General features: G+C 37.4%; 1 pseudogene; it reads left to right on the top strand.

Annotated features, from left to right (window-relative positions):
- Positions 1-11,674: 11,674 nt before the first annotated feature.
- On the top strand, positions 11,675-45,169 carry LOC121408247 (annotated as a pseudogene).
- Positions 45,170-55,626: the final 10,457 nt, after the last annotated feature.

The following is a 55,626-nucleotide window of genomic DNA, read 5'->3' as shown; positions in this document are numbered from 1 at the left end:
GAGAGTCCATCGTTACTATCTAGATCTAGACCTACGAGTAATTTAGATACGCGAATGCTGTTGCACAGCTCTGAGTCTTGGACTAGATCTATACTTTCTTACAAATAGATCTAGACCTAGTGCATGAGATGAAATTATGTTAAAGTCAAATGAAATAAGATTCGGAAATAAAAAGATGCAGATGTTTCTTTTTATTGGGGGGGGGGGGCTGACATGTGAAAAAATTTAGAGAAACCTAAAATTCAGAAAGTGAGGGCCAGAAGTAACCAATATTACCTATGGCCGTTTTGTGCATTTTCTAAAATAAAATTGAAGGATGTCATGCAATTCTTTTTTTGATGAAGGTTTTCACATTTCAGCTCTTACCCAAATCCCTCCCCTATACATACGGCCATGAATTACATCACTCCTTATTATTGTACTCTCTTTTCTTTCACAAACAGGTTGAGTTTGAAGAACAAGGAAAACAGGTTGAGTTTGAAGGACAAGAAAAACAGTATAGAGGTCTACCTATATGGTTCAAGATGATGATCATAAGTGCATGCATCATTTCGCAGATTCTCATCCAGGTATAAAAGTTAAACTAACCCATTCAAAATTACAGATACATTACATGCATTGAATGTTAACCATGTTTACATTAAATAAAAATAACCTGAGTCACAAAGAGGTAGGATCTGTACTGAATATACACTTCTTAAATATACAGGCTCTCGAGTCTAAAGTAGAACCAATGTCAAAAGTTATGTACCTTGGGCAAATTTATAAAACAAGGTCATGTCCTTGATCTACTAGTAATTAAATTGCCTTTTTATTTCCTATTTGTTTATGAACAGAGCAATATTTATTTTTCATGAGTTACATTTTATAAAATTCATTTTATTGATTCTTTAGTGTGATATTCATATTTCATATTTGTAGATTTATGATTTTTTTTGTTTTACATTTTGTCTAATAGGATGATGCAGTTTGACAATTTCCATGGAGGTGATTGATGATGATAAATAATTGGTGAAGTAGGCCTAATAGAACAGTGACTGGACCACAAAGAGAAATACAAACTACAGCGTTATATGAGTGAGTTAGTTAGTGATTATTTTTGATAATGGAGGTTGTTCACATTTTCTTTGGCAACAAATAGACCTGCCTTTGAAAAACCCATTTCAATTTTGTTTTTAGATTATAGTGTCGTTTTTAATTACAGATCAAAATATTCTGTGCAACAAAACATATCAACTTTAATTCTGATTATTTATATAATTATGTTAATTCATGTATTGATATTTACAAGAAATCTCTGACATTTTTTCAAAGTATACATGTAGTTAGAATGGAGAGTGGTATGTAAACTGCGGAGAACATGTTTAAGTGATATGCTTTATAGAAGTACAAGTTTATAATTAGTAGAAGTAAGATTTCCTATGTTATGTGTTGAAGAAACATATATATGCATAGTCTCACTTTTCTTAAAACATTTATGTGTTATAAATCATGACAATTTAATTGATTTTCTTTCTCTATTTTTTCAATCTGCAGGACTGGTGTAACAGATGTTTTCATTCAAGAAATCCAACAAGTCAACATTGAAGACTTGGGAACCACGTGATGAAGATGGAAAAGGTTTTTTTTCCAAGTCCAATTTAAAAAAAAAAATATCACAACCCAAATTCATGACGTATGAAATTTCTTACTGATTTTTATCAAAACTGGTTGCAAAAAGAGAAGCTATAAACATACAAATAGGAGCGGCGAATTGAAGTTGAAAGGGGGGGGCACAGGGAAAATGCTGTTTTATGTGAAATTTTTTAAAAAGTTGCGAGCGAGCAAAATTTTGACATTTTAAAAACAAATACCCAATTTTTGTTATAGATTTTGACAAAATATTCAAAATGATATATTTCACCCTTTGCTTTCCTTTTTCTTTTTTTTTCTTAGTCGTGATTTTCATTTCTTGAGGGGGGGGGCAGAGCATTGGCGGCGGAAGGCAAAAAATTTAGGGGGTCCACCTGAATTTATCCACCTAAATCTTAAGAGACCACAAAAATTTCCAGCAAAAAAAAAGGTTGTCAACCACAATTTTAGGGGGGCCACAACAATATTAAGGGGGGGTCTACCTGAATTTAGGGGGACGCAGGAAAAAAAATTGATGAGCAAAAAAAAAAAATTCTCAACAAAAAATTTAGGGGGGACTGTCCCCCACCTCAAATTTAGGGGGGACAGGTCCCCCTATCCCCCCGCTTCCGCCGCCTATGGGCAAGAGTCCTTCAAGCCCCTCTCCCCTCCATCTGTACGAAACTGCTTATATACTCCACTCACATGAATTATTAAACTTAATGCACAAAGGATTTCCTTCAGAAGTATATTATAGAAATGAAAATATTGTTTTCTTGTTTCAAAGGGCACTTGTCATGGTGACCATAAAACAGATCCTTCTCAGGTGAAAGGGGCACAGAACAAGTTCTTTAGGAGCACTTTTCTTTGGTAAAAGGGGGCAGTGATTCAAGAAAGGGCACTTTCAAGAAGGCGAGGGGGCACTTTGTAACACGTGAAACGGGCCCTCAGATGGAAGGGCACAGAACACGTTGGGGGGGGCATTTTTGGGTAAAAAATTGCATATAAGGAAGAGCACTAATTGGTATTACCTAAAACAGGTTCTCATCAGGTGAAAGGGACACAGTATACACGTTCGTGAGGGGCATTTTCTTGCATAAAAAAAGCACTTTTCAGTGCTTCAAAAAGTAGGGGGAATTGTGCCCCCCCCCCCCCAGCATACAAAAACAAATTTCTTTCTTAAAGTATTAACATACGCTTAAGAAAAAGGTAAAGCTTAATCCTCTGATAATGTGATTTTTTTTCTGGATAATTAATAAAATTCACCACTAACCAGAGAATTCCTTCATGTCTTTCATTTGTGTTCATATAGTATTTGTACAGAGCTAAAATGAAAGGGATTTGGAATTGGCAAAATTCAAAATGAGATCGAGAGAGGGAAAGAGTGATGAGAAGTGGGTCGAAAAGAGATGAGAAAAAAATGGAGGGGCACATAATTATGAAGAGATAATTTAGAGGGAGTGGTGAGAGAGCTGATGTTGGAAGTAGGCACAAAAGGGGTGGAAGAGAAATAAGACGAGATTTTTGGAAACCAGGAGACAGATAACAAGTGGGAAAATAAGGAATTTTTTTTAGTCTCCCATATTGCAATATTCTTATGCGAAAATGAATTTTCATGATACCCTACCATTAGAAATTTAAAATTGGGTATAAAAGAAATCTACTTATCTTCATATTTTTTAAAGATATTATTTTCCAGAAAAATTATGTATGGACCTAACCCCTTTTGAAAAAAAGTGAATTTTCTTTTTTTAGTTCACCTTTTTTATGGGAATTTCAACTTCTATATGGTATCATCTTATAGAGCTACTAAAAATCAATTAAGACATAAAAATCAAATTTGATTAAAAATGGACCTAACCCCTTTTAAAAGTGAGCTCTTCATATGTAGGAGAAAGGCGGCACAAAACAACATGTTAAAATGATTAAATGAAAAAAAAACCAGTAAGAAATGCTGGAGAATAAAGGAGACAGGAAACATATTGAACATGATAAACTGGTGCCCGTTTCATCATGAGTTACAAGTATGGTAACTACGAATACCAATCATAATCAAGGTTCCCACGGTTATCACAATAATAGCGATGTTTAAATAGCTCAGTGTAATTCATTATGAAACGGACGCCAGAAGAAAGCAGGCACGGGGATCCATGAAGATTTTTTTTTCACTTCTCGAAAATTGTAACAAGAAATAGCTCTTTTAGTGGTAAAAGTTATTTTTTTCAGTATTCATACTCAACCAGTGATAATGAATACAATCATTGTAATAACCATGATATGCCCCCCCCCACCTTTTTACCTATCGCGACTTGATCTAATATTTTCACCTTCCCTTTTAGAATTAGCATAGGCCTATAAGACGCAATAAAAACATTGTTTTGTTTTTAAGTGATATCGCTTGTGATATCGATACTTTATAAAGCGCAACGTATCGTCTCAGATTTGCGCTTGCTTGATTCGCTGAATCCTTCGCGTCACGAGCGCGTAACAAAATGAATACATTAATGAATTTTCCAAGTTGACCTTTGTCATTGCGCTGATGTGCGTATTGTCTAATACACGTACAAAACCACAGTTGAAGAGGGAGCATCGTACGAAATTAATATTAATGAGGGCTTATTTTAGCTTCTAATGGATTAAACAAAATGGCGGTAGCTTCGGGGGCCTGGTTTAATGTCACCCGCAACGTTCGGCACGCGCATAATGGGACACTAACTTGGAACGACTTTTTGTGATAAATACGGTGAACATGTGGTTGGAAAATTGGTTATATCTCCAGAAAATGCACGTATCTGCAGCTATATTTGGTATCATTGTAAAGCATGAACTATAACAAAGACCGTCATGGTATTTATAGCGCAGCAATCGGCAGCAATTTGTAAAAGAAATGCTCATGAAAAAAAAAATTGCTAAAACCCCCCATTGTCAAATGGTTTCGTCCAAAATTACCTCTGAAGGGATCATCATTTTATCTTGAAAATTTTTGATCACTTAAAACAATCATTCATCAAAAAGTACCGTGAATTAGAAATAAATTAAGCTATCCGTTTTGTTGAAACAGTGAAATATCTAAAACGTGTCATTTTCACATGCGGTAGCCGTAAAGGGTCATTTTTCCGGTAATATTGAATAAAATGGGCAACTAATAATCAATTTCATGGAGAAATATTGTATGGAGACATCCTACAGGTTCTTATCTTTGCTTAGAACATGAAAAAAACAAAATTTGTTTCATGACCAAAAACCAGTTTTGGCGCACTTTTGCTCTCTCCTGGCCCACTGTGCGTCGTTCCTCTCAGATCGAAAACTGATTCTCATGGGGGGGGGGGGTGTTCTTTGCAAAGGACGTCTTTCGTGTTGCGGATTTATGATGCGCCGTAGGACATTGTTTTTTTTAATGCCTGGCAACATATTTTATTCATTTGTTGGTGAACAAAAACCGTTGCTTAATAATACCATATTTGCCGGCGTAAAGGCCGCACCCCCATTTTGCGAATCATCTTTGAAAAAAATTGCATGACAGAATTCCCGGCGAAGTCGGAAAAATCTTGGTTGGAATATTGTTCAACAATCGCCGCGGAATGGGAAATAATAAACACGCATGCTGTAATTCTTACTATTTCATCTTTTTCGCCAAGGCGACGCAAGGAAAATAATCCACCATCGACGTGAAGAAACGGCCGATCGAGGTAATCAAGCGCTGCGGATGAAAACAAGAGCTGCGGAGGTAAACAAGCGCTGCGGAGGTAAACAAGAGTGGCGGAGATAAACAAGCGCGGCGAATATATTTTATTTCTTTCAATTAACGTCTTCTTTTCGTACAAATAAAGTTGAAGGTCAAGTCCACCTCAGAAAATGTTGATTTGAATCAATAGAGAAAAATCAGACAAGCACAATGCTGAAGATTTCATCAAAATTGGATGTAAAATAAGAAAGTTGTGACATTTCAAAGTTTCGCTTATTTTTAACAAAACAGTTACATGTATATGAACGAGCCAGTTACATCCAAATGAGAGAGTTGATGTCACTCAGTCACCATTTCTTTTGTATTGTTTGAATTATACAATATTTCCATTTTTACGAATTTGACGATTAGGACTTCCTTGCCTGAAGCACAAAATGTTAAAATAATGGAATTCCACGTGTTCAGGGAGGAATGAAACTTCATTTCACATGACAATGACGAGAAAATCAAAATATTTCATATTTCAAACAATAAAAAAACAAAAGAAATAGTGAGTGAATAACATCATGGACTCTCTCATTTGGATGTAGCTGGCTCGTTCATATAACTTTTTTTGTGAAATGAAGCGAAACTTTGAAATGTCATAACTTTCTTATTTTACATCCGATTTTGATGAAATTTTCAGTGTTGAATTTTTTTTATTCAAATCAAGTTTTTGTTGGGGTGGACTTGTCCTTTAAATAAATACAAAAGCACGGGCAGTGTTTCAATGTTTTTTTTATTGAAGTCGGTGATGTCTCATGAGATAAATAATCTACAAGATGTACATCAGGCCATTGATTGAGTTTGCCGTGCCTGTTTGGGCATTTAGCATTACCTGCCAACAATCCGCTAGCATTGAGTGGGTTCAGGAGAGGGCTCTGCGTATCACTGCCTGGCCAAATGTCTTGACATACATTGAACTTCTACAAAGTATGAATGTGTCATCTCTTAAAGACAGACGGAGTGAACTTGTTGAAGGATTTGCACGCTCGTTGCTAAAATCGAAACATCACCACTTCTTGCCTGAAACCCGTAGGGTTAGAACTGGTCTTTCCCTAAGAAATGCACATCATCTTTAGATTCCTCGGACTAGAACAAAAAGATACCATGAAAAGTCGCTAATCCCCCACTTTGTGCAATTGTTGAACTCTGTAATATAATGTAATTTTATATGCAGCTTTATTTTTTTTAGCAACTGTAACACTTTTTGTACTCCCCTTTATTGTTTATCTTTAATCTTATTGATTTTATGTTAGGTTTGTCACCTTTTTATTCCAATGTTCTTTTTTACTTACCTGAGTTCCACCTACATGTAATACGACTATTCGATATGTAATTCTGCCCAACTTCAATATTTTTTTGGTTCGTTTATTTATTTATTTTTTTTACTATAAAGCATATAATGTACCAGTCACATTTCTTTGACTACCTATTTGCCTGTTTCGGCCGGAGAACATTGGATTCAGTGCACTGAATTTGCTGTTCTCTGGTTTAGGCAGGTAAACGGGTGGTCAATTGGGATTGTGACTGGCCGGGTGTACTATCTACAGTATATCACATGGTTAATTCCAGACTTCATACCAATCTATTGTAACGTCGTATTTATTTCGCTTTAGTTTTATGACTGTCATACAAGGCTCAAACTAATTTGAAATTGCAATTATTCACAACATTGATTTGGTTTATATTTTTATAGGACTTATATATCATTTAATTTGTTTTGCTATTTACAATTTTTTTATATACATGCCTATTTTTCTTGTTTTAAATATGATATTTTAAAAGTGTAAATGTTAATTTATATATGTTTTTAATACGCGCAACCTTGCTGATGTGATTTTGACGATGATAGTTTTACAATGTTATAATTTCAATCAATAATCTTTTTTTGAGATTGTCCAAATAATTTTTTCTGGCTTTATTTGTTATTTGTCAAGCATTAGAATTGTGATATATTGTAATCTTTTAATAATATACATGTACATTTTTACTTTGTAAATATGATGAGTCTTCGGACTTTTGTCATGTACCATTTTCACAATAAAACCAGAATTGAATTGAAAAAATAAAGAGAGAGAGGTAAAGACCAAGTGAAATAAAGACATTGGCGGCGGAACCCAAAGAATTAGAGGGGGTCTACCTTAGTGATGGACAAATGTAAGTAAAATAATTTGACAAGCAAAAAAAAGGTCATCAACCTAAATTTTAGGGGGGGGGACAAGAGACATTTTAGGGGGTCCACCAGAATTTAGGTGAGGGGGATGCAGGAAACAAAATTGACAAGCAATAAAAAAAGTTATCAACTAAAAATTTAGGGAGGATCGTCCCACCATCTCAATTTTTTGGGGGGACCTCCCCCCCCCCGCCGCCTATGAATAAAGATGAACCCCGGGGGGCACTTACATTGACGAGTGGATACCATGCGCGACCAAAAAAAAACACGTAAAAGGATGTCTTTTTCACGATAGGGCACGTTACGTACGTGATAAGAGTGTCAAAAACACAAAAAATAAGGAAAAAAGGGTATCTATTTCGCTAGGAAAATTACGTGTTTAGGGTCGAATTTGCGGGGAGATAAAACAAATTAAAATGCTTTGTAAAGGATGTCCTTTTTGCCCCAACACTTCGTGTTTAGAGTCTGATTTGCGCGAGGTGTAGGAGATGGGGTCGTATATACTAAACCAAATTAGGTAAAGCCGACGACCAAAGGACCTGTAACAATAAAACATTCCTGTATACTTAATTGTTTAAGGGTTCATTTCGGGGAATATTTGCCAAGAGTATCGTTTTCCAATACTTGTTAAGGGTAGGGTTTCACACGCCAATACTTGTTAAGGGGTGCATTTTCAGAATATGGAAATTACGTGTTTAGGGTGCTTTTCGAAACCCCATGGTCGCGCATGGTATCCACTCATGAATGGAAGTGCCCCCCCCCCCGGGAGATGAACACTGAATCTTTCTTGGAAGTTTGTGAAAAAGACCGTTATTAATTCACGCACAAAGCAATTTTAATTGACATACCTTGTCATGTTCCCTCGGTCTCTTTCAGCTGGAAAATATTGAAGGCGGCATGATTCTTTTTAATACTTACGCTATTTTTCCACCTGCAATAGAATATCAAATTTCATGCAAACTTCGTGTATCACCTTGTCATCTTTATCGTCGCACGCAAATCGTGCATCATCATTTACTATTGTCAACATAAACGTGCTCTATCATCATCATCCTCGTCGCCATCATAATAATCCATAATGCCTAACAAGTAAAAATCTAAATCACTCATCTCAATGTTGTAACTTTAATTATCATTTTATGGCAATTCATTGACACAATCGTACTTATATCATTATTGTCACCATTATCATCACATAATTCATCCAAAATATTTGTATTCACAACCAACCAGCCAATCATCACCACTACCGCCATTTCCCGCAGCAGACCACAGCACACATCGCAAGGTAGGTTTTTATTATTATTTATTGGCCGATGAGACTTGGAGATGCAAAACAAAAGAAAAGATCAAAAGGTAAATATTTTCATTTTATTTTCCATTACGATCGATGATGATGTAAAAAATAAATTCAAAAATCTAGAGCGAGGTGCTGTTAATCTTCCTGGCTCCTGCAAGGAAGATAAAAATGATAAGGTGTTAAATCAATGTTCCACATAATTTCATAAAAAGTAAAGACATTCATTACAATTAATTAGATAGGTTGTGTTGACAAAAGTCTACCAACATATTGCAAACGTACTACACATGCTATTGCCGGGGAATGCCGGCCCCAGACAGAGTCAGTGAGTTGCACGGTCTCTGAGCTCTGCTCATAGGCGGCGGAAGCGGGGGGGGGGGGGACGGGGGGGACGTGTCCCCCCCTAAATTTTAGGTGGGGGGGACAGTCCCCCCCTAAATTTTTTTTTGATAACCTTTTTTTTTTTTTTTTTTTTTTTTTTTTTGCTTGTCAATTTTTTTCCTGCGTCCCCCCCCCCTAAATTCACGCGGAGCCCCTTGACACGTGTTTTTTTTTTTTTTTTTGCTTGTCAAACATTTTTGGGGCGCTTGTCCTATTTCTTACATGTGTCCACCCCAAAATTTCAGGTGGACACCCCCTAAATTTATTGGCTTCCGCCGCCAATGGCTCTGCTACGCTATATGGAAACAAATTTAGACCTAAATAGAATTTAATTTGAAAAGTAAGTTATCACGTACCGGTACTGAAATGTTTTCTTAGTTAAGTCATGCTTTTTACTATTTCATCCTATAAACGCGCTGTTTTAACTACCATTACAATGGAAGCGTCACTGTAGTCCCAAACGTACGCATACGTGCTGTTTTGACCGCGTATTCAGCGTTCGCGCTTTAGGCCGCACCCCGACTTTGCTTCTTTTTCTCATCAAAAAATAGTGCTGCCTATACGCCGGCAAATACGGTAGTTCATGATTAAAATGCGCCTCATAAAATGGGCGATACCAAAGACAGTCCTTTCAAAGACCCTCTCGTGCATTCGCCCCCTGAATGGGTATTATTCCATAGTACTTTGCAAGGTTCCTTCGCGAGAGATGTACGCGGATGTCGTATCGTATACAGAACAGCGGCGGCACGTTGGTGCCGCGCCCGCAGAGCCGGAGATTTACTTTACGGAGTGCGTCATGGAGACAGTCGATGGTCAGTCAAAATCTAGCACTGGTGCGTCATATTTTTTCGTCCAGTCATCGTAAGAAAAGGTCCGTCACAGTCGAGACACACAGGTGCGTCATGGTACATGAAAATCCGACTCACATCTGACAAGTGACGCACCATTCCCGGGGGTCGGGGGGGGGGGGGGGGTCTTACAATTGATAGGTGTATTATTATGGCAGAAAATGCAAGAAATTCGAAGGCGATTAAAAAAGGCCCAACAATGAAGAGTAGCGGATCTTGGTTTTGGATGAGAGGGGAATTATACCAGTGCCAATATAAAGCCTCTTTCACAATTGACTGCTTATATACAACCGTTGCGAAACAACAGAGACCAAATGATCTCATACGACTGCAAGAGCGATTGTGAAAGCCTGTTAACACAAAGCATATGATTGATTGTACGCTTGATTTTTACGATTGATTGTACATTGCAGTCAATGCAATCAATCGTAGAAAAATGCTCTACGATCATTGCTAAGCTTTGTGTTTACGGGACCCAGGTGTTGGTTTTGCCCGGCGAAATTACGTTCGATGAATCACTTAATTTATAAGGAAAGAAAAATCTACAGTGAAAGAAGGTAAAATGCGTGTGTGATTTTCGTGTGTTACAAAGAAAAAAAGAAAAAAAAGAATATCAATAAACTGGGTCCCGTCTTACAAAGAGCTACGATTGATGCACTCAATCGTATCTCTATTGAAATATTGAAATCCATCAGTGTCATAATTTTTTCAAAAGGAAATTTGCAAAAAAATTAATGTCCTTTGGAAACAAAGGAGAACCCACCTATTGAAATCGGTCAATTTCTGAATATGCATCATAACTAGAACACATTTTCAACAAACATGCATTTTATATGTTGACTTTGATGGCTTTCCATAGTTGCGATCGGTGAGATCAATCGCAAGTTTTTGTAAGACGGGGCCCTGAACTGACGTTACCTTATGCCCTCCCTACCAATATATACCCTACCACCGCCAATATTAATGTTACCCTGCATGTGTAAACTGCCTATCGCTGTTTGACCTTGTGATCGAATCACAGAAGATGACAAGCTACCACTACTATCTTCTATAAAACTTTATCAAATCAGTCTATATAGTATAATGTGTGGTCTATATAGTATAATGTGTGGTAGCTTCGTTGAACAAGTAGAAAGTCGTGTTCTATTATAAAAGGATGGTTTTTAAATAAGTGATCATATCCGAAAAACCAAGCTTACAAACGCAAACAAAACATCCCAGCGTTGTCGTTTACTACATAAATGTATTTGAGTTGACGATCTCTCTGGTTCAGCTCTTTGATTGCCGGGATCTGATCAGCAAGCAAATTTAGGGGGTGTCCACCTGAAATTTTGGGATGGACACATGTAATAAATAGGACAAGCACCCAAATTTTTTTTGACAAGCAAAAAAAAAAAAAAAAAAAAAGGTCATCAACCTAAATTTTAGGGGGGGGACAACACACGTTTGAGGGGGGCCACGTGAATTAGGGGGGGGGGGGGCGCAGGAAAAAACATTGACAAGCAAAAAAAAGAGGTTTTCAAAATAAAATTTAGGGGGGGGGGACCGTCCCCCCCACCTAAAATCCCCCCCCCCCCGCTTCCGCCGCCTATGGAGAAGAGGTCTGACCATAGAGATAATCTCTATGGGTCTGACACGCATTTTGATTCCAATCAGTAATGCTGTTTGCTGTAGTTCTTAGACTTCGTTAACCCATCCATGAATAACCATACGGCATGACTTTTACATTCGTCATGAAATCTGAGACTGAGATCATCACCATGACAAATTATCTAGCACATGCATAGTATTTTACTCTTGGAAAGGAGTGGAGCGATTAATAACGGAGAACAACGAGCCTGCATGGAAAGATGGAAGACGAGATCGGTCTATAACTTCACCATATCAAGTTTGTGGTAAGTATTTTCACTGTCGGCTGAAACATGCAAAATTGAATTATTCAGAATAATATATTTTTTTTAATTCTGCAAGTTTACATATGCCTTTAGCATGTTTAGATAAAGAACATGGATCTAGGCCTATTCATACTGTAATCTAATTGTTGGTGATAGATTATTTTTTGATTACTAGGTAAGGCAATCCAAAGGGTTTTGACACTTGTGTCCTATACCTTTAATGGCTAACAAACCATAGACATCGATTTCATCTACTTCCTTTATTTTATTGCGTGATTTATAATAATTGTTTTCATCTCGAAATAGACCTTCAATGCAAAGGGTGTGATGTCTACTCCACGATGGTCATTCTTCTGTATCACTAAAACATAATCCTATTATATATACTGACTGCGTTTTTAAAGAAAGACGGAAAAATCTGCTTGAATAGATGCCCGGAATCCACTTTCCGTGTTGTTGCAATGTCAAGCTATTCTTTGCATTCCTATTAAAGGACAAGTCCACCCCAACAAAAAGTTGATTCGAATAAAAACAGAAAAATCCACCAAGCATAACATTGAAAATTTCATCAAAATCGGATGTAAAATAAGAAAGTTATGACATTTTAAAGTTTAGCTTAATTTCACAAAACAATATATTCACATCCTCGCCGGTATGCAAATGAGGAGACTGATGACATCACTCACTATTTATTTTGTATTTTATTATATGAAATATTCCAATTTTCTCCCTGTTGTCGTGTGAAACAACGATTAATTCCTCCCTTAACATGTGCAATTAGCATTGTTTAATACAATATGGTTCAATCAAGTTGGTCCTAATTGTCAAATCTGTAAAAATTTGAATATTGTATAATTAAAACAATAAAAACAAAAGAGTGATGGACATCATTGACTTTCTCATTTGCATGTCACTGAGTTGTGCATATCACTGTTTTGTAAAAAATAAGCGAAACTTTAAAATGTCATAACTTTCTTATTTTACATCTGATTTTGATGAAATTTTCAGCATAATGATTGTTTGATTTTTCTCTACTTTATTCAAATCAATATTTCTCTAGGGTGGACTTGACCTTTAAAGTTGTCGTATTGGCGTTGAGGCCATTTTTCTCTAATAACTGCATGACTGTTTTTTTATGGTGGCCCTGAAGGGACATCGCAAATCGCGAATATTCACGACGAAATTGGCAACGAAATTCACGAGGTCGCCAATTTCGTCGTCAATTTGAATATTCACGACAAAATTGGTGACGAAATTCACGACATCGTAAATTTCGTCGCGAATTATTCACGACGAAATTCACGACGTCGCCAATTTGAATATTGACGACGAAATTGGCGACGGAATTCACGACATCGTGAATTTCATCGTCAATTTCGTCGTGAATTTGTTTTGCTTGCCTTGGCGGCCTGCGGGTTGAAACCAATTCGTCTGCTGCTAATTCCTGCTAATTCGCCTAGCAACCATATGGTCCATTTGATCCAGTCATCACTTCGTCAATTGGTCTAATGCCAACTCGTTTGCTATCATTTGGTCTACCATCAGTTTGTCCACTATCCACATGTCTAACTGCCATTTTCTCTAATAACCAGTTGGTCCAATTGCCATTTAGATGATCTATATGCCATTTGGTCTAGTTGGACTAAGTGTTAATTGGGCGAAATGAAGAAATAATATTGATATTAGACCAACTAGTTAGACGAAATGGTCATGGACGAGCTGGTGATTAGACGAAGTGATGACTGGATCAAATGGACCATATGGTTGTTAGGCGAATTAGCAGGAATTAGCAGCAGACGAATTGGTTTCAACCCGCAGGCCGCCCAGGCAAGCAAAACAAATTCTCGACGAAATTGGCGACGAAATTCACGATGTCGTGAATTCGGTCGCCAATTTCGTTGAATATTCAAATTGACGACGAAATTGGCGACGTCGTGAATTTCGTCGCCAATTTCGTCCGGGGGGGGGGGCACTTCCATTCACGAGTGGATACCATGCGCGACCATGGGGTCTCGAAAAGCACCCTAAACACGTAATTTCCATATTCTGAAAATGCACCCCTTAACAAGTATTGGCGTGTGAAACCCCACCCTTAACAAGTATTGGAAACAAAACGATACTCTTGGCAAATATTCCCTGAAATGAACCCCTAAACAAGTACAGGATTTTTTTATTGTTACGGGTCCTTCGGTCGTCGGCTTTACCTTATTTGTTTTAGTACGACCCCACCTTCTACACCTCGCGCAAATCGGACTCTAAACACGAAGTGTTGGGGCAAAAAGGACATCCTTTATAAAACATTTTAATTTTGTTTTATCATCCCCGCAAATTCGACCCTAAACACGTAATCTTCCTAGCGAAATAAACACCCCTTTTTCATTATTTTTGTGTTTTGACACCTTTATCACGTTACGTACGTAACGTGCCCTATCGTGAAAAAGACATACTTTTTACTTGTTTTTTTGGTCGCGCATGGTATCCACTCGTCAATGTAAGTGGCCCCCGGGATTTCGTCGTGAATATTCGCGATTTGGTCTATTTGTGATGTCCCTTCAGGGCCACCATATTTTTTCCTCCTCGTCCCCTTTACCTCCACTAATTTTCAACTTCAAGATGTTTTGTTTTCGTTGTAACATTATTCGTTCTAACTTGAATGCGAGCTTCGGGTCTTAAGCCTGCATGGTCGCACACCCAAAGTGGGCTGCAAGGTAATTCCATATAGCTATGGTAATTCCATCCAACCTGCTCACCTACTTTTGATTATTGTCTTTACTTTTTTTCAGTTAGGGTTAGGTTAATTTATTTATGATCAGGTGTTCAGGGGAGTGTTTTCGCCCTTGCTGGAGCGCGGCAATTTGTGGAAATTTCATTTTTTGCCACACAACATTATAATTTTAACTTATTTTGGCCTTCCTGAGATAACAATTTTCATTATTACATTCCACTCTTCATGCATGCTTCAGGTTATATTGTGAACGGGGCTTTATTCGTCACCCGACTTGGATGAGGCCACCAGCGAATTCCAGGTCGGAGCGATTATTCATGTCGCCCCGTTCACATTCTAGTTCAGGGTCGTTGATGGTGCTTCTATGATCTGAGCACTAGTTTCTGAAGTTTACCTGCATGCATAAGCTCATGTTGCTAACAGCAAAATGTTTGCTTCGTAGCTTTGCAGATGGAATTTAACGCTTCCCACATCTTGGCCAACATGACAAAATAGCGTCTTTGTCATGTACCCTTTTTACACAGGCTAAAATTTCCCTAACCCCGTACTATAGGTGGGGCTAAATGGCAATTTAGCCCCACCTATAGTACGGGGTTAAGCTTAGCCCACTTTCTTTTTTACACAGCATTTTTGCAAAGTGGGATAACCCCACCTATAGTACGGGATTATTTGGCCCTGCAAAAAAGCAGGGTTATCCCACCAATTTGCTAAGAGCAATAGTACGGGGTTAAGATCGCATGTGTAAAACGAAAGTGGGCTAAGCTTAACCCCGTACTATAGGTGGGGTTAAATGGCAATTTGGCCCCACCTATAGTACGGGGTTAAGGAAATTTTAGCGTGTGTAAAAAGTGTACGAGTGAAGTACTTGTACTACGAATGATCGACAAAAACCACTAGTCTGGGGTTAGCGAGTTCCGTGTGTGAAAAGCAAGCATTCCTTATCGGGGTTAGCAATAACAATTTGGCATGTGTGAAAAGAAAAAAAAGGAAAAGGATAGTACGGGGTTAGCCATGTTAGCGATAGTCCGGGGTTAAGAAAATCCTGTGTAAAAAGGGCATGTGGATGGACTGTTTTATTGACAATTGAGGAGATTTTTTGGGCATACTTGACACATCTCAGGAGGCTCATACGTGTATATCTAATATGTTTTGTTTGTTCAATACTATTTTTTTGCTTTGTTTTTAACATATCGTTTTACACTTTGGGAATAGTTTTGGAAGATGCTCTTCAGAAGCTATTTTTAATTGAACTCCACGGAAACTGTATACTCGCCTCTCTGGGTTGAGATAAACTATACTTGAATAGATGCCCGGTATCCACTTTCCATACATTACCTGTTGCAATGCCAAGCTATTCTTTGCATACCTACTGAAGTTGTCGTATTAGCGTTTAAAGCCATTTTTCTAATAATAGCATTCAGTCATGATCTGACGAGTCGGAAGGAAAACAAAAATGAAGATTAAATTATATTCTTTAATCACAAACTTGCAATGTATATCTAGGACATAATCTATAATTCGAGTACGAAGCGCGAGCTGAAATTTCTGGAAATATTCACCTGAAAAGGGACAGAATGCAAAACTTTTATATCAACAGGATGTGGACCCCACTAAACAAAGTGTGCGAGCGCCACGTTCGAGCGTGTATTTGTTTCATAATGTAAAAGACATGAAACTGGCCGCAGCATTTTTAGATTCTGAACATGATTGTCCTAAATATCTCAGGGACATCCCAATGAATAGTATATTGCGAGCCATTTTTTGCGAGAGCACAGCGTGGGCCGGAGCAATTTGGTTTATTGAGTTGAGTTTGGAGGCAAAAAAACTTTTTTGCCTCCAAACGTTTTATCAAATTTGTATAATACCCTTATTCTTTCTTACTTAAATTATGGGATATTAGCTTGGGGCAGTTCCTCTAGAAATCAGTTGGATAGACTACTACTTACACAGAAAAGAATAATGAGAATCATTTGTCATAAACACAGATTAGCTCACTCAGATCAATTGTTCTTCTCCAATAAAGTTTTAAAAATACAGGATTTGTACTCTCTTCGCCTGGGCTGCTTTATGTTTCAGTTAAACCAAGGAGAGCTGCCAACTTCCTTAAGTTTACTGTTTTTAAAAAAAGAGATTTTGCACAGCTACCCCACCAGATTATCGTCATCTTTCCATCTTCCGAAGCTCAGAACTTTTTACAAACAGAAGACTATTGTTTATACTGGTCCCCATTTTTGGAATTCTCTAGATGAATCTTTAAAACTGACACCAAGCTTATTTTCGTTCAAACATAAGCTTAAGACTACACTGATAAATAACTATAATGTTACACTATGATTTTCCTGCAGGAGGCTGTTCATTGTCCCATGTTTGTGCTTGAGTTGTTCTGATGTACTTGTCCCGTTTAGTGTAGTCTTGTATCGTCCCGTCTAGTTTGTATCTTTTTATACCATTTTCATTAATTAATGATACTGTAATATTATTTTGGGGAACCTGAATTACAAGCTCCGCTTTCCAAGGTTTCCCCCACAATATACAGCTAGCATTTAAGTTAAAACTGAACTTTCTAAAATTCAATTATACATTATATCTGTGTACTGGACCTTTGTGAACTATTTCAATATTTCTAATTGTTAATTTATTCTATACTCACATTTCTGTTGTAAAATAATTATCTTTGCTGTTATTGTGGAAATAAACGAAATGAAATGAAATGAAATTGAGTTGAGTTGGTTTACTGACTTGAAAGCGCCTTATTTATTGTAAGCATGCGTACAAGATACACTAAAGGGGGACTGAAACCTTTGGAACAAGTGGGCTTGAGTGGAAATAGAAAAATCAAAGAATAAGATCAAAGAAAGTTGGAGAAACTCTGACAAATAATGAGAAGGTTATGACCGTTTCAATTTTGCGATCTCTAAGATCCTCCCTTTGGTAATGCTATATGTACAGTTGTGTGACCATGGTGACTATCACATGTGAACAACTTTCCCTTACACGGACTACAAGATAACCACAAAATGTCTCCTTTTGCTCTGTAAGACTTCTGTATTACGCCAAGTAGGAGTGTGTCGCGGGAGAGACAAAAAACGGGGGCCTTGAAGCGGGCTTATTGTAAAAAAGAAGGGTCCCCGGAACGGGCTTCGGAACTACAAATGTTTGTGAAAACGGGGGTCCTTGGAACGGGTCGCCTGCGTGTGATTGCGTATGCATCCATATGGAACGTGCATGCAGTTAACCCGGCGGCACGGGCGCCGGGTGCGCTAGCGCAGAGGCGCTCTGCGGCCGCTTTCACCAGAAATGTGGCTTACGTAGCAAATCAATGCGGACAGAACGGCGTAAGCTTTGGAGCGGATTTCTTTCTTCTTTTGTCTCGATAAGAAGAAAATGCTATGGTTTGGAGCGGCTTTCTTTGTTCTTTTGCTCAATAAGACATAAATGCTATGCCTTGGAACGGAAATAGGTGTGAAAATGGGGGTCCCCTCCGCGGCACATACCCACTATGCATTATATACTGAGTGATCCAAACTCGTCATCCATATTCTGTGAAAATCTGTATTACATGATCTACCGATAGTTGTGATAAGAGAGGCATTCTAGGTAAAATATATATATAAACAAAAGAATTGGGGAAATTTGTTCACATTGTGGCATCACACATCTTTGCCGCATTGCCAACGAGAGATCCTCATTACGATAAATGATCTAAACGTCAAATGCTTATAACTTTCGTATTGTTTATCAAATTTTCCTCAAATTTTTGTTGTTCTCTTTCTTTGATTTGTCTGTTTTCGCACAAGCCATCTTGTTCCGAAGGTTTCCTTTTCGTTCAAGTGTTATAACGGAGAGGGCAGGGGTGGCTGTTATTTCGATTTCATGCATTGGATGTATATATATATATATATAAAGAAATTATATAATAATAATAATAACGTTCCCGGGGGGGCCACTTCCATTCACGAGTAGATACCATGCGTGACCATGGGGTCTCGAAAAGCACCCTAAACACGTAATTTCCATATTCTGAAAATGCAACCCTTAACAAGTATTGGCGTGTGAAACCCTACCCTTAACAAGTACTGGAAACAAAATGATACTCTTGGCAAATATTCCCTGAAATGAACCCTAAACAAGTACAGGAATGTTTCATTGTTACGGGTCCTTTGGTTGTCGGCTGTACCTTATTTAATTTAGTACGACCCCACCTTCTACACCTCGCGCAAATAGGACTCTAAACACGTAGTGTTGGGGCAAAAAGGACATCCTTTATAAAACATTTTAATTTTGTTTTATCATCCCCGCAAATTCGACCCTAAACACGTAATTTTACTAGCGAAATAGATACCCTTTTTTCATTATTTTTGTGTTTTTGACACCCTTTTCACGTTACGTACGTAACGTACCCTATCGTGAAAAGGACATCCTTTTTACGTGTTTTTTTGGTCGCGCATGGTATCCACTCGTCAATGTAAGTGGCCCCCCCGGGATAACGTTTTATTTACCCAGGGTAGCCACTTCAGTTAGGAAACTGCTCTACCAGCGGGCCCTGAATATATGTTATTATTACCCTTCTCCAATCTAAATGCTGAGCGCCTAGCAAGAAGGCAGAAGGTCCTTATTTTATAAGTCTTTGGTATGACTCGGGCGAGGATCGAACCCACGACCTCCCGTTCATGAGGCGGACGCTCTACCACTGAGCCACCATATTATCATCATATTTATTTATTTTTTATCATTTATTTATTTATTATCATTATTATGTGTGTGGGTGTGAGGAAGGGTGGGTGTGTGTGTGTATGTGTCACTCAATCTCATACATTCTTTGGTTCCAGCTTGGAAATCAGTCATGCATGTGCAGCTCCTTGCTGTGTTTATATGGGGATGAATAGTATTTGAAATCGTAAACAATTTATCAAAATACTCGTCACAAAAATGATGTTCATGTATTTTTTTTCAAACGATATCAAATGGAACAAACAATTTCTGATAACCTGCCATAACTAACTGGCTTCCCATTTTTAATAATCTATCGTCGGCGCATGTGTATAAAGAAAACAAAATATATTAAGATATCAATTCTGTTACTTGGCCGCGATGGGCCTGGTGAGATTCAAGTAGTATGTTCGGAATGTTATTAAAGGGGAAGTACAACCGAAATGAAACTCATAGAGCAAAAAGAAGAATCAGACAAGTTGATTGGTGAAAGTTCGAACAATATCGGACAAAATGGCAATTGAAAGTTTTGATTGTTAAACTCATGCAGACTTCAAATTGGCCGCATATGTGATGTCATAGTGATGTAAGGCAAGGACTACTCTTCAATATACTCCAATACATAAAATGGCTAAATGTTATATTATTTTTCTTTTATGAGGACAAGAAACATAATATACTGCCTGTCTTATATTTAGATTACTGCCCCAGGTGAATGGGTACTTAAGAGAAAACCACAATACCTTGACAATTAAGTACATGGCCTACGGGAAAATTGTCCTTACTCCATTTTAATTTAGTTACCCAGCTGCCAATTTGACATCTACGTTGTCTTAGGATCTCAATTTTAAAGCAGCCATAACTCTTGTTGTTTGTCCGATTTTTTCAAACTTTAACCATTCTTTTTTATTTATTTTTTCTCCTTCCCAACGCAACATTTCATGACCAAGTATGTATGTATTTTAGTATGTGTGTGCAGTGTGCTCATTGTTTAGAATAACTACCCACACTTGTCACGTCCAAATCAGTCCTTAAAATGTCCCTTTTTCTAATCTGATTTCAGCTCGCGCTTTGCGCTCACATCATTCGGTTAGTGAAATACGTATGGTCTTAGTGAATTCCTACAAACAAGCCTTATAATGCCCCTCTTCAAGTCTGAATTTCCTAAATATTCAGCAGACGCTTCGCGCTCGCAATATTTGATGAGTGAGATGTGTATGATAATCATGATTACAATGACTAAAGTGCTTCGTGTGTGTAGATCTAATTCTAACAAAATCAGCAGGCGCTTGGCACTCGCATTAGATGACTATGGTGAAATATGCATACTCTCAATAGATTCCTTAAAACAATAGTTCGTAAAATATCCCTGTTTGGGGTCAATATGTACAAAAATTTCAGCTCGCGCTTCACGCTCGCATTGTTCGTTTAGCGAGACAGGTACGTATCATGATTACAAAAATTTGCGTATAATGTCCATTCTAAGGTCTGAATGTCAAAAATATGTATGTCATTGTCCTTAAAATGCCTTAGGTCAGTATACCTAGCAACTAAGCGCGCTCACTAAGTGACTCATTTTTTTTTGCTAGTGCCTCCCCCCCATGCCGTGACCCGAGGTACGCCACTGCCCTCGGCTGTGACTCGGGAGTGATAGAACTGTTTCAAATATACCTTTTATTTGTATTTTATTCCTACTAATACCCACGGTGACGTGTATTAAATCCACAAAGAAGAAATATATTCATGACCGCTCATCTCCGATCTGACTTTTGAAACAGTCTTCTGTATGGTCTACCTGATACACAGATTAACAAACTGCAGAGAATACAAAATTCAGCAGCTAGGCTTATTGCTAAACGTCGTTCACGTGAGTCTGTCACTCCACTGCTAAGGGAGCTTCATACGCTAAGGGTTCGTGAACGAATTGATTTTAAGATCCTCTTGCTTTACTTTCCAATGTTTGATAAAATCAGCTCCAGTCTATCTTCAACAGTTAATATCAGAATACTCACCCTCCCGCAACTTGCTCTCATGCCAAAAAATCACTCTTAGAAGTTCCTGCCATCAACACCCAGTCTTATAGTTCCCGATCTTTTTGTTCAGCATCCCCTCAACTTTGGAACAACCTACCTCAGAGCATAAAACAAGCAGACTCAACTGACAAATTGAAATCTATGTTAAAAACTCACCTTTTCGTTAAATAGATCGTCCTTAGCATATGCAGCTTCAACTGTTTACTTTCAATTGTCAACATGTATAATTTAATTTTAGCTGACATTTCTTGTCTTCCTATATATTTATTTTCCTTAAGCGCTTAGAGACATTCTTTGTGATTAGCGCTATATAAATGATGTTAATTGTTATTATTATTATTGCGCTCGCAACACATGCTCTCCGTCATCTTATCTAATTAGCAAGATAGCAACAGGGATTCTATATACCATAGTTAATCCATTGAAAACGGCCTTCAAATCACAATGGACATCTTTGAGAAGTCTTTGGAAAATTGGTGAACCAGGACAGCAGATTGTCCTATGTCGTTTGTCCGCAGTCAAGGACGACATTGCATGTTGGATTCACCGATTCTTTTAATGAAAGAAATTGTTTTGTCATGACGGGTTTTTGACAATATATTATCTGAGTTCCGAAAAAACGTCGCGTAGTTGTTGCAAAAATTCACTTATGACATGTATGACGTAAACTCACAAAGTCTTGTTTTTTCTATATGACATAATCGACAGCCACATATATCAAGCTTTATTAATAAAACAAATAATGCATATCCAGGCCCTTGTGCAACAACCACGTCCCCCTATATTTGTAATCATCCTTGCCCTTTTTCATATCTTTAAAACCACTAAAAGATTTAGATCTGTCATTACAAACCGGTGACTTTTGATTTCTATGATGAATTGTACATTTTATACGCATGATATTTAAAGATAAACATGTTAATGCTGCAGTATTTTTTTTGTTAAATCGGTGTTGCTCCGTTCAGCCATATCCCACACAGTCGAAGAGATTCTCACGCTATTATGTTAAATTTGTTTATGAAACGCGTATGTGCATTGATTCGTACATGCCTAATTATTATCTTCATGTTTACACTATTTAACAAATAAATTTACATGAATGAAATGGAATGTATATTATTCGGATCGTTTTATGATCTTAACCGCCTTGGAAACGCTTGTTCCTCTCCGTTGCATGGTCTCTAATCATGCTAATGTAGACAATAAGCTTGATATTAGCTGTATGTGCACCCTCAGAAAAAAGTGATGCGAATTGAATGGAAGCCTTAATAATTATCTCCCATATTTGAAAACCCTCCAGAAAAAGGTTTCCAAAAGGTTCCACATTGCCTGTTTTGAACTATTTAGGGATTTTTTTTCTGGCAGTCTGGGATTGCAATGGATTTGAAATCTGGTATGTGACGTTCTTGTCTGGAAAAGTTATAGCTCCATTGTAACTAATAGAATTATCATAATACTTTCTCTGAATTAATCTCCGATTTATTTAAATTCTTTACGTGCAACTAACAAATAGGCATCACACGGGGAGTGGGGGCAGGGGGTGTTCAAATTAGCTCTTGCATAATTCAGCCTCGCAAAATTCACTTACTGATGCAAGTAGGCTCTTCATTATTTTCTTCCATGTCAACTTTTTCAACTGCCCTTTTCAAGTTAGTGTAAGCCTATATAAAATTTCATCTGCTCGAGCACTCATTATCTATATAGAATCTTCAGTGTTTAAATATGAAAATAAACGAATTCAGATCAAGTTATTTGAACAGTGAGATACATATCCCCTTCATGAATTCCTACATAATGACCATTTTCAGGTCAGTATAATAAAGAAATAAATAGCCAGCGCTTCGCGCAGCATCTTTTAATTCTCGAGACCACGAATATAGTACAATGACCAAAGCGCTCCTCTTTTACGTCAATACAGAAACAAAACAAACCCGCGCTTCGCGTTTGCATTTGGCATGTTAGGCCTGTATCCTTTGGGCGATACACTTCCTATTCGTGGTTTTCAGACAATTTGGAATTTCGTCATTTTTGTCTCGCCTGCATAGCGAGACTATAGGCGCCGCTTTTTCGACGGCGATGGCGGTGTCGTCAACACTGAAATCTTAACCAATGTTAACATTTTGAAATGTCATCATAACTTAAAAAGTATATTGGCATAGTTCATGAAGCTTGGATATAAGACTAATCAAATACTACTCAACTTCTTTCCTTAGTTTCAGGTCATATGACCAAGGTCAAAAGTAATTCTTAGTGTCAATGAACTTCAACCATGTTGGGGGACTCAATATCGAAATCTTAACCAAGGTTAAGTTTTTCAAATGTCATCATAACTTAAAAAGTATATGGATCTAGTTCATAAAACGTAGACATAAGGGTAGAAGTGTCTCACTAAAGATTTTGCCTGAATTTCAGGTCACATGATTAAGGTCAAAGGTCACATACTGTCAACGAACTTTGGCTATGTTGGGGTTATTTTGAAGAATTGTCACCATAACTTAAAATGTTTGTGGATCTAGTTCATGAAATTTGGACATACGTGCAACCATGTATCCTGAATATCATGTGCGAGTTTCAGGTCACATGACCAAGGTCAACGGTCATTTAGAGTAAAAGACTTTGGTAATGCTGGGGGCATTTGTGGAATTGTCATATATGTAACTTTAAAAGCTTATGGATCTAGTTCATGAAACCTGGACATAAGAGCAGCCAATAAATTGACATTCAATGAATTCGATCGAGTCATTCTTTTAATTTTCAGAAATACATTAATATTCTTTCGATTATTGAACAGAATATTTACAAAAAATTGCAAACTTTAATTTAGGTAAACAATATTACAGCAAAACATATAAATAAGAGATTGGAATATTTCAGTACGTAAGGGGAGGGGGGTGGGGTCGGGAAATAAATAATTTCATCCAAAATTTCCCTGAATGGCTGCTAAAAGCTGTTTTCTGTTGAATTCTGAGTAGGTGGTATAGCGGGATGGAAAATAGCTTAAGACTGAATTTTAGATCTATTCTTACAATAAGGTATACAATAATCCGAGCGCGAATGTTTTTAATATATCATAATTTTGACCTGATAGTCGATCATGAGCAGTTTTTGTAATCATGAACAAGATACGCACTAAACTAATCAATAAATTCAACCCCGAAGCGCAAGCTGATTTTTTTTATTAGTTAAAAAGACATGTTATGGACTTTGTCGTGAATAATGAAAAGGAAACCGATCTTACCATTCAAATAATGTGAACGCAAAGTGCACGCTGATTTTTAAAACTACACATTCCACAATACAACCATCCATGCAGTTTGAGATTTAGAATATGACTTTGATTTGGTTTGGTCTTATTTACCGAATAAAAGTTGCTCTTCTTGACTATGAAATACTACTTTGAAACACAATTTCTAATTTCTCATGATACTAGTAGAGATTAAAAATGCATGGCTGCAATTTATAGGTATAACTGCATTAAGTACAATGTGAATGGCGGAAATGCCTGTGTATCAATGAAGTAAAGTTCAACTTTTACTAAAACATGTAAAATTCGTGGTTTCAGACATTATTTCAATAACATTTCACAATTAAAAGCATTTCATTGGGAAAGAAAATCAAATTTGAGGAAAACTTATTGCCTCTCTCACATTGTACATAATACTTTCAGGGCCCATGGCGCCAATTTTCAACTTTAACTTAGAATCCATTTATTTCTACATATCATACTCTCCTAAAAATGTATGAACAAGATGCAGTATTTTGAATTTCAAGATATATATTTTGTTAGAAATCATGATTTCAGGCAGTATTTAACCCACACATTAAAACTACAAGCACTTCATGGTGCTCATTTTGACCCCCCCCCCCCCGTCGCATACTGTTGACCATTGTAGGGCTATTAGACGGTGGACATTTTGAATTTCAAACTGCAGTATTTTTCACCAACAGAGTAGAAGAAATGATAATCATAATTTATTACAGACCATTTGAGGACCCCTCGGTAGACCAGCAGCACCATGATTGATGCTGCTGAGTAGGGCCATCCTCCCGTTTTTTCCCCATTTATCAATTCAGATGTATCATTTTATATGTACTGTTATTTGTTTTTTAACGGAAATAAATTCAATTCAATTAAATTCATTTAGGAACGCTTACGTTACAACTATATTCGTTTTATAACCAAGTAAAGCAAAATTATGTAATAATTATTGTCCCCATTTACATTGTATACTTTCAGAGACTTTGGTGGTCATTTTGCATTTGAAATAAATATCAATCACCTACATTGCAGAAGATAGGCTTTATTTTGTTAGAAGTCATATTTTCCTCAACTTGCTCAAGTCTTACAATTACATGCAGTATACCGTGATCTCTATACTGTTACAAAAAAACACATGATTTTACAGAAAAAAGAAAGAAGATTTGCAAAAAGCAATAACAGAATCATTCTGTAAATTCATAAAACTGCAATTTAACAGAACAGGTCTGTTTAAAAGGGGGAAAGGGTGTTTTATTAAAGACAATTTGGAAGGTTCCCTACACCAAATACCAACTTGTTGTAAGATTACGCATTCTGGTAAGATTACAGGTGTTCTCGAGACTCTGCTGCAGGAAGTTCTTTTAAGGATGAATTTTCTCACAGTGTATCTTGTAAAAATTAGTTTCCATATTCGCATTGCAGGCCTATGGCTGCCAATTTGAACGTCAAAATACATCACAAGACCTAATTACGTAATAGATGACAGATACATTTGGCTAGTAATCACTTTTTCAGACAATATTGTACTTATATAAATAACAATTACGTGCATTTTTATGGTGTTAACTCTTGTGAAAATTAATTTCCCCCATCGCATTGTACATAATAGTGTATTGGGCCATTGGTGGACATTTTGAATTTCAAAATACACGTAGGCCTAATCACCTCCCTGAAAAAAAGAAGTTTTAACATGTTTTGTTAGAAATCCTGTTTTCAGACAGTATTTTACTCATATATCACAATTATATATACATTTTATAGACAAGCAAAGCCAAATTTTGTCAAAAATATTTGACCCAATTCATACGTCGTTGGGGGCATATGGCAGCAATTTAGAATCTAAAAATACGGCATTTGTCACATATGTTACGTTGGCAAAAATGTTTTCAGACAGTACTTCACACAGAAATCGGATGAAATTTATTACATTAGCAACCATGATTTCATGACAGTTCTTCACTCATAAATCACAAATAAATACATTTCAGTGCGCATTCTTGTGGAAATTATTTTTCCTCATTCACACATGTATTATACGAGGGCCTATGAAGGAAATCCAGAAAATATATACTTAAAAAATGTTTTCTTTCCTGTGTCACAATTTTGCAGGCATTTCATAGTCATTTTTTGTGCAATTTTGAGATATCCATGGATAATTTGCATTTTTAGCATTCATATTTGGTTTTGGAATCGGTACCCTCGCATTGAAAAGAAATCATAAAACTATAGTTCATATATGTAAACTCCTCAAAAAAGTTTGGAAATCTGAGTTTGGCCATTAATTTCTCCCAACTCCCAATTTTACTCAATGCATAATTGATATAATTGAAAAGATCATTCAATTTTCTTTAAAATGATACCTTATATGATGTTATTATTGCTCACATGGAGGTGCAGTGCCTTGAAATGTGGGGTAAGGTCAAAAATCAAAAGTTGCAAAATTACACAATATTGAAAGTCACTGTTCGTTTTTTTCTGTAGTGATGAGTGAGCTTCTTGGCGGTTTCTTTTGTTTTCATGCACCTTAACATTATATTAACATGGAATCAATCATACCTCTGCACAAGCAAACACATAACACACAAACGAACAAGCATGCATGGGTATTTCTAACAACGACTCAATCCATATAATTTCACAGATCTCCACGTTAATGTTGATGTTATGGCGCATGACAACAAAAGAAACCCCTAAACTCACTCATCGCCACGGAAATGTAAGTTTAGTATGCATTTCATAGCCAAAGCCAAAGTTGAGTGAACCCTATTAGAAAATGAAAATGATAAGTATTCAAATTCTGCCATGTTTTTAGATATCTCATCGTGAAGTCAAGTCATAAAATATAAGGTTTGTTTCTCTGGGCTAAAAGCATGAAAAGAGGAGATTATTTCGACGATTGTAGATTCGCATAGCTGTAAGCTGGGATTGTAACAGATAAAGGACATCCTTTCTTTTTTGGAATGCTTATCTTATCTGAATCGAGGCTATCTCCCCTTCAAATATCGCCGACTTTCAATCTGATAGCATTGGTCTCAGAAAAGAAATTTGGTCACTTAGCGGACATAAGTCACAGTGGCTTATAATGTATTATGGAATGAATAAGTATGCATGCAGTCCTAGCAAACTATCTTATTAGAAATACCGTAACAATTAAGGCGACCTTCACTGCTTAATTGTGGTAGTCCAGTTGAAAGTTTCCATACCTCGAAAAGTTGTTAAAGGCCAAGTCCACCCCGGAAAATGTTGATTTGAATCAATAGAGAAAAATCAGACAAGACAACGTTGAAAATTTCATCAAAATCGGATGTAAAATAAGAAAGTTATGACATCTCAAAGTTTCGGTTATTTTTAACTAGATAGTTATATGAACGAGCCATTTACATCCAAATGAGAGAGTTGATGATGTCACTCACTCACCATTTCTTTTGTTTTTTATTGTTTGAATCATACAATATTTCATTTTTTACGAATTTGATGATCCTCCTTGCCTGAAGCACAAAATATTAAGATAAATCATCCGCAACATCTGTAGTAACGAACTAGATGTGAACGTAAACGCCAGCGACATCGACCGCTCTCATCGCCTTGGCCCTCGAAAAGGTAACCAATTGCCAGCAGACATCAGTAGTAATGCTAATAAGAAGAAACATAGGAATGTAATTGTGAAATTCGCAACATATCATGTCCGCAGTGCAGTATATCAGGCAAGGAGCAAGCTGAGGAAGCGCCAAGGAAATATGAGCATGATCTACATAAATGAAAATTTAACTAGGAAGCGATCGAACCTATTTTGGAAGATCAAGAAGGCCCACTATGACTTCGTGGATAAAGTATGGACACAGGACGGTGTGATCCAGGTAAAAGGAAAAAATGGTTCGAGACTCTCACTTACAAGAGAATCTGAACTTCAAAAGTTACAGTCTCTGAAAACATAACTCTGGAAATCGTCAGTAAATGCGACATATACCATACAAGTTAGAAGCATATCCATATACCACTCTATTGTGCCATATTTTTGACATGTACGCCATAACTATACAACTTCTCGTCAAACGTTGAACATTTTACGACATTTTATCTTACCTTACTAAATTTCACAAAGACAACATCCATTTCTTATTTATAGTTTCAATTTATCTTATATTTCGTCGCATTCATAATAACTGTTACCCTTATTTGATGTATTCACATAATATTCACATTTTCGTTGTTAATGTTTTTTATTATATAATTTAGGCTGGTTGAAATCACAGTTTGTACAATATAATAATCTTTTTCGCCACTGTAATAAATATAACATAAAAATATAGTATAAATGGTCACCCTACACCCATGTGTTTTATGTAATAAGTCTGTAAAATGTAATCAAAAGGCGTTATTATGCACTCATTGCAATTTATGGGTACATGTAAAATGTGCAAATATATCTGAGGTAGAGTACCTCGACCCTAATCAACACTTTGTAAACTGGACATGTTCAAAATGTATACTCTCTGTCTTACCCTTCTTTGATGAAAACGATTTCGGAGATGATAATTATTGTTCCGATATGCTTTCAGATATTGATAAATTACAAAGAGAGGAATTGAGTTTTCCAAAAGGAAAGGGCATGAAAGTTTCACATCTGAATATAAGAAGTCTGCGAAACAAGAAAGTTGATCTTGAATTATTTTTGAAAGATAACCCTTATGATTTAATAGGGCTATCTGAAACCTGGTTAGATGAACATATTTCTAATAATTTAATTGCAATAAATGGATATAATCTAGAGAGAAATGATCGAGTAGAATATGGTGGAGGTGTTTGTTGCTATATACGTAGTAATATATCATATACAAGAAGAATTGACCTAGAAGATGGTGAACTTGAGCTATTATGGCTTGAAATTAAGCCTAGAAATGAGACTAGCATTTTCGTTGGTACAATCTATAGGCAGCCCAATGCATCAATGTCTTTTTTCGATGCACTTGAAAATAATCTTGATAAAGTCACTGCCTTTTCTGATCGAATTGTATTACTCGGTGATCTCAATTGTAACATGTTAACAACAAATTCTTTATCCAAAAGGCTAAATGAAATAGGAGGCTTGGCTGGACTAAATCAACTAATTCAACAACCAACCCGAGTGACACCGAATAGCAGTACCCTAATCGACTTAATACTCGCCTCTGATTCCTTTGGTACATTACAATGCGGAGTCCAATCGATTGGGTTTAGTGACCACTCGTTGGTTTATACATTAACAAAGTTTTCGGCCAGTACGTTCACGCCCAAAATCTCTCGTTTTAGATCTTTTCGTACCTTAGATGAAAATGCTTTTCTTAGTGACTTAGGTGCCATTGATTGGGATGAATTGTTAGAAGCCCAAAATGATGTTAACTTAAAATGGGAAACCTTTTGTTCGTCATTCATTCATTTGTGTGACAAGCATGCTCCATACATTTCTGTTCGAACTAAAATAAGAGGATCACCTTGGATTAACACTCAGTACATTGACATTGCAAGAGAAAGAGACTTTAACAAGAAAAGGTTTAACAAGACCAAAGATCCCATCTATTATAGCAGATTTAAAAGTTATAGAAACAAAGCCAATATCCTCAATAAGAAGTTAAAGAGGGCGTATTTTAGAGAGCAGCTCCGAATTGCGGGCAGTGACATGAAGAAAAGATGGAATATTTTAAATGGCTTGCTACCTAACAAACGTCCAAGTAACAAGTCAGACATAATGATTGAAGGTGAACTTGTGTCAGATAGATTAAAGATCGCTCGTGAGTTTAATTCGATGTTTAGTAATGTTGGTAAATCAGCTTTAGAAAGAATGAACAAAGAAGATATTGGAAACGAAGCTCTGAATGGACTGAAACGAGCCCAATCCAAGTTTATCCTTGAAGAAATATCTACTGAATTTATTCAAAGAGAGCTTAATAACTTGGACTGTTCCAAGTCCATTGGTCTTGATGATCTACACCCTAAACTTTTGAAAATGGGTGCACATGAGATTGCATCGCCAATAGCTCATGTTTTTAATTATTCAATACGAAAAGGTAAATTTCCTTACGATTTTAAACTTGCCAAGATTGTACCTATACCTAAGGGGAAATCATGTGGTGACTTAAATAGCTTTCGACCAATATCTCTATTATCCGTAGTTGCCAAAATTTTTGAAAGGGCTGTTCACTTACAGTTAGTTACTTACCTAAAAGAACATAACCTTATGAGTGAACGCCAGTCTGGCTTTAGGTCAAATTACTCAACCGCAACATGCCTAACTGAAATCAGTGATTATCTGTATGACAGTATTGACAATGGTCAATTGGTTGGTGCCGCTTTCTTGGATTTACGAAAAGCGTTCGACATCATACCACATAACCTCCTTATAAAGAAGTTAGAGTATTTTGGTATTACAGGACTAGAACTGGAATGGTTCAAATCATACCTTATCGGTAGAATGCAATGTGTATCTTTTGAGGGCACCCTCAGTGATTTTCTCCCTGTCTATTCAGGAGTGCCTCAGGGCTCCATTTTGGGGCCCTTGATTTTTTGTATGTACATTAATGATATTACTAGCGTACCCTTCCAACCTAAAACACACCTATCTTTATACGCAGATGATACAGCTATTTTCATTCCAAGTTATGGAAGAAACTCTGTACAAAAACAGTTGCAAAGAAACATTAATATCCTCACAAAATGGTTTTGGAAAAACGGTATGATTGTTAACACAGATAAGACCAAGGTCATGTTGTTTTCAAGCAGAAAGAAAAAGATATCAAATTTAGAAATAAAAATGAATGGTGAAACGCTTCAGAATGTAAATGAGGTTAAATATCTAGGAGTTGTTGTACACCAGCATCTCGACTGGTCTCCTCATGTCAACGAGGTTATTAGAAAAATAACTTATTCTATCCATTCTATTAGAAGAATTAAACAGTGCCTGAATGAAGAATCTTTAAAACGATTGTATTATACATTAATCCTTCCCCACATTGATTATTGCAGTACAGTCTGGGCGTCGTCAACCAAGAAAAACCTTTTAAGATTACAAAGATGTCAAAATAAATATGCCCGCCTCATATTAAACGCTGATTATTATACCCCGACCGTTCAATTGCTTAGTATTTTAAAGTGGCAATCCATACACACGAGATTTGATTATCAATATTGCGTTCTAGTTTATAAGGTATTAAATGGATTATCCCCTCCATATCTCAGAAGACTAATTACTTACCGTCATACCATCTACCCTACTCGACATGTTCTTACCAATCAGTTATACCTTCCCAAGCCCAAAACAGATAACAAAAAACGTTCATTTTCATATATTGCAACCAAACTTTTCAACTCCCTACCACTTCATATTCAAACATCCCCTTCCCTCCAAATCTTCAAAAGACGCCTAAGGCAACACCAGACCCTTTGAACAGATTTCCTATAAGTAACCATAATGACCATTGTCTTATCATGTTCTTTTTTTCTTCGTTATTTGTACTTGCCCATCGTGCTTTGTCTTTGTGTTTATATATTACTTTCGTTGTTTTATACTCATTTCATTTATGATTTTTATTCTACGAAAAGCGTTGTTTTATTTATTTTCATTCACTGTGTTAATTTCTGTATTTGTTATGTAAATCATGTATGTACACTTTGACAGGGCTCCCTTGTAAAGCAGGCCTTTTGGCTTGAATGGGACTACCCTGTCTTTTAAAGAAAACGTGAATAAATAAATAAATAAATAAATAATGAAATTCCACGTGTTCAGGGAGGAATGAAACTTCATTTCACATGACAATGACGAGAAAATCAAAATATTTCATATTTCATATAATAAAATACAAAAGAAATAGTGAGTGAGTGATGTCATCAGTTCCCTCATTTGCATACCGACCGAGATGTGCATAATTATATAGACCAATTTCACGGCCGGTTTATGTATTTGGCCCTCTATCGGCGACGCCATTGCTGCGGTGGGCAAATGCGCTGACCGCGATTGGCTCTGTGTACAAATTCAATGAAAGATTACAGATAAGCTCTGATATTGTGTCATTAACTTCATCATAAAACAATAAAATAAAGCATGGACACCTGGGTAGACGATGTAAGACAATGGCCATATCTGACCGATGAAGGTATGATGAATTTTTGAACTTTGGCTACTTTTTCCCCTTAGTTTTGTCAGCAAAAGTGAGTTGATGATGACCAAGAATCGCTGTTGGTTTTCATCAGGGAGCTCACTTCTTGTTGCTAGTAAATTGTGTTAGAGTAGCGGGAGAGTGAACGAGACATAGAGTGAGAGGATGAGAGGGGGGAGAGTGTATGTGTGAGAGGAGGGGGATAGTGAGAGGGGAGAGGGGAATAGTGAGAAGGGGGGGGGGGGGGCTAGCGAGAGAGTGTGTGAGAGAGGGAGAGAGAGGGATAGTGTGAGATAGAGAGGCAGAGAGAGAGAGCTAGGGACTGATATTTCCATCTAAGTCCTTTCTGTTGATGTTTTTTATCCACTGGCGACGCATTCCTTCATCACGGCCTGGAAACCTATGCAGGGAGTACGGCTTCACACACAAACAGGCTTCATGAGTCCAAGGCGAGTGAATTTCACATTCACTTTGCTTCCAATCCTGAAGCTTTCTCCAATTGTTGTGGCAATTGAACACAACACAGCTGCGACCTGAACTTCTCCGATTAATGCTCATTGTGAATCTTACAAGAAATCTGCTCAATTGGTCCAAAAAAAAAAAAAAATCGAACGAATGTACCAAATACCCTATTGACTTGTGTACTATAAAAGTTGATTCGCCCACCGCAGCATGGCGACCAGTCTGCTGCCCTCTCACGTTGTGAAATTGGTCTATAACTGTTTTGTGAAATGAAGCGAAACTTTAAAATGTCATAACTTCCTTATCTTACATCCGATGTTGGTGAAATTTTCAGTGTTATGCTCGTTGATTTTTTTCTCTTTTTATTCAAATCAAGATTTGTTAGGGTGGACTTGTAACCTTGAAGTACAAGTTTGTGTTAATCTATGTTCTACATGGTTACTGCCACATTGGCAACGTACCTTGGGCAATATTTCTCAATTAGCCTAACTAGCATAATCATCTAATTTTCTACACTATTTATTTTTAATAAATATGCTGCTAATCTTAGAAAAAGAAAGACTTGTTAAATAGTTCAAAGTTTACCATTTTCTTGTTCTTGTTTTTTTTTTTTTGGGGGGGGGGGTGGTAAATTCCCTAATTCCAGGATCATTTATACTGGAGCTAAATGTTGCTTCAGTACTTGATATTGAAACGTTATTATTTTGGACCATTTTATTACAAAAAATATATAAAATCATGTAAATTATAAAATCAAACACAAATCAAGCCAGAACAAAACACAAAGTGCGTAAAAATTCAGAGGTCAATTATGAAATAATATGGATATTGGCCGGTATTCTGAATTCAGCTTTAAATTAGACCATGGTCTAACTCTGTGCTAAAATTATGGAAAGCTAAAAATGTCAAAATCTTACTTACATTGCAAAATGATTTGTTTGTGTTTACTTTTCTCTTTATTAATTTGTGAATGGAGAAGAACGCTGTCGTATTTATTCTTCCTAAACACGTAACAATGATTTAAAGAAAAATGAGCTGATATTGAAATTCTATGTTTATGCCACTAATGGCTATCCATAGTTAAACCACAACTTTAGACCAGAGCATTGTGAACAAAATCATTAGTTCTATACGGGTATATGAACCACGTTGAAATGGCCCTCAGCAATGGCATGCACAAGATGAAAAATATCATTATGTAAAATAAATAGAATGAAACTATCGGCTTTTTCACGACCGAATTCTCGTCATTGTAATCTCACAACCCCCTCCCCATTGGTGCCAGTGCGTTCAGAAAAGAAAATAGTTTTCTATTGTATTTCCTTTGATTTTTTTTAAAACCCCAACATTTCTTCTCCGTGGGTCCGCCGACCTTTAGATGATTGTTTTGGACATTGATTGATACCGCCAGGAAAAAAATCAACAACAAACCGGTAACCCGATTCCTTCATCATATTTATGCCCACGCAGATACGGGTCTTTTCAATTTGCTACCTTTCATCAATGGCGTAGCTAGGATTTTTCTACCGGGGGCACGGGGGGGGGGGGGTCCTTGCTTTTTTATGGGGGGCACCGGCCATTTTTCCGGTGTGTGTGTATGTGTCACAAGGGCGGATTCGACTTTCGCCAATAGGGGACGGGGCACGAAATTATCTTCACCTATATTTTCCCCGATCAGTCACTTCTTAGTTTTATTCCTATAAAACAACATAAACATGAAATAATTATAAGCCTTTTAAAAAAAGTGATTTTTTTTTACTTTCATGTATTTTTTCCTGAAAATTTAATTTTCTGGGCAACGTTATGTGTGATCCTCAACAAGATTTGTATGTAACTAGATGGTTACTGCGAACATCAAGCGCGAGAAGAAAGTTATATCAACTGTTCTAGCATTATCGAAAAGGAACCTGTTAAGGTGTGCTTACAGTTACCCACGAAGACGGTATAATGCGAGCGCGAAGCGCGAGCAATTTTTTCTGACATTCCGACCTAAAAATGGGCATTCTAAGCACTTTTTGTATTAATAAATGGGATAGTATGTAACTAAACAATTGATGCGAGAGCGAAGCGCGAGAGAAAGAAAACTGAGATTTTAAACCTAAAAGCGGGACACTCTATTCATATTTTGTAAATCATAAATAGGATATAGTCAATTGGGTATCATTAATAATGCGATCGTGAAGCGTGAGCAGACAATTATTGATATTCTGATGTGAAACTGGATAATCTAAGTACATTTTAAATAAAGAACATGCAGGCTATCGCGCATGTTTTAGACTTAGACCTAGAATCTGGACATTCTGAATACATTTGTTTAATGGAACATTATGGAATACACGTAGACAATATGAACTTGGCAAATCAAACAATGTGACCACGCAGCGTGAGCTTAAAATGCTGATAACATAAAACGGACATTTTACAGAGAACTTAAATTTGTAAATGAAAAAAAAATGAAAGCTCGATGTCCGAGCTAAAATATGTTTTGTATTATTGCTCCATATCAGCCTATTGAGCAAGATATGAATATCATCGAATAGGCAATTCTGGCGCGAAGCGCAGGCAAAAATTTTATATAGTAACATGAAAGATTTGTTTTATAATTGCAAGCTAGTCTTCACCTCACATTAATTCATTCACTCGTCTTCCTCCTCTTATTTTCCTCTTTTTTTTCTGTCTTCTTTTCTTTTTTTCTTTTCTTCTTTCTCCCTTTTTTCTCTTTTTTTTGCTCTGCCATTTTTTTCTTGGAGGGGGGGACACCTCGGGGGCACACCAAATCTCAGGGGGGGGGGGGCATGTGCTCCCCCCCGTAGCTACGCCACTGCCACTCATCAGTTTTGTTCTTGCACTTTGTGAAAAGGAAATGATGAAAAAAATATGATAATAATAATCAATCGAATGGGCGCATATTACAGTTTGTATGTATCCAAATGGTAATAGTTTATCAGTTGTGAAACATTTCTGCGACGCGAAGTCCCCCGTCGACTCACTGAATCTCAGGATAGCATAAGTTTTCATCAACAAAAAAGTACACACACACACAAAATAGCTACAACAACTTCGATCAAGTATAAGGGAGAGGGACTTGCGTTTGTGCAGCATCTTTACGGTGTACTTGGTTAGGGACTTCATTTTACAGGGCGGGAGCGCTTCCTGGAATACTAAAAAGGATTCCAGAAGAAAGTGATCAAACTTTACAGAAGATGAATATAATGTTCTTGGCAGGGGTGGATATCTCTCCCAAAAGGTAGGGGGGACAAGGAGCTGGAAAATTTAAGGTTATTTCAACGAAAATAAATTTGACAAGCAAACAAAAAAAGGTTCTCAACCCAAAAGTAACGTCATCTAGTCCTAAAATAAAAGTGTTTTTTCGATTTTGAATGATGTGTTTCTTACCATCATAATTGACCACAAATAGTAGGGGGGCATTTGATATTGTGGCCCCTACTATTTTGCGTAGGGGAGACACGTCCTCCTGGGATTTCCGCCAATGGTCCTTGCTGTTTTACTTAAACAGAGCCCAAGCCATAGAAGGTACCACAGAAGCAAAACGAATTGACAATTTTTACAAGCATGTCATTGTTGCGGCTAGAACTAAAGGGGTTGAAATCTTTGAGACTTTATGGGGATTGCTGGGGAAGAAACACATCATCAACTGCAGTAACTAGTACTCGATCTAATGAGATCAAGCCCTCTGCGCTTCGCGCTGCATGGGAATTCACTTATCACCTCTTGCGCGTGCTCTGCCTTCGTTTGGCGTCATCGTATCAGAATTTAGACAGGTGATATAAGAATTGTCTTTGATTCAACCGGCATAGAGAGGAAAGTAAAATTCTCTCGAAATAAGTGCACTGCTGTTCGTGTGCCCCCCCCCCCCCATTATAGACCACGATATCTACGCCACTGTATATTCTCGAGGTACGCATAAAAAAATTGCAAACAAATTTTGCTTGCCTTACAACAGTATACAGCGGTGCCTAACAGTAAGTGAAACCCACCAGAAAATGAAATATTTAAAGCGTTCAATTTCTGCCATGTGTGTTTTAGATATTCAGTAGTGAAGTCAGACGATTTAACAATGCATTCTATAAAGTTTGTTTGATTCTCTGGGCTCGCCGATTATTGTAAAGTGTTGTCTCGATTCAACACTGGGTATATACATGTAGAGTGCATTTTGAGGTTCACTGACTTTTTAGGACACCTGTTTACAATACTATGAATAGGATTCAACTGATAAACAAGTGTTTTGCTGGGAGGGGTGGGGTTTAAACCACTAACCCCCACCCACAGTTCCATCACTGATGATTCTCTGTATGAAAACCAAACAATATTCACGGGCGGGTATTCGAGAGATTCCGCACAGCAAAAACTGTGGTGTTAACCGGTGTACATAGAGGAGCACACCAGTTATTTTACACCGATGTTAAATTGGTGGTGTTAGTTTTACACCTATAGGTGTTATTACAACACCTTTGGTTGTTACATTTACACTCTTTGGTGCTATGTTCAATCTCTAGGGTGTAATTTTAACACCTCAGGGTGTGGTCGTCTATTAACACCAATTGGTGTCAGTTTTAACACCACAGTTTTTAGTGTGCGGCAGTATAAACGCGCTCATTGGTTTGAAAACCAATTGATGCTTTCTTGGAAGCGCCGTGGTGCAGCGGTTCTAACTCTCGCCTTGTTATCAGAGGGTCGTTTGGTCGAATCCCACATGAGCGTCCTTTGGGGGAAGTGTCAATCCACAATTTGCCACTCTCCACCCAGGTGTTAAATGGGTACCCGATAGGATGCGAAAGCCTATTATAGGTAGTATGCCTAGCAAGTTGAGTCTTGGAAATCTTGTTTGAATGCTCCCCAGGGAGTGGAGAAGGTGCATACATTGTATGCGGGCATGCAAGGATCCGATGGCCGGGATAATATTTTTTTCAGGAGTTTCTGCATTGTATTCATAAATCAATATCAAATGAAAAAACTTGATACAATAGCAATGACATTAATAAGTACATTTTTGCGTTACAATCGAAAAGATAAATAATGTGTAAGACTGAAAACTGCATAAATAAAGCATGTAAAATAGCAAGGTAAAAATGCAGGGGCCAGCTATAATAACAGGTAACTGCTTGAAACAGTAGCAGCCATAAGAGGGGGGGGGGGGCTACATAGGGAACCTTAATAAAATCTATTTCGATAAAGTGATGTCACGAAATGAAAATTCTTAAAGTTTTGAGATTCAATGGGGGAGAGATAAGATAAAGTGTAAAAAAAAATATATAGGCCTATCTGTAAAGCGCTTAGAGACGTCGTTCCGATCGCTATTCAAATGCTGATTATTATTAGTTGTATTGTTGTACACACAACATGACATTTTTTTTTCAAATAAGAGCCACAAAGAAAGGAATACACCCCGCATATACGACAATTGCATGTTTGACCACAATATGGTCCCTACCCATGGCACATCATTGCAGAATTTATTGTTTATGTTTAGAAGAAAATATATGCAACAAAATATAAAATCATAATTGTTCAATGAGAAAAATGTGTGCAACAAAACACGAAATTATACTTTCAAGAAGAAAAATATATGCAACAAATATAAAATATATGTATTCAAGATCAAAAATATTCAAGCTATCTATGCATGTTCATGAATATAAAGGCATGATAATATATGCAAGACACACAATATATACAAGACAATAAATTCAGAAATGGCGTGCCCGTACCTACCTGCTATAATTTAAAAGAATTATTGTTTTAAAAAGACAAAGAAGAAAGAACTTCACAGTCTGGCTTTTCTTTTTATAGCGGCATTGCCGTTGCACACTACTCCAATTAGAATAGATGCTATTATGGTTATATTCCTAAATATAATACAAATAACTAATAATTTGGTTTTATGCAATGTTTTTATATTGTTGTATTAGGATAAATTTTATTTGAAGTACTAGGTTCTGGATACAGCGAGGAAACATAACGCTGGACTGAATCGGAAGTTTGCTGTTGAAAATAATACGAACTGTTCAATTTGATATTTTCATGGCATGGAACAAGCATATTTATGATACATTTATCTAAAGCCCACTTAAAGGTTGACATTGGTTGATCACTAATTGTTAATACGAACCAGGTCAATGTACTCATCTCGGGGCCCCATCAATAGTGGGTTGTGGGTTTTTTTTTCATTGTTCGATTTGTTTGAAAGACGCTGAATGTATAAAATTGGAATCAAACATAATAATACAATAAGTTACCAATGCCATCGCCACCGATGTGATCGTGACATTGCACAAAGCATGGTACACCGCCCCCAGCATATACACACTGTCATGACCTCAATAAGCAATGCAGCCCAGGCATCTGATGGCTACATATTAGAAGGCTGTGCAATTATGCATCAAGTCCTTGTCAGATTTCTCACATTTATGTAGGTGATGGAAGAAGATGTGTGAGACAGGATATTCTTTAAACATCCGAGCGAGCGATGAAAGATTTTCAATATGAAAATCATTCTAATTTTGAAAATGATATCGACGTCATATGCTCTCCTTTTTATGGCATTTTCTCTTTTTTCACTTTTTCCTTTTTTTTTTATCTTGATCTAGGATTTTTTTTTTTTTGGGGGGGAGAGGTAGGTACCGCATGTCCCCAGGTGATTTATCATATAGAAACAAGAAATCAAGTCCTTTTATTTTTTGCGTTTGTCATACCGTTATCAGATTGAAAAAATAATAATAAAAACTAATAAAATAATAAAAAAAATATGCATTATTACGGTCATTCAACGATGGTTTTATGGTGAACCATTACTCCTTAAAATAATGCAGAAGTTTTGGAGTGGGGAAGAGTAACGGGTAACTGGTGTTGGAATGGTGGTTTAGGGGGTCCTGCAGAGATCCTGAACCCCATACTCCATGAGGCCAGTATGTTCCATGATGGGAACGAATGACAGTAAATAGGCCTACGTTACTCTAAATTTAGCATTGATTTCTTAGAAGACCAGTCAAAATAAAATCAGAACATTTTTTTTATAACCAAGGACAAGTCCACCCCAACCGTTAGTTGATTTGAATAAAAAGAGAAAAATCCAACAAGCATAACACTGAAAATTTCATCAAAATCGGATATAAAATTATAAAGTTATGACATTCTAAATTTTCGCTTAATTTCACAAAATAGTTATATGCACATCCTCATCAGTATGCAAATGATGTGACTGATGAAGTCATCCACTCACTATTTTTTTTGTTTTTCACTATCATGTGAAATATGAAATATTTTAATTTTCTCCTCGTTGTCAAGTGAAACAAAGAATAATTCCTCCCTGAACATTTGGAATTAGCATTGATTTAATGCTATAAGGTTCAGTCAAGTTAGTCCTTATTGTCAACTCTGTAAAAAATGAAATATTGTATAATTCAAACAATGAAAAAACAAAAGAAATAGTGAGTGATGGACATCATCGCCTATCTCATTTGCATGTCACTGAGATGTGCATATAACTGTTTTGTGAAAATAAGCGAAACTTTAAAATGTCATAATTTTACATCCGATTTTGATGAAATTTGTAGCATTTTGCTAGTTGGATTTTCTCTATTTATTCAAATCATAATTTTTCTGCGGTGAACTTTACCTTTAATGAGCTCCGTAACAACTTCAGGGATATTTTAATGAGACTTTTCAATTGTTCCCGGCCCAATCGGAGGTCAGTGCCTTAATCACATATCGAATGAAAATGAAATAAAGGCAAAGTGAAACGAAATGAATACGCTTAAAATGGCAGGTGCGATCATTTGAATGAAATGATGTGGCCTTCTCCGTATCTTGTTATAATCAGATGCAAAAATTAGTAACAAACACTCGGGCAGGAGGTGTTGATTTTTATTTATTTTTTTAATGATCATTTCTCTTTCATCTCACCCACAGATTGATACAATGACTGTCGTTTATAAAGGACACAGGCAACACCGAGCAACAGACGAAGTTTTATCTACCATATTTATTCGGTTTACTCATTTGAAGTTGAACATTTAGAAACAAGTTTCTTCAAGAGCTACTCTGCTCACAATTGCCGATAAGGCCGATGTGTCAACCTGAGTCATACGATCTATTTTGACTTAGCCTTAGCTTCTAGATTAGATGACAATGTTCTCTGATGCGTTTACAGCATTGCTAGTGGTATCGTTCGGTACGAGTACATGGATATCCCTTGGTGGCCTCTGGGTAGAACTGCCACTTCTCATAAGCTTAGGCATCCCCGAAGGATACAAGATCGGTTCCTACTTCGTCATGGCAACACAAGCTGCTGTTATTGGGCCGCTGATATTCGTCGCATGCCAGTACTTTGCTCCGAGGGATCGACATCTTGAGATTCCAGCCATATATATAACTCTAGCTTTCGGCGTCACAGCGAGTTTTTGCTTGATTTTCTTCTGGGACTTCCACACTATGTGGTCTCTTGATGACTCAGAGCATAGCACGGCCCTGCTCATCCTGGTCTTCTTCATGGCTCTTGTCGATAGTACATCCAATCTGACATTCATGCCTTTCGTCTCTAGACTCAAGCCGAAATATATCAACTGGTACTTCATAGGGGAAGGACTTAGCTCTGTCATTCCAAGTATGGTTGTTCTTCTCCAAGGTTCTAATGGCGATGACGAATGCATTGCAAATCATACATTCTTCAATACCACGGAAGATCCCATCAGAAACATCACATTAAATACAAACTGCACCACCTATATTGTGCAGAAGAATGGACACGCCCTTTTCCCTCCGCATTTGTATTACACATTCATATTCATATTATTTAGTCTGAGTACGGTATCCTTCTGCCTACTGAGATGCAATCCCCTGCTAAAAGACCAGTACGACGAAGACTTAAATTCTGAAAAGGACAGAGTAATTGAAGATAAACCATTTCGATGCCTTAACTGTTTAGAGGGTCGTCGAGGTCGCAAAGGTAACCCCGAAAAAATAGCTCTATTACGCTTAAAAAGCCGTAAAGATGAAGAGAGTCAAGTAGAGAAACTGAAACCTTCTAAAGCGTCGCCCTCTTCTGATGAGATCGGCAGTGAGGACTCGGGTATCTCCAGCGAAGAAATGGAAACAAGCCAAGTTAAAGATGATGATGACCATGATGAAGGAAATAATTCGATGATAGGGGAAGATGGTCAAAGGGAAGGGGACGGGAATTACACCCTGAAGTCTAATGAAAACAGAAAGGAGAATAATAACAATGGTACAGATAAATCGAAGGGTTTCTGCTCGAAGAAGCACATATTGCTCTTCATCACCTTGACGGTGATTAGTTCTCTGATATACGGAGCCTTGCCATCGATACAGAGTTACTCTTCCGGGGATACGGATCACAAACTTACATATTGGTAACATGTTTTGCTGAAATCAGCGTACCTTTTGGGTTCTTATTCGTAATGCTTCGACCGAGCACGAGTAATCTGGTGGTCGTGTTGACAGCTTTTGTTGGAATCATCTCGGGCACGTATTGCATGGTGGTCGCCACACTCAGCCCAACTCTTCCGCTCCAAGCACAGACGATGGGAAAAGTTTTGATAGTAAGTTCACATATAGATCATCCTACCTACCATCGTTCTCACACCATGCATCCATCTAATTCCATCATCTAAGAGATCTCCAAAGGCGACATCTCCCTTAACAAAATGTCGATTTTGATTGATAGAGAAATTAAACGCTGAAAATTTCATCAACATGATCAATAAAGGATTTTAAGAAGAATAAAATTGTGACATTTTCATTTTTTTTCACCAAATAGTTAACGCAGTAATATGCCATTGACAGTGCTGATGATGTCTCCTAAATGAGCGCACTTCGCGCGCTGACTTATTAACTCAATTTTTTTCTGGTGCCCCCCCCCCCCCCCGATGCCCTGACCCACGATACGCCACTGCTTGAATGTTAAACGAGTTTTTCGGACATAAGTATGCCAGTGATTTGATTGTATTCACTTTTCTCAGGAGTTGTGAATGCAATACGTGGGAACATGAGAGCAAAATTTGTAATGATTTATATTTGCTGCAAAGCAGCTCAAGCTCTTTTGAAATTATGCATGAGTAAAATCACATTTTTTTTTTTATCATATGATTTTCTGGAGAGATATATTTCGTAGGCTTTTCTAAATGAACTTCAAAACTTGAAGAGAGGTATATTTCGTCTGTTTGTAGTCTTCTCTAAATTGATTTCAGGACTTTTGCGCCAAACTTTCTTGCAACTTGACGGCATAATCCATCCAAACCAAGACAAGAGCATGTTCTATGATCGTGTTGAATAACGTTTTAATCAAGTTGTTTATAATTTCGATTTAATATCGCAACCCTTTCTTTGCCATTTTCTCCACGTAGATTTCAGCTTGGATCTTTCAAGGGTTCTTTTTCTCGTATTGCCGGGCAACTATCGGGTGGATCCTTCGTAACGACGGCGGATCTCGTGTGTCTATGATGTACTTCGGAGGTTGTACTACCATAGGTACAATGATCGGAGCCATCATCATGTTCCCTCTCATCAACATACTCAATATCTTTGAAGCATTTGATCCCGCGCTAGGATGTGCCGATAAGGTGACATGCGTCACCCTTGAATATTGAAACCATCGGCTTTTCGTCCGATAGGGGCAACATCCCGTAGATATCGTGGATGTAGCAAATAAATCATCCTAATAAGCATACATTTGCATTACATGTAATATAGAAATAAAGGATGTTATACGAGGATGAGAATATTTGCTAGCACTTCTCTTAATTTCTTGCTTCAAATTATATCTGCTGCACTTGGAGAAGAAATCCTCCAACTTAGCATACATTTGCATCAATATAATATGCAAAAAAAAGGATATTGTAGGAGGATGAGAATATTTGCGAGTGTTTTTTTTCCTTCATTTTTTTTGCTTCAAATTATATATGCTGCACTTGGAGAAGAAATCCTCCAAATTAGCATATATTTGCATTTAATATATATCCAATATATATATATATTATAGGGGGATAAACACATTTCTTTATTTTTGTAGCTTTTTTTCTTACTACAAATGATATCTGTTGCACTTAGATAATCATAAATGAAATCTATTTACACCACTTCATAACAATACAAAACTCCAAACCTAATTTATGAGGCTGGATTTATTTTGATAACAATGGATATTGGACTTCCACCCCTTCTCCATGGTAGAGCCCTCCCCTTCCTGGTCAGCAAGATGGTAGAGTAGTCCACTATAGACATGATAGAGATGGGGTTTTTCTCCATTGACAAGAGATTAAATGTTTTATTTAATTTCTTGAATAAAGATTTTATCCAAAAATATAGTTTGGCTTCCAAGGCATAACATGTCGGGTGTGAAGAAACCAAATTGGTCTATTTCAATGCGTGGAAATTGTGAAAAATTTAATTGTGGCAAGATAAAAGCCCCCCCCCCCCCTGTGGTACAGCCACGCCAAAGTACACGTCGGACTATATCAGTATATTTCCTTCCTCTAATATTCTGGAGTGAGACGTTTGTACCTTTAAAGTTATTCCATGCAGGCATAGAGCAAATAAACATCAATCAAATATTTGGTATATAGATCAATCAAAAAGGGAACATATGGCATAAGTCTGTGATAACTTCCGAGTTGCAGCCCCATCGATATAATGTTTCCGATCACAGATGACGGAAACGGGGGACGGATACCCTGTTATGTTCATGATTCATGTTCAGGGGTGAGGTGGGGGGAGGGCGGAAGCCATTTTTCCAATAGTGTATACAGGGGCACCAAAATCAGTTCGGGCCCCAGGGGATACAAATACGCGCCTGCCTTATTAGATATCTTATTTTGTTTATAATAATAAAAAAAAATTAGATGAACTTAAAACTTGAGATATTAGTGGGGACTACACCCTGTTACAACCGATAATGTCGCATCAACGCATAATGTCGCAGCAACGCATAATGTCGCAATCTGCGACATTATGCCAAGAGCGTCCGACGCATAATGTCGCAGTCAACGCATAATGTCGTAGTTTTTCTAACGCATAATGTCACATGTCGCAACGCATAATGTCGCAGCAAATCGTTAACGCATAATGTCACATGTCGCAACGCATAATGTCACAGCGGTATTTTCTTTAGGACTTGAGCTACAGATAAGATATAAAACATGCTTTTACTTAGTATTTTGAGACACGAAAAAGAGAATGAAATTATTTTGAAATCAGGATTACTCTTTGTATGGATATTTGTCGCTTTATTGACATTTCGTCTACTGCCTTATCCCTACTATCTCATGGTCTGATATCATTTCGTCTACCATTATAGTTAGTCAACTATCAACATAGTCCAATAACCATTTCGTCTAATCATTATCTCGTGTAATTGCCAGTTGGTCTAATAGCCATTGTGTTTATTATCATTTAGTGTAATTGAATTTTTTTCAGTTGGTCCAATATCCATTTTGTCCAATATCATTACGTCTATTACCTTTTGGTCTAATAGCCAATTGGTCTAATAACCACTTGGTGTACTCTCATTTTCGTCCATGTTCCATTTGGTCTAACTTCAGTTGGTTCGCTATCACTTTGTCTAAATCCATTTCGGCTAATACTCATTTGGTATCGTTGCCACGGGTCCAATCACCAATAGGTCCAATCATTGGCTCTAGGACAATTACCCCACGGACAATCACCCTTCCGGACAACTAATCCCTGACAATTTTACCCACCCGAGGACAATTACCCCCTGGACAATTACCCCCTGAGGACAATTACCCCCCGAGGACAATTACCCCCTGAGGACAATTACAGCCCGGACAATTACCCCCCTAGACAGTTACTCCGGGACAACTATACCCCCTGTAAAACTACCCCGAGGACGATTACCCCTGAGGACAATTACCCCCCCCCCCCGGGCAACTACCCCCTAGGGCAACTACCCCCGGACAACTACCCCTGGACAATTACCCCTGGACAATTACCCCCCGACAATTACCCCCTGAACAACTACCCCCGATGACAATTACCCCCGGACAACTACCCCCGGACAATTACCCCTTAGGAAAATTTTCCTCCCCCCGAGGACAATTACCCCCGGATAATTACCCCAGAGGACAACTACCAACGAGAACAATTACCCTGCCCCGGGGACAATAACCCCCTAGACAAAGGGAGTGCACAGAGTTAGGGCCTAGTAAAATTACAAGGCGTTCTTGTGTATATTATCTTTGCATATTTTTTTTGCTTACTGTATTAAAACTAAAGCCACATCTTAATCTGGAATGTGCACCAATTGTTTCATAATTCTTAGCTTCTTGTTAGATGAATTGTTTTAAAATAACACGTTTATATGTTCTTCTTGTCAATAGTAGTGTTGATGGTTTGCGTTACCGACTTTCAATATTTCTACCTGTGAAGATGTCTTTTTAATGTTTTATCTATTTTCCTGATTTTTTCCTGAAATTGAAACCCAAAGAATCAAGAAAAATCAGATCAGTTGGAACCAGAGAAATTAGGCATTTGTGATTATTATGTCTAATCGTGTCTTTTCATGAATGTTCAATTGTTCTATGAAAACTTAGTATGTGGGCCAGTTTACACATTTTCTGATGTACATGTGCGTAGCTATATAGCGCAAGCCCCCACCCCCATTTTTCATGATGCAGAAGGCATTGCTAAACAAAAAAAGAAAAGAGGCGGAAAAGGAAGAAAAAATGAAAAAGAAGAAAATGAGAGAGAGGGAGCGAGAAAAGGGGAGAAAGAGCGATTAAGAGAGAAAGTTATTAACATAAGATAAAGTAGAAAATATATTGAAAACCTATGCCACCGACCCAGACCATTATAATGGTTCACGCCCGGGGGGGGGGGGCACTCAGTATATAATAATGTGCAGCGGAGGGGACCCCCATTTTTACTCTCAAATTTCCGTTCCAAGGCATAGCATCTTTGTCTTATTGAGAAAAAGAACAAATAAAGCCGCTCCAAGGCAAAACATTTTCTTCTTATCGAGAAAAAAAGAAGAAAGAAATCCGCTCCAAGCTTGTCATATTTTTCGTTACGCGGTTCCGGTCACATTGATCTGCTACATCTGCAGTGATCTGCAGTTTTGGTGAAATGCGGCCGCAGAGCGCTGTCCGACCATCACCTCTGTGCGAGCGCACCCGGCGGACGTGCCGCCGGGCGAGCTACATCATGCACGCATGTCCGTTCCACAGGGGATGCATCAGCACTGACACGCTCGCAATCCGTTTCAAGGACCCCGTTTTTGTCTCGCCCGCGGCACACCCCTACCACTTTTTTGGTCGAGTGCCCCCTTCCCCCCTGGGGTTACACTTGATTCGATGCCAGAGAGAAGGTGGGGGGATTTTCCGGGGGTAATTGTTCGGCGGTAACTGTCCGGGGAATCATTGTCCTCGGGGGCATTTGCTGGGGGGGGTAATTGTCTGTGAAATAATTGTCCAGGGGATAATTGTCCGGGGGTAATTGTCCTCGGGGGTAATTGTCGGGGGGGGGGGGTAATGTCCTCGGAGGCTAAATGTTAAGAGGTGGTTGTCCGGAAGGTGATTTTCTGGGGGTAATTGTCCTAGATCCGGTGATAGGACCTAATGGTGATTGGACCCATGGCAACGATACCAAATGATTGTTAGCCGAAATGGGTTTAGACAAAGTGATAGCGAACCAACTGAAGTTAGACCAAATGGAACATGGACGAAAATGAGAGTACACCAAGTGGTTATTAGACGAAATGGTAATTAGACGAAATGGTTATTGGACTATGTTGATAGTTGACTAACTAATGGTAGACGAAATGATATCAGACCATGCGATAGTAGGGATAAGGCAGTAGACGAAATGGCAATAAAGCGACAAATATCCATACAAAGAGTAATCCTGATTTCAAAATAATTTCATTCTCTGTTTCGTGTCTCAAAATACTAAGTAAAAGCATGTTTTATATCTCATCTGTAGCTCAAGTCCTGAAGAAAATACCGCTGTGACATTATGCGTTGCGACATGTGACATTATGCGTTAACGATTTGCTGCGACATTATGCGTTGCGACATGTGACATTATGCGTTAGAAAAACTACGACATTATGCGTTGACTGCGACATTATGCGTCGGACGCTCTTGGCATAATGTCGCAGATTGCGACATTATGCGTTGCTGCGACATTATGCGTTGGTGCGACATTCCCGACCTTTCGTTTGAGGACGCGGACGCTTATTTACAACGGTCGTTGACTTTGGAAGGGACTTTTTGGGCCGTCATCATGGTCGTAAAACTCAGTCCTGCAATGCAAATTGTGTGACATGAGATTTTTTTTTCGTTTCGCATCTGCGACGGAAACATTCAATATGCGTTTCGTGTGCAAAATTCTGGTTGCTACTATGGTAACAGCGATTTATCCGATTGAGGACGACTTTCCAAAGCCACATTTGACTCCTCCTAGAGCTCGAGAGGCCGCCCGGGGGCCCACTTCCATTGATTAGTGGATACCAGTAGCGACCACCCGTAAAAGGGGACAGAGTGGGCAGGTACGTTACGTATATAGGCCTATGTAACGTTATAAGGGTGTCAAAACGATGTTTAAAATGCTGAAATAAGGGATATATATTCAATACTTGTAGGGTTTCACAAGCCAAATACTTGTTAAGAGATGCATTTTCATAATCTGGAAAAGAATTGCTTCCCTTGTTTAGCATGTTTAGGGTACTTTTCGAAACCCCATGGTCGTGCCTGGTATCCACTCATCAATGGAAGTGGTCCCCCCGGAATTTGAATCTAATCCCCATTTCTGGGGAATGTAAAACATAATGCCGCTCACATCGTGTGCAAGAGGCATATCGTTGTGTATAAGGAGTAAACAAAAGAAACAAAGAAACAAAGGAAACGAGTTCAAAGGTATCGCATATGATGTGTACATATCAACGCATGCGAAATGTTCGGCTGGAGAGGTTGATCTTATCCATGAAATCAATTGCCAGTGATCCACCAATAATCCACATTAAATGTAATATCGATTCGATGGACTGTAATGATCTATATTTAAGCCTTCATTCAGTAAGTTTTTCCTCACTCAATATGTTCTCGATTTGTTTGAAAAACCACTTTCTTCTCCATGTCATAAATCTATTTTAGGTCCTGCATTTTGAATATCTCCAGCCATCAGTCGTAATATACATGCATGTATGCGGGGCTCGGTGTAAAAATGGCAGAGGTAAAAATGGCAGAGGTAAAAATGGCAGAGGTAAAAATGGCAAAGGTAAAAATGGCAGAGGTAAAAATGGAAAAGGTAAAAATGGCAGAGTTAAAAATGGCAGAGGTAAAAATGGCAAAGGTAAAAATGGCAGAGGTAAAAATGGCAGAGGTAAAAATGGCAGAGGTAAAAATGGCAGAGGTAATAATGGCAGAGGTAAAAATGGCAGAGGTAAAAATGGCAGAGGTAAAAATGGCAGAGGTAAAAATGGCAGAGGTAAAAAGGATAACACTTGAGTTGGTATTTTTTCCTGGACTTACATACACGACCTTCTCATGTCAAATCGCTCTTCTAATATTCAAATTTGAAGAACACTTTGGATCCCAAATATTGTACTTAATCCATTACAGGGGAAATTCACACTGACATAAAGTTTATTAAAATGATATTGGTGAGGGTTTTAGGGAATCCATCAATGAATTATAGATGTTAATGGGGACGTCATCTGCGAGCAGTTTTCCCATATATGGTGTAACAAAAAATATCAATGAAATCATACAAACAATTTGCATCCGCTCCTGAAAGATTTTTTTAGCAACCATGAACCACTGATTAAGAAATTGAAAAGTAGACATTTTGGTGCATAAAATACGGGGTAGTTACTGGTATATGACGTCACAGATCAAAAACTCAAGCTTCTAATAGCCTAACTTTTTTAATCTTTGATGGGTTTTCTGCAAACCTTCACTAAAATATTTTTTTCTGCTATTTTTACCGTAAACCATTTGTCAGGGTGAATTTCCCCTTTAAAACAGGTCGATAGAATGGTACCTAAGAAATACCTAGAAATTCAAATCCCTGATTCGCTACACATTTCAAAATTTATGCGGTACCCATTACCATAGAAACTAGTTAAGGAACCTGACATCCACTTGGACTAGCTGCAATGAGGTATTACTCTGAAAAATGAGCACTAGTTGTTATTATTACATAATTCACATTACACTAAAATACGTATCACATCAATATTTATTCGGATCGGTTATGATGTTGAAATATTTAAAATTACTTTTATTACAGAACGTTTTGTTATTTTTCTGTTATCAAAGTTATGCAAGTGGTTCAAATAAATCTCGAACTCGTCTATTTCAGTATGTTAATGATAGCGCACATTGGTGTTTACATTTCAATTCGTTTGGTATGTGTGATTAAGTGCTGTTCCACTATACGAACTGGCCAAGATAAATCCTTTCACTCACTATGGAAATTATTTTGGCATGAAAATGTTTAATAATATCAACGATATAAAGTATAGACCTATTAAAAGTGATGAAAAATATCCCAAAATAAATCTCATCAGTTCATAATACTTATTTTGTCGATAGGAGTCCATTCAAGGTCAATAATTATGACTGATATCAATTGGAAAGGCTCTATTTTTGTCCTTGCTGATCTAGCATGTCATGATCTTTACCTCTGTCATTTTTGCCTCTGCCATTATTACCTCTGCCATTTTTACCTTTGCCATTTTTACCTCTGCCATTTTTACCTCTGCCATTTTTACCTCTGCCATTTTTACCTCTGCCATTTTTACCTCTGCCATTTTTACCTCTGCCATTTTTACCTCTGCCATTTTTACCTCTGCCTTTTTTACCTCTGCCATTTTTACCTCTGCCATTATTACCTCTGCCATTTTTACCTCTGCCATTTTTACCTCTGCCATTATTACCTCTGCCATTTTTACCTCTGCCATTTTTACCTCTGCCATTTTTACCTCTGCCATTATTACCTCTGCCATTTTTACCTCTGCCATTTTTACATTTGCCATTTTTACCTCTGCCATTTTTACCCGGCACCGTATGCGGTACGGGTGTCGCGGAAAGGGATTTTGCACACGAAAAGCAGATTTGTAGGGCCTGTAACCCCCCTGTTACACAAAGCTTAGCATTGATCGTAGAGCAGTTTTCTACGTTTGATTCTATTGACTGTAATGCACAATCAATCTTAAAAATCAAGTGTATGATTAAGCGTTAACTTTTGTGTTAGGGGACCCTAATACTAGCGTCCGTGATGATTGCGAAAGGTGCGACATTATCGGTTGTAACACACCCTAAACAGAAATTGAATAATATAAGCTTTTAGCAGCCGACTGTGAAGAAGGTGGGTGTAAATATTTTCCTTCCCCCTAAATTTGGATGCTTCCGCCACCAATGTTTCCGATGAATAATTCTTGTATGGGATGGCATTTCACCTGTGACCTTCAAAGATAACTCTGGTAATGATTTTAATACCAGATGAAAATAACCCTGTTGTTGACGTTTTTCGTCGAAATGCCTTGAAATCCTCTCATATAAGTTTCTCTGATTATAAACAACATGGTTTCACGGAGAACTGCCAAATGTAATATTTTTTTATTTCCTAGCCTTCGAAAGTCCATTTAAGGTTTAAAACCTCGAAGTGAACCAAATATAATTCACAGTTTGAGTAGTCCTCTCAGGTCCAAACACAACACCACAAAAAATGCATGTTCATAATGAAACCAAGCTCTATTATGCCTATACTGATCCATCACTTCTTTCTTTATAATGTATACCGATAGAATATTCTTAATTTTGTAAGGAATTGAATAAAAAACAAAATATGTATTTTTCCTGTGGAAATGATGAATTTAGGTTTGATTGTGGAAATCAATTATTTATAAATATCGTATTATGTCTCCAATTAACTAATCTATAATAATATAAAGTATTCATGCACTAAGAAAATATAATTATATCTATATGCCTATCAATTGCTTCCATGGTAAATAAAAGTGGTTCTAAATTATATTTTATCTACACATTGTATATTTTTAGAAAAAAAATTCTCTGTAAAGTTCCATATTCCTTTAGGAAATGATTTCAATACAGTTTTAATCATTTTCATTTCAGATATGCTTATTATTTTACGTTTAAATAAAGAAAAAGAAAGAAGAAGGAAAACAAAACAAAATTGAGTAGTAGAAGTTAAACCAGTCACGAAACTTAATGTCTTAAATTTTTCTTCTGGAAAACAAATTATGATATAATTTCGCTGAGTGATAGAGCACCCTTCCCATGAAAGGGGTCGTTCGTTATGCTATGCTGGACCACTGGTATATAGAATTGGCTTAACTAAATTCAAGTGTTTGTTACTTTAGTAATTTAAAGTATTATTTGTGACTTTAATAGAATAGATCAAATAAAAGGGTACATATTTTCGAGTTTAAGGTTTTTGCATGAGATTCATATTATTGTATTCATTATCATAAATAAATGACAATGAAATTCAATGTCGTCCCCGATACTCAAAACAATATTTCAAACAATATTTCAAAATTTGACCTTCGCTGGAAATTAATAAAAATGACCCGTGCGGATGTATAGCCTATATCCAATGTTTTTTCATAATAGTGGGCCACAAACGAAAATTGTCAGTTGTCGGTTACATGAAGTCATTATCATTATAAAAAAATAGCAAGGCCGTCAAGCATGTTGTTATAATTACATGTCCACTCTGAATCACATGTTGTTTTATTACATTAGTAGTTATAGGTCTTTTATCAAACGATAGCACATGTTCATGACAATCAAATTGCGACTGTAATCATTTTCATATTGGCTTGTTTTTGTTCATCCTTACGATATTTTGTGCACGTTTTATTCATGTTCTGTAGCTTTGTGTTACTTTAAATCTCAATAAATCAAATTTGGAACTGGATGCAAGTGCATGTGTTTCTTTTTATTTTCTAAAGGACAAGTCCAAGTTGATTTGAAAAAAAGGGAAAAAATCCAACAAACAAAACACTGAAAATGTCATTAAAATTGGATGTAAAATAAGAAAATTATGACATTTTAAAGTTTCGCTTAATTTTCACAAAGCACATTCTGGTCGGTATGCAAATTGGCAAGCTGATGACGTCATTCACTCACTATTTCTTTTGTATTTTATTATATGTCATATGAAATATTCTAATTTTCTCCTCTTTGTCAAGTGAAACAAAGTTTTATTTCTCCCTGAACATGTGGAATTACCATTATTTTAACAGTTTAAGGTTAAGTTAAGTTGGTCCTTATTGTCAAATTTTAATATAAAAATTGACATATTGTATTATTCAAACAATAAAAAAAAAAGAAATAGTGAGTGATGGACATCAATGACTCTCTCATTAGCATATCGCTGAGTTGTGCATAACTTTCTTAGTTTACATCCGATTTCGATGAAATTTGCAGTGTTATGTTTGTTTTATTTTTCTCTATCGATTTAAATCAACAATTTTCTGGGATGGACTTGACCTTTCTAAGTATTTTATTGAATTTCATTAAGTATAGATTAGCTTTACAAACAGGGCCCGGTAGCGATTTTTTTTTTGTCGGTACTTGTACACGCGACGCAAGAGGCATAAGAGTTTATTTAGTCAGACCACGCCTCATCAAGGTCACCGGACGCGGGGAGGGGGGGGGCTCTTCCCGCCCAAATATGTATATATATATTTTTTTTTGGGGGGGAGGGGCAAAACGAGATTTACCCCCCCCCCATGCACCCTTCTAAAAGTAGAAAAGGATTAATTATTTAAGGACAAAAGTAAACGATGATGGCACTTTTCTGCATAAAAATTGTCATTTCCATTGTCAAACATGAACAAATTTCGCCGCTGACGGGGCAATTACATATCATAGTAAGCCTCGCGTCTTTTGACGAACATGTCCCTCTGTGAGACATACCTTTGATATGACCCTTTTCCATCTTATTACAGTGTGATAACGTTTAACCTTTTAATGAATACATTTCAGACTAAAACCGAATGACAAATTGAAAGTGGTTCGCCAATGCATGCTGGTTGTGTCGGCTAACAAACGCGCGGTCGCCCATAAAAGGCTCAGACCGGACCCGATATCACGAACGCGCGTGAACGCTAGTTACTCGAGCACACAGCAAAAACTGTGGTGTTAACCGGTGAACATAGAGGACCCCACTAGTTATTTTACACCGGTGTTAAATTGGTGGTGTTAGTTTTACATCTATAGGTGTTATTACAACACCTTTTGTTGTTACATTTACACTCTTTAGTGTTATGTTAAATCTCTAGGGTGTATAACACCCCCGGGGGGGGGGGGGCCACTTCCATTCACGAGTGGATACCATGCGCGACCATGGGGTCTGGAAAAGCACCCTAAACACGTAATTTCCATATTCTGAAAATGCACCCCTTAACAAGTATTGGCGTGTGAAACCCTACCCTTAACAAGTATTGGAAACAAAACGATACTCTTGGCAAATATTCCCTGAAATGAACCCCTAAACAAGTACAGGAATGTTTTATTGTTACGGGTCCTTCGGTCGTCGGCTTTACCTTATTTGGTTTAGTACGACCCCACCTTCTACACCTCGTGCAAATCGGACTCTAAACACGAAGTGTTGGGGCAAAAAGGACATCCTTTATAAAACATTTTAATTTTGTTTTATCATCCCGACAATTTCGACCCTAAACACGTAATTTTCCTAGTGAAATAGATACCCTTTTTTCATTATTTTTGTGTTTTTGACACCCTTATCACGTTACGTACGTAACGTGCCCTATCGTGAAAAAGACATCCTTTTTACGTGTTTTTTTGGTCGCGCATGGTATCCACTCGTCAACGTAAGTGGCCCCCCCGGATAACACCTCAGGGTGTGGTCCTCTATTAACACCAATTGGTGTCAGTTTTAACACCGCAGTTTTTACAGTGCAACATATGGAATCTATGTCATAGCTGTCAAGACCAGAAACCATAATCATATTTCTTGAAAATGTGTGTAGTTCTGAAAATGACTGTAAAACAGAAAAGGTTAAAGAGTTAAAGAGGCTTGAGTAGTTGGATTATTGGATAAATGAGAAGATATGCTAGCTTGAGTCGGCGAATGAAGTGCTGAGCAGGAGGACTCATCTATCAACTACTCAAACCTCTTCAACCTTTTCTGGTTTACTGTCTTTTTCGGGACTACGCTTATTTTAACCAAAAATTCCTTGACTATCAACTATCCACTTCCTCCCCTAAATAATTTCACGTCTTCCTCTATCTACTTTTTCGAAAACTCCACATGGTGCGCGCGTCAACCACAATTATTTTCTTCTAAATAATGTTACATAATGTACATTATGAACTGCTGTA

The sequence above is a fragment of the Lytechinus variegatus genome, chromosome 2 (assembly GCF_018143015.1).
Source record: "Lytechinus variegatus isolate NC3 chromosome 2, Lvar_3.0, whole genome shotgun sequence".
NCBI lineage: Eukaryota > Metazoa > Echinodermata > Echinoidea > Temnopleuroida > Toxopneustidae > Lytechinus > Lytechinus variegatus.
The sequence above is the reverse complement of the archived record's forward strand: the minus strand, read 5'-3'. Positions and strand labels throughout refer to the sequence as shown.